Source organism: Bos javanicus, chromosome 24, assembly GCF_032452875.1.
Source record: "Bos javanicus breed banteng chromosome 24, ARS-OSU_banteng_1.0, whole genome shotgun sequence".
In the NCBI taxonomy this organism is placed as follows: Eukaryota; Metazoa; Chordata; class Mammalia; order Artiodactyla; family Bovidae; genus Bos; species Bos javanicus.
The window spans coordinates 49,898,431-49,969,858 of NC_083891.1; the positions used below are offsets into that span (position 1 = coordinate 49,898,431).

The following is a 71,428-nucleotide window of genomic DNA, read 5'->3' on the forward strand; positions in this document are numbered from 1 at the left end:
GGAAAACCACTGGACTGGATTGCCATTTTGCTAAGCATCAACTGTCTCTTTTTGAAATAACCACTGGACGGCCTATGCACCAGACGAAGGCGTGTACAAATCAATACTGCGTAAGGGTGATGATATGCTGCACTGTTGTCAGGGACTTCTTTCTTTTTTGATGATTATAGTGGCTTTTTATTGTATTGGATTCATACATCTTTCATTCCTACATTGTTATTTTAGTGTAATAATTCCACTATTCCATCAGTGAAAGCTAGAATTCTGTTCAGTCACCTCAATTATCTTCTATCAGGAATTTTTCTCTATTTTGTATTTCAGTATGATGTATGGTAAAATTATTGCAAATTCTCACAATGATGCTTCTTACTTCTCTAAAGTGCATGTCCTGTGTCGGTCACAAATAACATCTACCTAACAGATGTCATCTTCTCTGAAATGATTAAAGATTGCTTATGGATTTTATTTCTGGATGAGCTCCTGGATCATTAGATATATTGCCCAGTGATTTTTTTTAAAAACTGTTGGTACTTGACTTAACTTTTCAGTTTTACTTTCTGTAACATTATCTTTAAAAAAAAAAAAACAATAATTTAATTGGAAGCTAATTACTTTACAATATTGTGGTGGTTTTGCCATACATTGACATGAATCAGCCATGGGTGTACATGTGTCTCCCATCCTGAAGCCCCCTCCCACCTCCCTCCCCATCCCATCCCTCTGAGTTGTTCCAGTGCACCGGCTTTGAGTGTCCTGTTTCATGCATCAACCTTGGACTGGTCATCTGTTTCACATATGATATTATACATATTTTAATGCTATTCTCTCAAATCATCCCACCTTCACCTTCTCCCACAGAATCCAAAAGTCTATTCTTTATATCTGTGTCTCTTTTGCTGTCTTGCATACAGGGTTGTCATTACCATCTTTCTAAATTCCATATATATGTGTTAATATGCTATATTGGTGTTTTTCTTTCTGACTTACTTCAGTCTGTATAATAGGCTCCAGTTTCATCCACTTCATTAGAACTGATTCAAATGTGTTCTTTTTAATAGCTGAGTAATATTCTATTGTGTATATGTACCACAACTTTCTTATCCATTCATCTGCTAATGGACATCTAGGTTGCTTCCATGTGCTAGCTATTGTAAACAGTGCTGCAATGAACAATGCGGTACACGTGTCTCTTTCAATTCTGGTTTCCTTGGTGTGTATGCCCAGTAGTGGGATTTCTGGGTCATATGGCAGTTCTATTTCCAGTTTTTTAAGGAATGTCAGGGACTTCTTAAGGCACTTAAGGAAAATGAAAAGTGAAAGAAAGTGAAGTCGCCCAGTCGTGTCCAACTCTTTGCGACCCCATGGACTGTAGCCTACCAGGCTTCTCTGTCCATGGGATTTTCCAGGCAAGAATACGGGAGTGGGTTGTCATTTCCTTCTCCAGGGGATCTTCCCAACTCAGGGATCAAACCCAGGTCTCCCCCATTGCAGGCAGATGTTTTACCCTCTGAACCACCAGGGAAGCCCCAAATGAAAAGCTGGTAGCTAATTCCTTTCACAATGAGCTCCTAGAAGATGAAGACCTTTTGGATCATGGGTTGTACCCTGGAGATTTTGTCTATTGGAAAAGGTATCAAACACAAGATTCACTGCTGCTGCTTTGGAAAGGGCCCTATCAGGTGTTATTAAATAACATCTGTGTTGTAAAGCTGAAAGGAGTAAACCCTGGGTTCCTATCTCTCATTTTTTTAAAAGGGCTTCTGCTCCTACATGGACTGTGATTCTTATTTCTGACACCTTGTCTTTGTCTAAGACAAGCTGGATTGAGACGTCACTAACAGCAGCAGACAGCTAACCCAAGAGTCCAGACCAGCCCTGTTGGGCTCATCCTACTAGTTTAATTGAACTGTTTACCAGCTGTCTGTCTCTCTGTCAACACTGTTATTGTTTTACCTCTAGCTATCCTTTTGCCCCAGTGTTTAGGATGGAAATAAAATTCTTTAGTCAAGTTGTCACAGAGTATAGATATTGGGGGTCATTTAACCGATTGTCGGATTTGTCATCAAACTCCTCAGTCAATACAAGACTGACACAGGCCCCTCATAATTCCTGTCACTGAACTTTCAGATATTCCTAATGTTATCACTGACTTGGATCCATCTCCCTCTGGCTTAACCTTTCAGGTTCAAATTCCCCAGCCTATCAATGTGTCCATCCTCTATCTGATACTATCCTTGGCCCTTAGAGATTGAACATGACTTAGCCCAGGACCCTTTTACTCCATCCCTTACTTAACAAATGTCTTGAAGAGAAAAAGCAAGTAACTTGTGATAGCAATTCCCTATGTCCAGTACCATACAGATGGCTCTTGGAAAGCCTGCAAGAAAAGTGACCCATGGTTTAAAGCCATGTTAGCAGAATTTCCAATTGATGAGTCCATCAGTGAGAGCTCTCTTGGGAGGATGACTTTAGCTCCCTCAGGTTTTGTCTTCACATGTGGCATTGGAATTGACAGGCCTGTCCATGAATGGCACATAAATATCTTAAGAGCTGGCAGTTATAAGGTCTGTGCTTATTGGGATGTTATGTCTATATAAAAGTGACAGCTGGACTGCATTTAATCAAGAGACCCATGTTATCAGTATACCAAGATACCTGGTAGCAAAGTCTTTTGAGACTCTTGCTCCCTAGGGCAGGAGTATAAATAAAGAGAGATATAGTTGTAAATCTATCAGCCACCATTGGCCAAACAGCCAAAGAGTCTGCAAACAGTATAACATCCTTCAATTCCTTAACTCAGTTGTACTGGATAATACAATTCCCTTCCATTTTCTTTTCATTTTTGATGTGTTTATTTGGCCATGCTGCTTTCAAGACCTTAGTTCCCAGAGCAGGGATCAAACCCATGCCCCTGTATTGGAAGCTCAGAGTCCTAACCACTGGACCACCAGGGAATTCCCCACCTTTCATTTCCTCCTGGCTAAACAAGGAAGTGTGCTATTGCTCACTCTGCCTGCTGCACTTATATCAATACCTCGGCACAAGTATAGATGATCCTAGATAACGCTCCCAAAAGACAAAATGGTTATAAGACTTTAAAAAAAGAAAGAAAGAAAAAAAAGAGATCCTTTTAATGATCTGTTTAGTTGGCTCCCTTCAGGGCTAGGTATTTTTTTTCACTCAGTTTTACAGATGATTATTGTTTTCGTTTTATGTATTATTATCTTTTTAGTAGCTTTCAAGCTACTCATGGCATGTATCACTACATGCTTTAATTCAACTTCTAAAAGTACACGTACAATGTCTGTGCAACAAATCAATATGACTGATAACACGTGTAGCCTATAAAATGTTTCCCTGTGTCAGCCACTCCTATTAAAATGACTGCTGCTAACTCCAAGCCTCTTTGCCTAATAGTCAGCCATATCCACTTTAATGAGAGGCACAGAAGAAGACTTACATTGATGAAAAATTAATCAATAGTCAATCTAAAGGAGAAATAGATGATTTTCTTTGAGCCAACCTGAGAATTACAACCCTAGAAATAGTCTTTCAGAAAGATCTAAGGCACAGAAGTCGAAGGCACAGTCATATATATATTTGATCATGTATCATGTATCAAAATGACACACTGACATTTTACATAAAGTTCACCAAAGATACATAGTCCAGATCTACACATAGGAAGCAGCCGCAGGTTACAAAATTACGAAAGAAGAAAGTTATAATCTAAGGATTACATTGCTGGCATCAAAAGAAGGGGAAAACACATTGATCTTTATGGTTGAGCAGACATTGCTGCCTTTGGGGAGGTCTGGTTAATGTATAAAGCAGGCACACACTGCTCACTAGGGAGGGCCCGATACAGGCAGGCAGCATGTTATGCTTAAATTTTCTTATCTTCCCTTAAAACTTAAGATCTCCTCCACAGCAATTGTGTCTCTCTCTCTCCCTGCCACCACCGCCCCCCACCCCACCTCCCAACATAAACAGTCACTGGAGCACCCAGAAAAATCATGCCCCCTGATGGCCACAGCTCTTTCTCCCACCGGGGGAGAGGGCAGTACTGCTCTGCAGATAAAAGGCCAGGTCCGTGCAACCCACGAGGGTGCATCCATCCTGGAAAGGCAGTGCCTGGGGCTGACTGGCCCTGACATTGGGGGTGGGGGAGGGCGCTCCTGGTGTATGTGCACCGTAAGAGAGGGGTTTGCAGGGAAGAGGAAGGCCTTGTGTCCATCATTTAACACAAGTTTGGTCTGGAGAATATGCCTAAGAGTAAGATTCCTGTTCACATAGGAATGATAAATCAGCCATTCATGGAACGAGTACTGATCAAACACCTAGTGTCACAATAACAGGATGGCAGTGGAGGTCACTGGACTCTCATCAGCAAGCCAGATCCCCACGCCCAAGATGGGGCCTGCAGAGCACCGAATGGGCGCCAGCTGAATACGTGCAGCCACGTGCAGTCTACACCTGTACTGCAGCCGCTCTGGAACACAGGTGCGCCCCTCTACTCTAGGACCGTGGGAACGTATCTGCGACTGAAAAGTTCAGAGACCACCAACAGTTATCTTTTTTGTTTCATCAAAATTTTATTAAGAAAACCAGAGTTCGGGGAGGCACGGGTGAGCAGACTCCACAGTCCCACCCAGGCACAGAGAACGGAGAGACGTGAAATTCCGAGGCCCTCTGGTAAGGGCAGACAGGCAGTCAGACGGTGGACGGATGGGCACAGGGACTCAGGGACCGTCGGAGAAACATGAATGGCAGACCAGACAAACAGGGGTCCAGGGCCAGGCCCGCCCGCAGCGCAGGGAGATAGACGTGTGGGCCGCCTGGGCTCAGCGCTCGGCGTTTGACCGCAGGTCGGTGGTGAGCGGGTCATGCTGGATGGTTTGGTGCAGCATCAGGGCCAGTAAGCCCGCCCGGTTGGTCATGGCTGTGCGAACGTTGCGCTCCTGCTCAAACAGCTCGTCCAGCTTGTACCACTGCGTGGGCAGCAGAAGCCTTAAGAAGCGGCTCTGGAGCCCCGCTCCACCCTATCCCGGCTGCATCCACATTGGCATCCGCACATCCGCAGTCAGGGCCTAGCACGTGGTCAGGGCCTAGTGCGCAGTCAGGACCTACCACGCGCACGCGCTCCAGGTCCACCTCGGCGCGCCGCAGCTTCTCCCAGCAGTAGTGCCGGTTGCACTGGCGCTTGGGCAGGCGGCAGAAGTCACCGGTGAGCTCGAAAACATCCCTTACAAGGGGGCACCCGCATACCTCGTCAGCTGGCACCTGCAGGGAGGCCGGGGTGGGTGGGGGAAGTTCCAAGTTCGGAGGAGAGTGGGAAGGAACCGAGAGGGGAGGCGGGGGCAGAGGGAAGAGAGGAATGCAAGGAAGGGGTGCCTGGGAAAAGAGGGGCAAACATGGGCAGAGGAAGGGAGCGGGGATGGGAAAGCCTTACTTTGGGGTCCCGTGAGTGCTCGGGGCATAGCACCTGGAGCCGCTTACAGTACGTCTTGCTCTGAGGGTTGTAGACGTCACAGAAGAGCCGTGTGGCCCTGGGGGTGTGGAGCGGAGGACGTGGAAGAGGACGGCAACGCCCCCGCCCGCACCTGCGGCAGCCACTGACCCCACCGTAACCCCGCGCTCACCCCGCACGCGCCCACACTCACCCCTCGATGCGGGTGGGGTACATGGACCCAAAGGACGTCTGGCTCTCGTACTGGAGGGGCGAGCACAAACGAGGGAACTGTGGGCGTGCGCTGCGGGCCCTGGCCAGACGGCCCACCTGCCCCCCACGGACCCCGCGATGTCCCCACACCGTCCACCCCCTCGGGCCGACACCCTGACCTTGGCGTAGCAGCGCTCCATGTGGCGCAAGGCAACGCGTGGGTTGATGGGGTGCCCGCAGGAGACGCAGAAGATCTGCAGGTCCGTGTCGTCACTGTCGCCCTCGTTGCTCTGCGCGGGCGGAGGGGACCATGAGGCTGGACAGGGCCAGGCGCGCGGCCCCTCGCCGGGCTGCCGGGGCCGCGGCCCTCACCTCCTCGTCCTCGCGCACCGCCTGCTGCTTGGCTCGCAGGATGATGGCCTCGAGCTCGTGGAAGCGGCGCTCCATCTCCTGGAGGCGGGTGCGCGCGCTCTGCTGCTCCCGGCGGATGCGCTCGAGCAGCTTCTTGCCGTGCTCCTCGGCAATGCACGGGCTCTGCTGCCACTGCTGGATGCGCTGCGGGAGGATCTCGTAGATGCGGCTGCAGGGACGTAGGGATTGGGTGCGCAGGGGAGGAAGCCAGCAAGGAGGCGGGTAAGTGGGGTGCTCCGATGAAGGATGGAAGGGGACTCAAGGGTGAAAGGGTGCATAACCAGGTGAATGAACGGGCAGACGGAGGATGGGTGCGTGAGCAGGTGGACAGATAGGTGGGTGCTTGGTTGACTGAACGGTGGCCACGTGACTGACTGGGGTCATGCCCTACCGTGTCCTCCCCGACTCCCCCAAAATGACTCACTTGGCCGCCAGCTTCATGCCGCAGTCGTCGGAGCAATACTTGGAGCCGGGCTGGGCGGCGCGCACGCAACCAGGCCCCAGGCACTGCGGCAGCGACGCGGGGTCCTTGGCGTCAGCCCGCTCCGGGTGTTTCCATTTGTCCTTGTGCTTCTGCTTCTGTCGATGGCGCTTGTATCTTTCGTCCTTCTGTGGGACGACACGCGTGGGGTCAGGGCAGGGCTGAAGTCGTCCCTGGACCCCTGACACCCCCAGCGCCCCAGCCCGTCAGGCCCTGACCTTTCCCTCCCCCCACCCACTCCACCCTGTCACCTTCTTCTCAGACTTTTTCTCCCGCCGCTTCACGTGCTTCACTTTCACCGCCCTCTTCCGCAGCGCTGGGTCCAGGAACTGGGACTCCTCTGTGTCGCTCATCCAGGGCTGCCAGTGAGGCAAACACTGATTGTCCTGCGCTCCCGGTGACCTCCCCACGACCTACTCAGTCCCCACATCAACCTTCCATACCCTCTGCCTCCTCTCTCCTCATTACGGATACTCTCTGCTTCTGTAACCTCTACTTGATGCGAAGAACTGACTCGTTTGAAAAGACCCTGATGCTGGGAAAGATTGAAGGCAGGAGGAGAAGGGGACGACAGAGGATGAGATGGTTGGATGGCATGACCGACTCGATGGACATGAGTTTGAGTAAACTCAGGGAGCTGGCCATGGACAGGGAGGCCTGGCATTTTGCAGTCCATGGGGTCGCAAAGAGTCAGATGTGACTGAGCGACTGAACTGAACTCAACTGGGCTGACCCTTCCACCATGGGACACTCTGCCCGCTCACCAGGCTGTGGTCATCGAAGGCCCCTGCACAGAAGTCCTGGTACAGTTCAGAGTCCAGTGGGAGGTCCTCATCCGAGAGTGGCTCGGGTGTCGCTGTAGCCTCCGGTGGCTCCTTGACTGCCGCAGATGCCACTGCCCCCTCATCCTCTCGGAGGCGCCCTAGCTTCTGCGATGGCTGTGGCTGTGGCTGGGTGGGCAGGGGCCGGCGAGGCCTTGGCAGGGACTCTGAGGGCGTCACCGGCGAGAGCTGCGGGGCAGAATCTCAGGACTGGCCCTGACCGCCCGGCCCGCATGCCCCGCCCGCCCTGGGGGGCTGGACTCACCGAGGAAGGGAAGTACTTGTACGATTCCTGTGCCGGCAGGAGGAAGGCCCAGGTCAGCCCCAGGTGGAGGGAGGGGGGCCCTGCCCTCGCCCTGCCAAGTGCCTGACCCCACCCACCAGCCCTGCCTCACCTCCCCAGACACAACAGCCTGCCCACAGCTCATCACCAGGACACGTTCAGCCCTGCCCCAGCCAGGCCCGACCACCTAGAAATGCCTGGCCCTACCCTGTCCACCTGGAGCTGGGGGCTCCCCTGCTAGCCCGGCACATCTGGTCACACCCCGCTCATCTGGACAGGCCAGGCCGTTCGCCACCTGTCTGAATACGGTTAGACCCCACCCCACCTAGCCTCCGGCGGCTCTTCCTGGACACGCTGGCCCCCCGCCTGACCCCGCCCAACTCTGCCCATGCTCACCCGGGCCCGAAGCTGGCACTGACGGAGCCGGCACTTCTGCCGGATCTTGTTTGGGCCCCCAAACTTCTTCATGTCTCGGCAGAAGTCACAGTGACCACAGTCCTCCGTACGCCGGCAGGCCTCGCACTCGCCACACATGCGGGCTGATCGTTTGATCTGCTGCTGCTGCTGCTGCTGCTGCTGGTGATGCTGACGGAGGGGCCCAGAACAGAACTCAGGGACCAAGCAGGGCCTCCCAGGGGAGCCCCTCACCAATCCCAGCCATCGCCGCCACTCACCTGGCTGGGCGTGGCCACCAGGGGCTGTGGAGAGGATTTGTGGGGCGAAGCAGATCCCCGAGCAAGCATGGCCCCAACCCCTGTCCCTGCCCCTGCCCTGCGCTGCAGGTCCGGATCCGGGGCAGGCCTCTTGCGCCCTCCACCCTCATCCCGGGGCTCACTGCCGTCTCGCTCGGAGCTGTCTCGCTCCCGCGACTTCTTATGCCGATAGCGGATTTCCAGCTTGGGGTCCTTCTCTGTGGGGCAGAGGGCAAGGCCAGTGGGGGTTGGTATGGGGGGACCTGGAGGGGCCCCGGAACTCTTTCTTCCTCTTCTGGCCCACCCACCGGCTCTGTCTCCCTACACCAGGGCAGAGCTGCCCCTTCTATCACAGCTCACAGGGCACCGACCGGCAGTCACTCTGCCCACAGCCGCCCATCCACTGCTCCCCATGACCCACCCTCCCATGAAGGCTCCTCTTCCTCCCTCGAAGCCCCAGCTGCCTGCCCCTCACCTCGGCACTCACGACAGTACCACTCCCGGATGGCCTTGGCCATCTTCTCAGTGATCCGGATGCAGTCCCCGTGAAACCATTCATTGCAGTTGTCACACCCGCTGTGGAGGATGGGGCAAGTGATGGGAGACGTGAGGGGCGGGACTCACTGGCCTCACCCCACCTGGCCAGGTGTCAGTCCCGCCCGCCTCTCCCGGGCTCACATCATGAAGCAGTTGATGTCTGGTTTGCGGCAGATGCAGTAGATGGGCGCATTCTCCCCATTCTCGGACTTGCTGTCCTCCCCGGCGTCTGGAGGCTCTGGATCTGAAGCGTCGCCCTCCTGTGGGACCCACCCCATCATGGCACCTCATCCGACTAGTACACCCCCATCACGGCTCACCACACATCTCAAGTCTCCCAATGCAGACTTCCCACCATGGCTCCTCATTAAATCTCTCTATCGTAGTCCCCGTATACCACTCCCCATCGCTCACCCGTGACACCTCCTTTATAGGCTTAACCCCACTGACACCCCATCATTAGGCACCCACTCATATAATGGCTCGCTGCAAACATCCTGCCACTCCCCACATTTTGCCCCTGTCATGGCTCTTCACGGGCCCCCGATCACAGGCTCTCATAGGTACCACTTTATTCATTCGGCAGACTTCCCACCACGGTGCCCTCCTTCAGGTTCCGGAGTGATCAACCTCACCGGCGGCCCCGCCCCCCTGGATCCCTGATACGGACTCATCACGGCTCCCTCCAGACTGTCCCAATACAACTCTTCGAAAACCTCCCCATCACTCTGCACAAAGAATCCCCCATCGGGACCCTCAAGGCACTACCATCAGGGATCCCCGCTAAACTTCCATTACAGACCCCCAGGATGGCTCATCAGAGAACTCCCCGATGGTTCCCCCACGAGTAAAAATTCGGACCATCAGACCCCCGTCATTCTACCCAGGGACCCGGGTTAAGGCTCACAACAGACCCTCCCCCTCCCCCATTCTGCCCACAGTCCCTGGTTACGGATCAACACAGACCCCCACGAGCCTGCCAATGGACTCCACCATTTCCTACCTCACTGACCTCTAACCGCCGACTCCCTCCTGGGACCGTGCACTTACCATCTCTCGGCTCCCGACGCACCCGTTCGCGAACCCCGCCAGTGACCCGCGAACCTGCACAGACCACTCGGCAGCGTCCGCGGCCGTTGCAAACGCGCCCACAAGCACTTCCGCTTTTTCTGGTGCCTCCCAGGCACCGTACTTCTACTGCGCAGGCCCAGTGCGTCTGTTCCGCGACACACAAGCTGGTGTGGCCCGGCTAGAGTTCTGACCGTCTCCGAGGTGCCTCCATCTTGACCACTGAGACCGTACGGCGGCCGAGCTCGTGTGCTCTCAAGTGTTCTCGGGAAACATGGCGGCGCCTATAGTTCAGCTTTACCAAGGGCGCCGCCATCTTGTTGGCCGGCCTAGTCCGTACAGTCACTACCTGTACGGACGCTAGGCAATATGGTCGCGCCTACTGCACGACTTCCGTGCTGACGCCGCCATCTTGGAATAGTACGCTCGGTGGCAGCGTCCTAATCGGCCATCGAGAGGGAGCCGCCATGTTGCCGGTGGGTTCTGGCGCCAGTAGCTGGTACTGCCTAGATGTCTATAGGGAAGGGGGCCCTCTTTTAGGAACACTACCTGGATTGAGTAGCTCTTTCCACTATTCAGTCGTTTTTCCTTTCCGCGTCTACTAATGGACGTCCGTATACTGTGTGCCTTATGCTGGGAAGGAAAGCATTCCCTTCGTTATGCCTCCAACATTACCTCTGACAGGTAATTTTTGCCTATTAGGGGCAGGGGAAGCCCAGTCAGGCTTATATCTGATTTGGCCTAAACTTTATGTAAAACTGGAACAGCCTGATTTATGATCTGTCAAGTACACGTTGTACATTTGTTCTAACCACTGCGATTAAAGAATGCTCACTTTCTGATAGGGAGAAATGCCTCCCTTTTGTGGTTAAGCAAACCTGCTTTCTCTAGTAATTATTAACTTACAGGAGTTTCCCATATTTTTCTACTTAGAATCCCCTAGTGGGGATTAACTACTTAATCACCTATTTTGTCTCTTCATGCTGTCCCTTATTATTCCTGTGACACCAATGCCAGTATTCCTTGGAGGATAAGGTTCTTGTCCCACATGCCAAGGTCATGCTCACTCACTATGTGTCTGCTAATTTGTAACTACACATCACTGTTGAAACCTTGAAGGACATACCTTTGCCGTGTTTGATGTATTAATACGTTCTTTGTTCTGATGCTATATCAGTTCAGTTCAGTTCAGTGGCTCAGTGTGTCCGACTCTTTGCGACCCCATGAATTGCAGCACACCAGGCCTCCCTGTCCATCACCAACTCCCGGAGTTCACCCAAACTCATGTCCATCGAGTCAGTGATGCCATCCAGCCATCGAGTCAGTGATGCCATCCAGCCATCTCATCCTCTCTCATCCCCTTCTCCTCCTGCCCCCAATCCCTCCCAGCATCAGAGTCTTTTCCAATGAGTCAACTCTTCTCATGAGGTGGCCAAAGTACTGGAGTTTCAGCTTTAGCATCAGTCCCAAAGAACACCCAGGACTGATCTCCTTTAGAATGGACTGGTTGGATCTCCTTGCAGTCCAAGGAACTGTCAAGAGTCTTCTCCAACACCACAGTTCAAAAGCATCAATTCTTTAGCGCTCAGCTTTCTTCACAGTCCAACTCTCACATCCATACATGACCACTGGAAAAACCATAGCCTTGAATAGACGGACCTTTGTTGGCAAAGTAATGTCTCTGCTTTTGAATATGCTATCTAGGTTGGTCATAACTTTCCTTCCAAGGGGTAAGGGTCTTTTAATTTCATGGCTGCAGTCACCATCTGCAGTGATTTTGGAGCCCAGAAAAATAAAGTCTGACCCTGTTTCCACTGTTTCCCCATCTATTTCCCATGAAGTAAGGAGACCAGATGGCATGATCTTTGTTTTCTGAATGTTGAGCTTTAAGCCAACTTTTTCACTCTCCTCTTTCACTTTCATCAAGAGGCTTTTTAGTTCCTCTTCACTTTCTGTCATAAGGGTGGTGTCATCTGTATATCTGAGGTTACTGATATTTCTCCCAGCAATCTTGATTCCAACTTGCGCTTCTTCCATCCCAGCGTTTCTCATGATGTACTCTGCATATAAGTTAAATAAGCAGGGTGACAATATACAGACTTGACGCACTCCTTTTTGTATTTGGAACCACTCTGTTGTTCCATGTCCAGTTCTAACTGTTGCTTCCTGACCTGCATATAGGTTTCTCAAGAGGCATGTCAGATGGTCTGGTATTCCCATCTCTTTCAGAATTGTCCACAGTTTATTGTGATCCACACAGTCAAAGGCTTTGGCATAGTCAATAAAGCAGAAATAGATGTTTTTCTGGAACTCTTGGATTTTCCATGATCCAGTGCATGTTGGCAATTTGATCTCTGGTTCCTCTGCCTTTTCTAAATCCAGCTTGAACATCTGGAAGTTCATGGTTCACATATTGCTGAAGCCTGGCTTGGAGAATTTTGAGCATCACTTTACTAGCGTGTGAGATGAGTGCAATTGTGCGGTAGTTTGAGCATTCTTTGGCATTGCCTTTCTTTGGGATTGGAATGAAAACTGACCTTTTCCAGTCCTGTGGCCACTGCTGAGTTTTCCAAATTTGCTGGCATATTGAGTGCAGCACTTTCACAGCATCATCTTTCAGGATTTGAAATAGCTCAACTGGAATTCCATCACCTCCACTATAGCTTTGTTCATAGTGATGCTTTCTAAGGCCCACTTGACTTCACATTCCAGGATGTCTGGCTCTTGAGTGATCACACCATCGTGATTATCTTGGTCGTGAAAATCTTTTTTGTACAGTTCTTCTGTGATGCTGTATAAAAAAACTGTTGAAAACTATGCTTCTCTAGAGTGCTTTATTCCTTGGTGGAGGCTGTGTTCCTGGGCCAGTCCTCAGCTTGGTTCAAATGAAACTCTCTTCTATTCTTTAATATAGATTGTTTAGTGATTATCTGTGTTGATACCTCCCACCACTGTTAGCAGCTGTCACTCCTCCCAGCAGTGCCTTAGCCAGGCCTACCTGATGATTCTGCCTCTGGGCCTCTACAACAGCACTCATCCATTAGAATTAGGCAACAACTGAAGGCCATACATGACGGTGACCTGACCATTTCTGGTGAGAATGGCTGGACCAAAGTTGATTTTTAAATCAGCAACCACCAGCTTCATCAAGTCTTCCCTTGAGCAGACACAGTGGGTCTGTCATTTGGGTTATTTAGCCAATGAACACATCAAGAACTTTCTTGTCACAAGTAATAAATAATAAAGCAGAAGCATTTGTTTTTTGTTACTTGTGACAAGTAAGGAGACAAGGAGATAGTTCTCAAAGCACTGTGTCCCTGGGGGCGTTTTAAGTTAAGCATGACAGGAGGCATGATCATTATAATGAAGCAAAGTTGACTCTAGTTTGCCCAAAACTGCAAGTAAGTAGGCACTTGGTTACCTGCTCTCACTGTAGTATCTTGTTGACTGGAATACACTGTAACCTTTTAGGAACATCTAGTGGCTGCAACTTTCTGCAAAACAAAACTCACTTTGGTTTAAACCCATCCTATCCCTACTGCTCCCTAGCTGACACCCACCACCAGAGTGTCACTTCTTGGCATATCCACTTGGGTTCTCTTGTTTCATATGTAGTCACTTTTCTCTCCCATAAATTTAATTTTAAAGTTTTTAAAAAATTTATATTATGTATAACAAAAAATCCTCAGACTGGAGAGCCAGACGCTTCCTCAGGGTAATGCTTTAACCTAGGCAACTGTGAAAATCAAATAAGATACAAAGTATCAGTACAGCCCTTCCCCCCACCACACATATACACACTGAAAGGGGAGGTTGTGGTCATTATAAATGTCCTCATGTCCACATTCAAAGCCAGAATGACTTTATTCATTTCCAGTTTAAAAATAAGTTTAAGGGAATATAACTCAGATTTAAATTAAATATAATTGCATGCATGCGTGACAGAGGATGAGATGGTTGGATGGCATCACCAACTCAATGGACTTGAGTTTGGGTAAACTCTGGGAGTTGATGAACAGGGAGGCCTGGCGTGCTGCGGTTCACGGGGTCGCAAAGAGTCGGATACGACTGAGAGATTGAACTGAATGTTCAGTCACTTCAGTTGTGTCCGACTCTGTGATCCTATGGACTGTAGCCCACCACACTCCTCTGTCCATAGGACTCTCTAGGCAAGGATACTGGAGTGGATTGCCATACCCTCCAGGGGATCTTCCCAACCCAGGGATTAAACCTGTGTCTCCTGTGTTTCCTGCATTGCAGGCTGTTTCTTTACCCACTGAGTCACCTGCCGCTGCTGCTGCTGCTAAGTCACTTCAGTCGTGTCCGACTCTGTGCAATCCCATAGACAGCAGCCCACCAGGCTCCCCCATCCCTGGGATTCTCCAGGCAAGAACACTGGAGTGGGTTGCCATTTCCTTCTCCAATGCATGAAAGTGAAAAGTGAAAGTCAAGTCGCTCAGTCGTGTCCGACTCTTCTCGACCCCATGGACTGCAGCCTACCAGGCTCCTCCATCCATGGGATTTTTCCAGGCAAGAGTACTGGAGTGGGGTGCCATTGCCTTCTCTGTGAGTCACCTGAGAAGGCCTAAATTTAATTACTCAAGCTAAATTTAATTTAACATAATTGAATTTGGATTTATTCATGCAGGCAATTTGCTTTAAAATAATTTAATGTATGAAATTCAATGTCTTACATATGTAATTTCAACTTAATTTTAGTTCAATTTATTATATTACATTTTATTTAATATGGTTTAATTTTACATATTTAAATTTTAATTCAAATTCACCTTAAACTAAAATTTAATATCATTGAGTGAACTAAATTTATAGTCAATTCTATATTTTTGAAATATATTTTATTAAAATATTTAATTATAAATTAAATATTTATTTATTTAAATATGATTTAATTAATAAAAACAGTGAAAAAACAGAAATCACCCCCATGATGAATGAAAAAAGAGCCATCAGTACAGATCCAACAGATATTGAATAGAGAATATTATTCACACATCTATACCAACTTAATATATTTGACAACTTTTAGATAAAATGGACAAATTTCTTGTCTTTAGCAAGACAATTTACCAAACTAACAAATGAAGAAATAGAAAATATGAGTAGCCATATTGATATAAACTATTTGAATTTATGATTAAAGACCATTCCACCAAAAAAAAACTTCAAGTCCAGATTAGTTCACCAGCAAATTCTGTCAAATATTGAAGGTGTAAAAATAGTAATCCTAAATAAACTTTTTGAGAAAACAGAAGAGGAAGGAATACTCCCCAATTCCTTTTGGGAATCATTTCTCTGACACCAAACTAGAAAAAGACATTACAAAAAAAAATAATAGACAAATATACCCCATGAACATAAATGCTGCAAACTTTGAGAAATGGTCTCCAAGAGACCACCTTTATTTCTGAAATCATTGCAGGCTTTAAGGGTTCCCCAAGACCATGTTTACTTCTGACACCAACTGCAAATCTGGTGATCCTCAACTAATTTGCAAGAAGGACTTAGGAAACTCACTGAAAGTTATTACACCTATAGTTATCCAGGAAGAAGATACAGATTAAAATCAGTCATAGGATAGAGTCCAGGAGGGTTCCAAATGCAGAGCCTCCAGTTATCCTCTCCCTGAGGAATCACAGGCAGGTGTAATTGCTCCCAGGGACAATATGCATGGAATTGCCAACCAGAGAGGCTCACCTGAGCCTTGGCATCCAGAATCTTTACTGTGGTTCCATTACATAGACACTGTTGACTGCCCATGTGCCTGACCTCAGTTTTTAACCCCTTAGGAGGTTGAGATAATACCATGTGACCCAAAATCCTCATCGTAAATGACATTGTTAGACTTTGTGACATGGCCAGCCCCAACCTAAATTACTATATTGACTATCAGTTCAGTCAGTTCAGTCACTCAGTCTTGTCTGACTCTTTGCAACCCCATGGACTGCAGCATGCCAGGCCTCCCTGCCCATCACCAGCTCCTGGAGTTTACTCAAACTCATGTCCGTTGAGTCAATGATGCCATCCAACCATCTCATCCTCTGTTGTCCCCTTCTCCTCCTGCCTTCAATCTTTTCCAGATCAGGGTCTTTTCAAAAGAATCAGTTTTTCGAATCAGGTGGCCAAAGTATTCGAGTTTCAGCTTCACCTTCCAATGAATATTCAGGACTGATTTCCTTTAGGATGGACTGGTTGGATCTCCTTGCAGTCCAAGGGACTCTCAAGAATCTTCTCCAACACTGCAGTTCAAAAGCATCAACTCTTTGGTGTTCAGCTTTCTTTATACTCCAACTCTCACATCCATACATGACTACTGGAAAAACCATAGGTTTCACTAGACGGACCTATATTGACTATAAAGTGACTAAAATATCCCCAGGCAAACAAAGACACTCCTGTGAGTAACAACACTGATGGGGCTTAGATATTACCACCCAAAGCCAAGTAGGGAAGGAGGCAGACCTCTCTTTGTTTAGTCACTAAGTCATGTTGACTCTTTTGTAATATTTGTAAAATGCAATATTATTCCATTACATAAAAGAGTGAAGTACTCATATACCATGCTATACCATGCATGAACCTTGAAAACACTGCTAAATAAAAGAAACACACACAAAAAGTCACATATTATATGATTTCATTTATATGAGATGTCTAGAAAAAGCAAATCTGTAGAGACATAAAGTAGACCATCCTTGTTTTGTTCCAGCCCTTGAGGGAAAGTATTCAGTCTTTTACCAGTAAGTATGATGTGAGCTGTGGGATTTTTTGGACTTTTTATCAGAATGATGAAGTTCCCTACTATTCCTTGTGTGTTAAGTGTTTCGTTTTTTGAATCATGAAAGGCTGTTGAATTTTGTCAAGTGCTTTTTGGTGTCTGTAGATGAGGCTAATATTCTATAAATATTGATTTATAAAGATTGATTTTTTTTAAATGTTAAGCCACACTTGCATTCCTGGAATACACCCCACTTGATCATTGTGTATGATCATTTTATATGTTGCTGGATTTGATTTGCCAGTAATTTATTGAGGATATTGTTTTATACTCATAAGATATCTTGGACTGTAGCTTTATTTTCCTGTGATATTTTTGTCTGGTTTTGGTATCAGGGTAATGCTAGCCTCTACCTCTGATGAGTTGGAAGTGTTACTTCCTCTTCTACTTTTTTTTTGAGGAGTTTGTGAAGGCTTGATATTAATTATTCCTTAAATATTTGATAGAATTCACCAATGGAGTCATGTGGGTTGGTTGGGCTTTTCTTTGTGGGAAGTTTCAAAATTACTAATTATTTTGTTTGTCATAGGTCTACTCAGATTTTCTATTTCTGTTATAGTCATATTTTCTAGTTTGTGTCTTTCTAGGAACTTGTCCATTTCATCTAAGTTATCTAATTTATTGGCAGTGATTTACACTATTTAAAAAAATAATCGTTTACTTCAGTAAAGTTGGTATTTCATTTTTGATTTTAGTAATTTGAATCAATCCTGGTCATTCTAGCTAATTCATCATTTAAAAAATCTTTTCGAAGACCTAACTCTTTGTTTTTTGAATCTTTATTTTATTAATTTGCACTTTAATCTTTATTAGTGTTCCTTCTGATTGCAGTGGGTTTAATTTTCTTTCCTTTACCTGTTTATTTTAAGCTAAATGACTAGGTTGTTTATTTGAGTGTGAGTGAGTGAGTGAGTGAGTGAAGTCACTCAGTCGTGTCCGACTCTGTGCAACCCCATGGACTGTAGCCAACCAGGCTCCTCTGTCCATGGGATTTTCCAGGCAAGAATATTGGAGTGGAATGGACTCTAAAAAGAGAAACTAAGCAAGTCAACAATCAAAAGTCAGTTTTCCAGCAAAGCACACGATAAGATAGGCAGTATGTAGGAATTCTAGAAGCATACCTCCAACTGATAGAAAGCTCAGCCCCATGGTTGAGTACGGGAATAAAAGATTATATATGATCTTTTTATGTGTTTGATAGGGTTGTGTTGAACTGGTAGAACAATCTGGGGCAGGCCAACACAACACTTATCAAACCCTGTCAAAAATCCTACCTTATTTCTTTGAAAAGTTAAACAAGCTTATGGAAATTTAAGGAATTCAGAATATCCAAAACAATTTTGAATGAATAACAACATTGTTTGACTCACAATTCCTGCTTACCAGGGGGCTTCCCTCGTGGCTCAGTCGGTAAAGAATCTGCCTGCAATGAAGGGAATGGCCTTCAGGACAGGGGGCCCGGGTTCCATCTCTGAGTCTGAAAGATCCCCTGGAGAAGGAAATGGTAACCCACTCCAGTATTCTTTCCTCAGCAGCCTGGTGGGCTACAGTCCATGGGGTCTAAAGAGTCCGATATGACTTAAGTTTTTCTCTCTACAAACACAGGGTGTCATTTTTTCCTCTTAATATGAGTCCTGACTGCAGGTCCAGCTGGGCTAGGCTGGGCCTAAGAACTGGAGGCGGCTTGGACAAATGTCTGGAATCTACGGCCCAAGTCATTAACTCCCTTCTTTTTCCCCTTCCTCCTCCCGTGTCCAGCTCCCTGCCCTCCAACTCCTCAGTTGCCCGGGTCGCCAAGAGAGAGTGTTATGCCTTTCACCTCCCAGTGTCCCAGAAAGCCAGAAAGTTGTCTTTACATTTTCAGAGTCCCGGGTACCTTCAGCCGCCTTGGCAGGATGCCTCAAATCGCAGCGGCTAGGGAGGAGTGCTTCCAGGAGCGGCGCTCTGGTTGCCCTGGGCTACCCACTCCGTGCGGTTTGCACCTGGCCCGAAGTGGGCAGCGTGACCATGGCAACGTAGGACGCCGAAACTAGCTACTTCCTCTCGGTTGAGGCTTCGAGATTCTCTACTCCACCTCTCTGGATATTTTCCAGTTTCTGCTCGGAAGGCAAACTATGTAGTATGCCTTTCCTCTTGGAAAAGTTGAAGGTCAAAACACAACTCTAATTTATACAGCTAGTTGTATCTTATAATGGGAATAAAGGGTTGGTTACATGCCATCTGATCCTAAGAGTGCACAGTTCAGGCTTTCTTAGCACGTCGGGAAGACTTTTATGATTTTTGTTATTGTACTGGCTTAAAATTGGGGGGGGGGGGGGCGCGGGAGGGTGCAGGAGTGCCCCTCCAGATCAGGCGAAGGAGAGCGAGGTTATGGTAGTGGCCATGGCCCCTCCGCCGCCTCCCGCAGCAGCCGCGGCCCCGCCCGCGCCGGGTCCCTTCTGCTGCCTGCTGCTGCCGCGGCTTTGGCATCGGCGGCAGGGGCCCCAACCGGAGACCCCAGGCACTCCTAGAGCTCCTCATCCCGCCAAGGAGCCCCGGAAGTCGAGTCCCGCGTGAGATCCGTCCGCCCTGTGCAGTCGTCCAACCTCGGAACCCGTTCTTGGGAGGGTGGGTTTTCATAATGGAAATCCTGCGTCCCTCGGCGATCAGGGCGCGCCAGGAGCTGGAGGGGCCTCAGCTCAGCAACAAGAGGCCCGTGCTGTCCCAGAGCCCGGTACTCCCCTGGGGGGACTTCGTTATACGCTACCCACCGCCAGGGTGAGCTACCCACCGCCAGGGTGACTCTCAGCCATGCCCCGGGGACGGGGTGGGGCCCCTGCGCCTTCTGGCCGGGTCTGAAGGCGGCTGCCGGGCGGCCTTCACTCCCACGGGGAAACCCGTGTCGACATACGGAGAAGGTAACTAAGCTACTCCTGGGTATTGCTGCCTCCTCGTCCATTTTGTTTGGCCAAGCGGTTTGCAGAGACCTTAAACTGACACCAACCCCCTCATGCAAGCATGCACCCTCTGTGGCCGCTACGGAGTCACAAGCAAACATAAGTTCCTGAAATGGCTTCCCCAACAGCTCTTGTGATCCACAGTCTCTCCTGCATCCCAGCGCCTGGATGTGTTATGCACCCCCTTAGATAGACCTTCTGTGGCTTACTCTGGTCTGAATGGATCACTGGGACCCTATCCTAGGAAGCCCAAAGCACTGCCCCCAGGGACCCTTGTGATAAAGGCATCCGGCCTCTCTGCACCCTGTCTTGACTTGAAGACCACTGGAGAGACGAAGTGTACCTTCTCCAGGACCCGTGAGTAATAAGCTTATCTATTTTAATTACTCTTGTGGTCCTGTTGCCACCATCCTGCTCCTGTACTCCACTTGAGTGTGTATGTGTTAGTCATTCAGTCGTGTCTGACTCTTTGCGACCCCATGGACTGTAGCCCACCAGGCTCCTCTGTCCATGGGATTCTCCAGGAAAGAATACTGGAGTGGATTGCCATGCCTTTCTCCAGGGGATCTTCCCAACCCAGTCATCTCCCACAATGTGGGCATTCTTTACTGTTTGAGCTACCCAGAAAGCCCTATACTCCACTTAACAAATGTTAATTTAATAAAGTCACAAGATTGGTGCCATAAGACAGGAGCCCACGGTCAAACCACTCTCTTCCTCCTCAAGGACTCAGCCCTTTACCTCTACCTAGGAAGAGCCAGATCACAGAGCCCTGGTTCAGCCAGTTCATGTCCGGGGACAGGCGGCATGAAGAGCATGCTGCCTGGGAACTGGGTCACCCTCAGTAATCCAGAAAGTGTATCATGGGCCCCTGGGAAGTGACACCAGGAGGAGCAGGAGTCTGAGAAAACCCGCTGCTTTGGCAGGCTGGGGTTTGCAGCTCGTCAGGAACAGGGCTCACCTGGACGTGTTGCAGGAAGGGAGTTTGCCCTCCAGGGCTGAGGCTGGGCTCTTGTCTAACACTTGGAAATGAATTGTCCAAGGAGACACACGTGCTGACCAAGCGAGAAACTTTACTGGAAAGGGGCGCCCAGGTGGAAAGCAGGAGGGTGGGGAAACCCAGGAAGATCGCTCTGCCTTGTGGTTCGCAGTCTCAGGTTTTATGGTGATGAGATTAGTTTCGGGTTGTTTGGCCAATCATTCTGACTCAGGGTCCTTTCTGGTGGCATGCACATCACTCAGGCACAATGGAGTCTAGCCAGAAGGTTTCTGGGAGGTTGGTAGGACAGGCGGACTGGTGTCTCCTGTCTCCTTTTGACCTTTCCTGAATTCTTCCTGTTGGTGGTGGCTTGTTAGTTGCGTATTCCTTACCAGGATCTCCTGTCATAAAGTAACTCATGCAAATGGTTACTGTTATGCCTGGCCAGGGTGGGCAGTTTCAATCCGTGTTTCCTGTAACAGCCAGAGGACGTGTGACTGCTTTCTCAGGTATCCAACTGTTTGTCAGCCTGTATCCTCATTGCCTTTGTGGGTCTTCAGTACTAGGATAGAGAAATCTTTCCGGCATCGGGCGATCTGCTGGAGGCCGCTGTGTGACAATTGTTCTCTCCCAGGCATGGCCTTTCACACCACAACTGAAGTAGAAGTTATCACCACTACTTGCCAAATTGTTTTTTTTTTTTCCCTAGTATTGTGATATGACTTTGTTTTCTTCCTGTGTCCCCAAATTACCCTTTCCTCCTCCTGATGATTTAGGAAGATAAAACCAATGTTTGCAATTTTCAGAATGCTTATGGTAGGCTACCGTGTTATGGCTCTGTTTTGTGCTATTTTAGAAACTGTAATTGTCCCAACATTCTTTGGGTTTCAAGCATAGGAGGGAACTGTGTGATAACAAAACAAAGAACTGCCCCTCCAAATTCTTGTGCAATGTTTTTGAAATTGTTTGAAATAATTTTTTAGTGTTTTACCTTAGTATGGACAGTGTTTTTGTTTACATTTCAAAAAACAAATATGCCTATAAAATGTTGTATTTTTTGTTCTTAAATGTGTTATGTAATCTTTATGAATTTATAATATGTGTTTACATTTGCTCATTATGTGAAGGATTTTCCTTTATATAATATATAAAATTATATATTATACATGTAATATATAAAATTATATATTATACATATAATATATAAAATTATATGTTATACATATATTCATAGGGGCTTCCCTGAAAGCTCACTTGGTAAAGAATCTGCCTACAGTGCAGGAAACCCCGGTTTGATTCCTGGGTCAGGAAGGTCTGCTGGAGAAGGGATAGGCTGCCCACTCCAGTATTTTTGGGCTTCCCTTGTGGCTCAGCTGGTAAAGAACCTGCATGCAATGCGCGAGACCTGGGTTTGATCCCTGGGTTGGGAAGATCCCCTGGAGAAGGGAAAGGCTACCCACTCCAGTGTTCTGGCCTAGAGAATTCAGTCCATGGAGTCGCAAAGAGTCGGCAGCGACTTTCAGTTTCTTTCAAATGTATTATGTAATCTTTATGAATTTACGATATGTATATATTTGCTCATTATATAAAGGATGTTTTGAAAAATCACTTGTAATACTACAAAGAAGAATGGCAAATCAAAGGTTATTGTTTTGATTTCATGAATGTTTTCCTTGATTTGATAAATATGGGAGAAGAGGACTATTTTTCTACCATTAAGTTGCCTGCAGCATGTCAGTCTTAGAATCTGAAGGTCCTGAGTTCAGACCTCAGAGGGGGCAACGCCAAGCTGTGGGCTTCCCAGGTGGTGCTAGGGGTAAGGACTATGCCTGCCAGTGCAGGTAGAGACTCGATCCTGGGTCAGGAAGAGCCCCTGGAGAAGGAAATGGCAACCCATTCCGGTATTTTCGCCCCCACGGACAGAGATCCTGGCAGACTACAGTCCATGGAGTCATAAAACAGTTGGACATGACTTAGCAACTAAACAACAAACTACCGATTCACTTTGCTGTACAGCAGAAACTAACACAACATTGTAAGTTAACTATACTCCATTAAAAATTAATGGAGTATAAAAAAATGGAGTATTAAAAAAAGAAAACCCCAAAGAATTCACAAAAATAAGCTATGAGATCTAATAAACAATTTAACCAAAGTTGCAAGATGTGTGGTACAAGATCAACTTTTTAATGTGATAAAGTGCATCCATTAAAAAGCCTATAGCTGACATCATACTTAAATAGTGAATGACTGAATGCTTTCTCCTTACGACTGGGAGCAATGTAAGGTTGTCTACTGTTGGGAAAGGCAGTCAAGTGCAGCTTCTTGCCCCTTGTACAGTTGCATAAGAGTGACCTTGGGTCTGGAACGTTTCTTAGCAAAGAGACAAAGAGCCCTCACAGGCTGAGCTAGGCATATCGCTTTGTGAATATCTTTCCCTGATCCAGACTTAACGTGTACTTCTCTGTTCTGCTTATGGGTGTGTGTCCTACAGCACCTAGCTAACCCCATTGCTATGTCTGTTCTTGGAGGGGAGGTAAAGGGGTCCTTCAGCTGCAGCACAAGAGGGGGTGTGCAGACCATCTTCTTGTGTCAGCGGTTTCCTGTGTCCCTGCTGACCATGAGGGACAGACACTCAACTGTTGGAGCTGGCCTTCCTCTGTCTCTTCTCTATGTGAGGAAAGCAGTGTTCCGTTCAGCACCTATGTGAGGCGTGTCTTTCTCTGCTACCCTGACACCTGCAAACCACGCAGGACACACACCCTGGAACTGTTGCTGCTAGGCAACAGATACCACTTGTTCAGCATTTGCTCTCCCCTCTCTTGTTACACATCATACTCTACTCAGTAAAATGAGACAAGAGAAAGAAGCAAAAGGCATACAGATTGGAACAGAGGAAATGAAACTTCCCCTATTCTCAAACAACCTGATTTTCTACATAGAAATTAAAAAAGAAAAACTTAAAAGAAAAAAGCGCCCAGAACTTATAAATACTTAGTTATGCTGCAAGATAAAGGGTCAATAGACAAAGTGAATCATATGTCCATATGAACATCACACTACCTTGAAACCAGAAAAATTCAAATAATACCATTTAAATAACTTCAAAATAATGAAACGTAGGTATAAATCTAACAAAATACTGTGCTGTGTCTGTATGCAGAAATCTACAAAACACTAATGGAAAAATAAAAGAAATATAGTTAAATGGTGAGACATGTCAGGTATATGGATTAGATGATTAAATATGTTTAAGATGTCAGTCATTCCAAAGTTCAGAGAAGGCAATGGCACCCCACTCCAGTACTCTTGTCTGGAAAATCCCATGGACGGAGGAGCCTGGTAGGCTGCAGTCCATGAGGTTGCTAAGAGTCAGACACAACTGAGTAACTTCACTTTCACTTTTCACTTTCAATGATTGGAGAAGGAAATGGCAACCCACTCCAGTGTTCTTGCCTGGAGAATCCCAGGAATGGTGGAGCCTGGTGGGCTGCTGTCTATGGGGTCGCACAGAGTCGGACACAACTGAAGTGACTTAGCAGCAGCAGCAGCATTCCAAAGTTGAGTGACAGACTTTACACAATTCCATTCAGAATATCAGCAGAATTTTCAGTGTATATATACACAAGTTGATTTTAAATTTTTATAGAAACTTAGGAACTAGAATACCTAAAATAATTTTTAAAAGAAGAAGAAATTTGGTGGGTTCACACAACTTCACTTTAAAATATGAAACTTCAGTGATCAAGGCAGTATGGTATTAGTGAAGGGATAGGCATCATGCAACAGAATAGAAAGCCCAGAAATAGATTCACTCAAATATGACCAATTGACTTTTTACAAAGTTACAAACACAGTTTAATGGAGAAGAGATAGTATTTTCAACAAATAATTTTGGAACAATTGAACACCCACCTGTAAAGACTGAGAGAACTCCAACCCCAACCTCACACTGTATACAAAAAGTTACTGAAAATTTACCATATATTTGAATGTAAAACATGGAACTATAAAGCTTCTAGAGAAAACACAGGAGAAACATGGGAGAAAAATCTTCATGACCTGCAGTTCAGTGAACAGTTCCTAGACATGACATCAAGTGTGATCCATTAAATAAAAATTAGATAAGCTGGAATTCATAAAAATTAAAAACTTTTGCTCTGTGAATGCTGCTGCTGCTACTAAGTCGCTTCAGTCGTGTCTGACTCTGTGCGACCCCATAGACGGCAGCCCACCAGGCTCCGCCGTCCCGGGGATTCTCCAGGCAAGAACACTGGAGTGGGTTGCCATTTCCTTCTCCAATGCATGAAAGTGAAAAGTGAAAGTCAAGTCGCTCAGTCGTGTCCGACTCTTCGCGATCTCATGGACTGCAGCCTACCAGGCTCCTCCGTCCATGGGATTTTCCAGGCAAGAGTACTGGAGTGGGTGCTCTGTGAATGATACAGAGCAAATGGTTCAGAGAATGAAAAGGCAAGACAAAAGCTGGGAAATATATATATTTGAGAAACACATATCCAAAAAAGGACATCTATCTAAAATGTATAGGAACTTTCGAAACTCAATAATAAGAAAAACTAAACAATCCAATCTTAAAATATAAGCAACAGATTTTTTTTTTTTTTGGCCGTGCTGGGTGTTCGTTGCTGTGTGTGGGCTTTGTCTAGTCGCGGCAAGCGGGCTCTACTCTCTAGCTGTGGTGCACGGGCCTCCCATTGCGGGGGCTTCTCTTGGTGTGGAGAGCCTGTGCTCCACAGGCTCTAGGCCCTTGGGCTCAGGAGTTGTGGTGCTCAGGCCTAGTTGGCCCGCATCATATGAGATCTTCCCTGACCAGGGATCGAACTAGCGTCCCCTGCACCGCAAGGTGGATTCTTAGCCACCGGACCACCAGACCACCAGAGAAGCCCTACAGGCAACAGATTTGAACAGACATTTCACCAAAGTCTAATTTCTCTGTGACATTTTTTCAGATGTCAGTGCTTTACCTATATTTAAAAACGACAGGTTATCAATTTTGCAACGATCGTTACCTGGTGCTGCGGTTGTCATAAGATCTGATTTGCACGGTGGACACTGTGAATGGTGAACGTAGCTTTACATCTAAGAGTGCTAACAAATTTTTTAAAGTAGCCATTATACATTTAAAGGGGAGATTGTGTTTTGGGGATTAAGGTTGGGTTGGAGTTGGGATTATGGTTAGGTATGGGTGGAACTCATAGTGAGTGAGGGAAGAGAAAACTCTGAGCAGGGGGTATTTACAGAGAATACTAGAAATGGTTTACATTTACCCCTTTTATTCTAGGAGCAGCACCTGGACCCTATGTTTATTTCTGACAGGTGGAATAATGAGCATTTTCATTTTATTCTTTGTCCTTTTCTGTGTTCAAATTTTCAATTAAAAACATGTGCTTCTTTTATAATAGAAAAAACAAGTGCTAGCAAAGAAGATGATGCGTGCATGCTCAGTCGTGTACGACTCTTTGTGACCCCATGGACTGTAGCCCACCAGGCTCCTTTGTCCAAGGGGATTTCCCCTGTGAGAATACTGAAATGGATTGTCATTTCCTCCTCCAGGAGATCTTCCCAACTCAGGGATCAAACCTGCGCCCCCTGCATTGGCAGGTGGTCTTTACCATCGAGCCACTTGGGAAGCCCTTACTCAGTCGTGTCCCACTCTTTGCGACCCCATGGACTGTAGCCTACAAAGCTCCTCCATCCATGGAATTTTCCAGGCAAGAGTACTGGAGTGGGTTGCCATTTCCCTCTCCAGGGGCTCTTCCAAACCCAGGGATTGAACCCGGGTCTCCCGCATTGCAAGCGGACGCTTTTACCGTCTGAGCCACCAGGGAAGCTTAACAAAGGAGATATTGAAGTTTAATTTCATCAACTTTCAGAGCAGGTGGACTGCGCATCTGTGGCCACAGGAGTCTGAGTTTCCGTGAATGGTGCTGCCCTGCCATCTAGTGGCCATGTGGCATGGGAGCCTTCCAACCAGCATTTCCATAAAGAGAAAGCCTGTCTTTGAAGAAGGCAAAAAAATACCGTATTTTAGGTAAAACTTTGATTTGGTTGAGTTTTTTAAAAATGAATAAAAATGATTGATATGGAAAATAAAGAGGGACGTATTCATTGTGAGCAAAGACACAGAGGGGATGAACCACAGGGAGGGGCTGGCAGGGTCTGTGCGTGTTTTGGCAGGGGCCATGCCCCGGGGCCCAGGTGCGTCCCTACGAGCAAGAGGTGCTGGGAGATGAAGCTGAGGGGCAGGCAGGGCCTAGGTCAAGGGTGGACTCGGGCATCAACTTCAGCATTTCAGCAGGGCAGCCTGGAGACCCATCTCAATCACCACACTCAGTCCTGACCTCGTCCCTGCCTCCCTGACTTGGCTGCCCTCCGGTTGGCTGAATCACGATTCTGAATCTACTTTTGTAACCAATGACAAGTGTGAGTCAAATGATAGGAAGGAGAATGCTGTTACCAAACCCAAAGCTGCCGTGGATGGCCGGGATTCAGGGTAGAATAGAAGGGGCAGGACTACAGCAGGGCAAGACTCATGGAGCATAATGATGGTGAAGAGATCTGGGCCAGACAAACAATGGGGTGGATAGTGCAGAAATGCATAAGCGAGTGCCATAATGTAACCGTATGTCCTGGTTGCCTTCTGCCTGCCCCTCAATACCCACTCTCCATGGTTTTCCATCCAGCCCTGGAGCCAGATGGCCTGACCTATAGGAACTGCGTCAAGAGTTTCCTTTGCCTTCTGACTTCAGGAGTGGGGAGGGGAGGTGAAAAGCTGGGCCCGGGCATTGAGGTGAAGGACATGGTAGAGGGACCCATGCTGGATACGAGGGAAAAGGCCAAGGGGAAATCCTGGGCTAGTGAGGTCCTGGGAGCAGCTTCACTGGTATGTGGGGAAGGGGAGCAGAGCCACTCGATTGCAGAATGTGCACAATGGCTAAGCGGCGGATGGCGGAGGGCTGAGCTTTGCACCAGGCGCTCATGGCGCAGGCACACGTGGGCTCTCGGGATTGTGTTGCTCACTGTGAACACGGCGGGGAGCCTTCAACTGCGGCTCAAATTCCTGAAGGCCTCAGGGTCTCAAACATCAATAGTAATTGGGAGGGTAAAGGTGCTGGGCTTGGGTTTGTTGACTCTCCTACAACAGTATCATGATGCATCATTCTGACCATTTTCTAGATTATCCAGAAAGTTTATCTGGAGGTTTGGGGGGGATACAGTAAATCCTAAATGTGTTCTGATTTCTGATAAATCTTTGAGGCAATGATGGAAAATCTTGCAATTTATTAAAAGCACCTTTGAAATGCATGAAAGTATCACTTGCTCAGTCGTGTCCAGCTCTTTGTGACCCCATGGACTGTAGCCTGCCAGACTCCTCTGTCCATGGAATTCTCCAGGCAAGAATACTGGAGTGGGTTGCCACTTCCTCCTCCAGGGGATCTGCCCCATCCAGGGATCAAACCTGGGTCTCCCACATTGCAGGCAGATTCTTTACCACTGAGCCACCAGGGAAGCCATGAACTATTATTAATTTAGCTTTAAATAAGGCTTACATGGGCTTCCAGGTGATACTAGTGGTAAAGAACCCACTTGCCAATGCAGGAGACACAAGAGATGTGGGTTTGATCCCTGGGTCGGGAAGATCCCCAGGATTATGGCAGCCCACTCCAGTATTCTTGCCTGAGAAATCCCATGGACAGAGGAGCCTGGCAGGCTCCATGGGGTCGAAAAGAATCGAACATGACTAAAGCGACTTAGCATGCACGCACAAAGCTTCCACAAGATTTGTAAACATACCTGCTACACTAAATGTACTTCAGTATGTTTGGTTGCGTCCACACAGACAGAAGTTACCCAAAACGTGGAAATTACTGCATCACATAGACTTGTACATCATAATGACAGTTAATAAAATGAAATTCTAACTGTGTTTTCCTTTTCATTGCTAAGTTTTTCTTAAGGAAAAGAACTTTCAGAAGGTAAGCAAGAAAAACACCTTAGTGCCAGGAAATGAGAATGTATTCAGCAAAATGAACACCTTGATATAAATGATACCCAAACAGTCTTTCCTGGCTTTCATTTGACCTATTATGAGATCTGACTGGCAGCTATTTCCACAATTAATTGATCCTGGAAAATTTGGTAAGCCTTACTCTTCTCCAGTTCAAGAACTGGACAACTGCCCACTTTGTCAGTATCAATATAATAGTATCTATTAAGTGTTTTAAAAGCTTTGGGAAAAGCATCTGTCAAATAAAATAGTTATGTAACTTATTATAGTAGTTGATTTCAAATATTTATATGTAAATATTGATGCCTGTTCTAAGAAATATTTTATGAAATTCACAAAGCATGTCAGTATGAGAGTGCCATAATCTAAATGTGTGTCCTGGCTGCCTTCTGCTTGTCCCTCAGTGTCCACTCTCCATGGTTTTCCATCCAGCCCTGGAGCCAGGTGACCTGACCTATATGAACTGCTTCAAGAGTTTCCTTTGCCTTCTGACTTAGTCAACGGCAGTGGGAAGATCCACAGGTAGAAGGAGAGGGGAAGCAGGTACTTACTCTCTCAGCTTCCTTCCTGCTGCACAGGGATGCTCTGAACCTAACCAGAGGCCACAGCTCCTGCCAGGTCACCCCTTCACACGGCTGCCACCCCAGGCTCACATGACCGTTAGTCTTTGTGCTTAGAGGTACTAACTGGTCCTTGAGGTTGTAAACCCCAGGGAAACTCACCATCATTTGTTACCTTCTATAATCTCTGACTGCACAATGTGGACAGCCCTTTTTATTAATTCTCCTCCAATTATCCAATTCGGCTTTTCCTTCTGATTCTTGCCAGGATATTGACTGATACAATGTAAAAAGTTAAGTGCGGTTATTTGATGCACCTTGACATTTTCCTTTCTTGTAGCCAATTTGCTTTTCACCTTAATGCTTAAAGAGCTCTTTATATTTAAAGTTGAATAATTTGAGTATTTCTAGTTGTGGAGTATATCTTAATAAATTTGACTCAAATGAAATCTGGAGGCTTAACTTTTTCCCCCTTTAGGTAAGCACCTTTATTACATCTTTTGTAGACTTCTGATCCATTTTTCGTGCATTTTACATATGGGACACCAATTACCCTCATGTTGAATCATTTCTGTCCTCTATTTTGTGGACTTTGTATTTACTTTCGTTCTTTTCTTTTTCAACTGCATGTACTGTAATCATCTTAAGCTTTTCTTTTAACTTGACTTTCAATGATGTCTTTTCTATTTCTTGCTATTTGTATTATACTTCAATATACTAGTTCTGTAATGCTGTTGTTTGGAGCCTCAATTTATAAGTCTAATGCTCTCCTTACATCTTTTTCTTTTGTTTATATTCATTCTCTTTTCCATGAGGTCTTACCTTTAATTAATTAATATGTATACAATTCACATAGATATAAAATTTCTTGCTATTCCTTTAAATATATATTCCAGTAGATCATTTTCCTTATCAGTCTTTGCATGATTTCTTCCTTTCTTACCTTCCTTTCTCCTTTTTTCTTTCATTTTCTCTCACTGTTAGATACTCTAAACCAGTGTTCCGCTTTTCACAGTTTCAAGTAATAATCCACTGTTTTGGAGAATATTCTCAACCTTTGGATCATTTTCCAATGGGAAACGAGACCCAGTTAGAGAGAGAGCAATGGGCAAGAAGACAGAAAAAATAAAGATTATCCTTTAGTTGTTAATCTTCAGATTTCCTTCAAATCTCAGATGTGTGGAGTCTCCAATATGATTTCAGGGGTGGTGGTGGTGGTAGGAGCTGGGCCATTCTCTGCTTCTCCTCTCTGCTCCAGAATCTTGTTTTCCTCCTTGACATCAGTTTTTTAAGTTTATTACCTTTCATTATCTCCTTTTCCTTGTTGACAATTATTAGTGATTTTTTGGAAAGGACTCTAAAAAAAAAAAAACAAACTTATTTGAGGTACATTTGTTAAGTAATAGGGAAAGGAAAATCCATGAGGCAATCTTAGTTCTCTTTTCTAACCTAAAAGTCTATTATCCTCTACCTAGTCATATTTATATTTAAAAAGCAAGTTACAGGAAGAGAGAAACATTTTTGGAGGAAAATATCTAGTTCTTTGAGCCGGATGTGATCTCAGAAGTCATTCATTTCTCAAGTTCCCAGAGCCAGTTAATGACTGAGCTGGGACTAAGAAAAGGTCTCCTGATGTTTCTGTTTTCTATCTTCCTTGTCTTACTATTGGGTGCAATTTTACATATGGGAGGTGGGAGAGAGAGAGAGAGTAAAGGAAGGAGAGAGAGAGAGGTTTTCCTGCCAGGGACTTTCCTTTCCTGCCTCTAAAGATGCCGCATACTTTCTGTTGTTGTTCAGTCGCTAAGTCACGTCCGGCCTTTGGGACTCCACGGACTGCAGCACGCCACGCTTCCCTGTTTTTTGCTATCACTATCACTTACCCCTGGGCCTTTGTTAAGAGCAGCCTGGAGGCACAGAAACTGGGGCTTGACTGTAAAATTTAAAAATTATACATAGGATAAAGACTCAATAAAGAAAGAACACTAGCGTGAAAGTGTATGCTTTTTTCTTTCTCCTCTCTCCTCTGGTTTAAAAAAATCTCCCCCAGGTATAACTCATTTTAGGGTTTGAAACACTGTAAAAGTGAGAAGTTTGATTTTCTGGGATGACCTCAGCTGCTATGACAAATGATGAGAATTGAGGAATAATCCCTGTGAGATCTGTATGACAAGTACATGCTTTGGATTTTAATCTTGTCAGTTGAAAATGGCTTTTAAAAACAAACCAAAAGGGAATTCCCTGCCTGGTGGTCCAGTGTTAGGACTTGATGCTTTCACTGCCGTGGGCCTGGGGTTCAGTCCTTGATTGAGGAACGAAGATGCTGCAAACCACGTTGGGCAGCCATAGATAGATAAATAAATACCAAAGGGAAGTCAAAGGAATGTAGTTTAGTAGGAAATGTAAAAACATAATCTGCCTCGGGTGTAATAACTCCTTAAAAGTTCAGACTATCCTGCGTGATCAGTGAGGCATCTCAGAACACAGTCCACCTATTACAGTGGGCCTTCCCTCTTCTGAAAGGAAGACCCATCAGCAGAAAGCTATGAAAGCTATGTCCCAGACTTCCTGGACCGATTGGTCGCTAGTCACTGGAATAAATATTTCCCAAGCTGCCTAGAAATGCAGAGTTCTATTGCTTAAAAAAATCTGTGATCTTTATTCTACAGTGAAGACTTTCATTAATTCTGATTTAGGGACTTCTGGAGGTTAAGCTTGACACTTAACTGCAAGAGAAAGACACAGAGAAGTACAAAACATATAAGTAAAGTCTTTTCTGTCAGAGTCAATTGGGTATGAAAAGCTTGGAATTCATAACTAATTTAAAATTGTTCATGGGGTGATATGTCATGAGGGAATTAAATGATGATGGAAGTCTATAGGTTCAGAATCACAAAACATGGGAGCAAATGACCCCTGGCTCCTGGGGAGCAGCAGAGCATCATGGGAAAGAGGACCAGTTTTGAGGTCAGGGTCCCATTTTGCCATCTATTGACTTGGGCAAGTTACTTAATTATAAGCCTCTGTTTCCTCATCTGTAAAGTGCAGATCATAATCTAAATATTCATACATTTAGTACAAAGGTTAAATAGGATAATATATGTAAAATGCCTGAATTAGAATAAGTACCCCATAATGTTAACTGATGTTATTGTTGTTATTATTTTCCCCTGAAGACTAGAGTTCACATGACTTTTGCTCATATTTCTTGCAAGGAACAGTCCAGCAATTTCTTACATCTTGCTCTTTTCATCTTTTTTTCCTCTTGGATATATGTGGTCATAACTCTGAAGAAGACAGGTTTTTGTTTTGTTTTATATCTCCCTGTCCCCATTGTCTCATAAATGTTGCTAGATTTTCCTTTGAGAAATTACCTCTGTCCAACTCTGAGACTCTGTAGGGTAAGGCTGTCCTGGCTTCCAACTCCAGGCTGTCTAGTGAATCAGACCATTTCAAATAGACTGATTGACTCATGAGTTAGTAGATGACCCAAGTCAGGCTGATGAGATTCAGTCCTGAGGTTTTTGCTAGATCTCTTAGGAAAGCAAGAACTGCTAACCCATTAGGGTATAAATCTGAAGATACCAGTGGTCATCATAGGGAACAGGCTGCCTGAGAATGGAACCAACACAGAGGAACACATAACTGAGAGATGGAGTGGTTTCCTAAAGGTATGAGTACCTGGGTTCAACTGTAACTAAACACACACACACTTTACAATTTTATAAGCCAAATAAAATCTTTTTCTTGCCTAAGTCAGTTTGGATTGAGTTTCTGTCATTGCAGCTGAAGGAGTCCTGCCAAGTCCCAGAGAGAAATCAGAAGTAGGCAGTATGATCCAATTGCTCATTTCTGTATTTTTTTCCCCACATTTCCCCCTTCTCTTGTATTCAGTGCCTTTAAGCTATCTTCTTCTTCATTTTTTTCATGGGAAATAATCTGATAATTTTTGTCCTTGATACTGCAGGGTGAATTTCTGTTATTATGTTATTTTTGTAGAACTGATATTTTAAGCTGCATATTTAGCCCTACAATGAAAGGCTTTGATCCTGCTATAGGATTTTGGCTCTAAATATGAAGGTATGTCCTGATCAAAAGATTTAAGAAATGTATCAACTAAATAACAATTTGTAAATCTTGTTTGAATTCTATTTTTAAAAACCAACAGTTTTTAAAAATAAACACTTTTTTGAAAGTTTCTGTCTTTAGGAGATAAACATGGAAATGTTTTTCGGTGAAAAGATACATTTGAGATATGTTTCAAAATATTCTGGGAGGCAAGGGGTGGGAGGAGATAAAGTATAGCTGAAACAATATTTGCTATAAATTAATAGTGGTCAAAACCCAATGATGGGTTGAGCATGGGGTTCATTGTACTCTCCTAATTGTATATGTTCAAAACTTTCAATAATAAAAGACTTTTAGAGAATAATAAGTAGAAATGGCCAAGGCAGCTGTTCACTGCCCCCAGAATCTCTGTTCTCCTTCTCGCTTACAAAAAGAACCCTTTATTGTTGAGGATGCAATGTAACTATCCAGATTTTTTTTTTAATTTTAATGATTTTTTTTCCTAGTCTCCCTTGTAGATGTGAGTGGCCAATGGAAAGCAGATAGGACTCATTAGGTGTGGTTTCTAGGAATACTCTTTAAAGGTGCTGCTTCAGCTAGTTCTTTCTCAAAGAACTGAGAAAGGTACTGACAGTTATTTTGCAACACAGGAAAACTTCACGCCAGAATGCATGATGCCATGGGCATGGGTGGAAAAGACAGAACTTGGGTCCGTGATGACTGTGTAGCTGCCACACCAGCCCTGGGCAACTTTTCTTCTTTTTTACAGAGAATTAAACTTTTTTTTTTTTTTTGCATTTGCCCTTACAGAGTTTGTTAACTCCACGAAAGAAGAGAGGATCTCTCAGTCTTACAGCTCACAAACTTGGCTGCTTTTTGGAAGTGCTTTTAAAAATGTTAAGGCTTGGATCCCACTTACAGTGTCTGAATTCACTGACTGAGGGTACAGCTTGGGCGCTGGAATTTGTAAAAGCTGCCCTGGTGATTCTAATGTGCGGCCAATTTGGTGATCCAGTGTTGAAGCTCGCGATTTGATCCCCCGAGCGCTGGGCCCTGGCTGGGGGGACGGTAAGGATTCGGTGACCGACTGAGGTCACCTGCTTGTTACAACGCGGAGTCGGAGTGCTAAGTGTGTTGGTGGTCTTAGGCGCTGGAGCCAATCCGGCCCCGCCTTTTCCCCAGATCGGCCCCGCCCCCAGCCCGGGCCCCGCCCCGGCCCCGCCCAGCTGTGGCCCCGGATAAACGCGGAAAAGCGTGAGCCCTCTGAGCAGCCTTCGGGAGTGCGGCTGTGCGCCTGCGCTACGCCGAGTTCGGGAGTGCGGCTGTGCGCTTGCGCGGCACCGAGTACCAGCGGGCAGTTTGAATTTCGCTCCCGGAGCCGGATCTCGAGACCTTACGCTTCCGACCGAGATTGGGTGGGGGAGGGGGCGGTGTCTCGGCGCCTCGCGACCCCACCGAGTGGGCCCTTTGCTCCCGGACCCGCACGAGGTTAGAGTCTGGTGTTGAAGATCCCCCCCTTCGGAAGCGGGCATTGTTTAGGCGGGGCGGGGGGCCGGGGCGGCGCGGGCCGGGGTGAGGAGCGGGCCTTAGCCGCTTTAGCTGAAGTGGAGGCTCTATTTAGACCTTTTCACTATCCTCGGACTTCCCTGCTGGCTTAGAGGGTAAAGCGTCTGCCCGCAATGCGGGAGACCCGGGTTAGATCCTTGGGTTGGGAAGATCCCCTGGAGAAGAACATGGCAACCCCATTCCAGTATTCCTGCCTGGAGAATCCCATGGACGGAGGAGCCTAGTGGGCTATATATATAGTCCATGGGGTCACAGAGAGTCTGACACGACTGAGCGACTTCATTGCTCACTTTTTTCACTTTCTTTCACCTCCCTTGAAGTGAACAAACAGTACCTGATTTCTTTCCTTCCCCTCCTTCCGCCTCCTGTGGGCTTTGCTGTGCTCAGTCGTGGCCGACTCTTTGCGATCCCATAGAAGAGCCAGGCTTCTCTGTCCATGGGATTTTCCCGGCAGGAATACTGGAGGGGGGTGCCATTTCCTCCCCCTGGGTCCGCCTCCTTACCGACCCCAATAGCAAAGCCCCAATCCCCACATTATAGGAGAAATGCTTCCCTGGACCCGTTTCTTTGAACTTCCTGTTTTTCCTTAAAATTCTCGGGTATTTAAGTTTTCAGAGAAAATACTGATGTTGTCTTTATGTATAAATAGCATGTTTGTCCCCCTGAATCTCTGAGGAAATGACAGTCTTGTCTTCTGTACCTTGCTTTGGGATGCACTGACTGTAGAAAGCTCTAAGACGGGTCATTACTGGACATTGGTGGTGGTTGTTCAGTCACTAAGTCGTGTCTGACTCTTTGCAACCCCATGAACTGCAGCACTGCCAGGGTTCCCTATCCTTCACCATCTCCCAGAGCTTGCTCAAACTCATGTCCATTGAGTCAGTGATGCCATCCAACCATCTCATCCTCTGTCATCCCCTTCTCCTGCCTTCAATCTTACCCATCAACAGGGTCTTTTCCAGTGAGTCGGCTCTTTGCATCAGGTAGCCAAAGTATTGGAACTTCAGCATCAGTCCGTCCAATGAATATTAAGTATTGATTTCCTTTAGGATTGACTGGTTTGATCTCCTTGGTTAGAAACTGAATTTTGCAGAATTGAAAGATATTGCTCATGAGTTTTTGTACTTTGTTTTCCAGGAGATGTGACTTACTGGATATTTACCATTCTTAGATTTTGAAAGTGAACAGAAATTTGTTTTTTTTTTGTAAATGTGTTTATATATTTTTTTTCTTCAGAGGCTTAAAGATGGCCTCAGATCTGGAACAATTATGCTCTCATATTAATGAAAAGATCGGCAATATTAAAAGAACTCTGTCATTGAGAAATTGTGGTAAGTAAAACAGATTCCACTGACTTTGTACATTCAAAATACATTTTGATTATTGTCCCACTTTGATATCTTATGCGTGATTAAATGAATGTATCTTAGAAAGGTAATTTTCAGTTTTGAATAGTGATTGTTAAAGCAATCTGCTATCCGTATTTTGAATATTGCAGAGGATACTAAAATGTAAATTACATTGAACAATGAACTAGCTAATAATTACATTTACTTATTTATTTATATGTTTTTCTGAGACACACAAGGCTGAGTAGTAAGATTTTAAGGTTATGTTGAGTTCCTGATTCTAGAGCTAAGCAGAGATACTAAAAGATAAGGAAAAAACCAGAAATGGAAAACACCCACAGAGATAGAAGTATCCCATAATTCATGTTGCAGACTGCTTCAATAAGGAAGGTTATCAATATATATCAATATATATCACTAGGAAACAGCTAATTGAAAGTGAAATCAATTTTTTAAACATCCAGAAACTTGGAGGTTGTGACCATCTTCCAAAATATTTTGAAGTGCAGAGAAACAGGGGATCCTGGAAAAATATCATTTACAAAAATGATGTGCTCTCCAGCCTTATCTAGGAGAACTAAAGATTTGATAGGCAGAATTCCATCTGCAGGGGAGATCCTGTTGAACTTTTATTGTAGTTTGTATTTTGAATGGATAATTTTTTAAAAATTCAAAAATGAAATTATACTGTTGGAATGTCCTTTCAGATTATACATGTCGTTCTGAGACTTGCATATTCTCCCTCCTTTGTCGAGAACCACTAATAAAGAGACTCATCCAGTTTACAGTTGGTGGCTATGTATTCTGTAGAAAGTTAAAGCTGAAGCAACTGTGGTTTCTTCTGTAGCCTCCAGTCTCATATGAGGAAACCGAGGCTCTAGAAGTCAGGCGACTTGCCCAGGTTCTCCTGCTTATCAATGGTCAGTTGGGACTACAGCTTTTGTGTCCTGATTCCCAGTATAGTACTTGTCTATTTCTATGCCATTTTTATTGAATAATCTAAAAAGGACATTTAAATCTTTAATAAGTAGTCTTTAGATTTTCTTTCTCAGAGCATGATTATTCTTGGATAGATATAACTTAGAGATTATCAAACTATCAAACCTTGAATTCAAATGGCCCCATTGAAGCATGAGGCCTGGCAGAAGCAGTCTGACCTGTTAGGTTACTACACACTGGGTAACTGTCGTTTGCACGTGGGGAGAATACTTTGTCTGTTCTGTGCTACAGCCTATTCAGGAAAGCCCAGTAATACATTTGCCACTTTGGCTGCTGTAATTTACTAGATCACTACTATCAAAAGTAGTAAATTTACTTAGTGCACTTACTTTACTACAAATCAGCAAACAGGGCCCTAAAATTTAGCTGACTGGGTTATTTGAGATACCAGTATATCCAAGCAACTGTTTCACCCCCTGAAATTAGTCTCAGCAGAGACATTAGTACTCTCATTTATTTGTTCATTTCTTTCAGCTGTTATGAACCTTCGGTCAAATGCTTTATTAGATTGTTGATTTGCAACAGCTTGCCTTTACTGAGTGCTTTACTAGTTTGCAAGCAGAGCGCCCACTCCTGTTCTATGTACTTTCCTGCTTCTCAGGAATCCTCTGAGGGCAAGTGCTGGTGTCTCTGCATGCCTAGAAACTCTAGCCATTTCACTCTGCATCTGTAATCTCCATGTGGTCAAATTTTGTTTTCACTTAGGCGTATTTCATGATTTGGTTGTTAGAAGAGAAGATGGAAAATATTTGGTTATGAGGATGGTTTTTCCTTTTGTGCTTTTGAGATGTCCTTAAAAATTCTTCTTCTTTTTTTTTTTTTTTTCACTTCTTTTATTTCTAGGGAGGAAGTTTCTCTGGTTTTCCCATCCTTGTATCTATGAAGCTGGGGAGAGGGGCCTGGCGGTGGGGTTGGGAACTTGAGAGCAGGCTACTCTCCCCTACCTCCCCCAGACACTTGCAGGCCAGTCCAGAATGTAAGCTTATCTTCCTGGCCAGTGATTAGAATTTTTCAGGTTTACACATTCACAGGATATATCCCATGAAGAGAGTCCTGGCCTCCTTCGGGATTCTTACTTCCAGCATCTTGTGCTTTGAAGGCCCAAAGCCGGGACTCTTATCCCCATTAAAACCAAATATATTAGGTTGCTGAGGTTGACAACCTCCTCTCTCCAGCATTTCTCTGCACCTTGAGTCGCGCTTCGGCATGCCCCCCACCCCCCTCATTAGGGCTACTGCAGCTTCAGCTCATACATCCTATCTGGTCTGTGAATCTTTCTTCAAGTTGAAACTCTTGGAGATTTACCTTTTTTCTCCTAAGAGCCCAACTATGCATGCAAAAGGGTGTTTATTTTATCTAGCATTTCTAAGTGCTTTATTATAGTGGAAGAATTTTCCAAAAACAAAAGATTCAGGGGATACTTTGTATTTACCTCCTCCTTCCTTTTTTATCATATTACTTAGTAAGGAGTTCTTAAGATTATTCATGGAGACAGGTCCTGGGGTCTGAAACATTGTTCTTTCTTCACCCTCAGTGTCCCTTTATGGTAAGGCTCTGTTCCAAGAGTTCCCTTGGCTACATGTAGGTTTTATGGTTTTCTGTAGGTTTTATTTTCCGTTTTATCTGTTTATTAATAGGGCAAGAACCTACCTTGAAGACCATTTTAAATAAAATAGGAGATGAGATCATTGTAGTAAATGAACTTCTAAATAAATTGGAATTGGAAATTCAGTATCAAGAACAAACCAACAGTTCCCTCAAGGTAATGGTTTTTCTAGTGATGAAACAAAATAAAAAAGGCAGTTAATAGAAACACCTAATCACCAGGGAATTCTTAAGGATTCTTTATGTTTATAATGTTGTTAGCTTTGATTATTAACAGTAAAGAGTACTATTTGCATTTTATTTTCCCAGGGTAAAGGACTCCAGAGTTCCAGAAGTATTTCTTTCTCCATGCTGGTAGCCAATTTGTTTACTAAAAAGGGAATATTTCCTAAATAATTCTTGGGAGGTTTAATTTAAATAAATGATCTCCTGGGAGTGTGGTGTGGGAGGAGTGCCTGCCCTGGGTTGAGGAGACATGGTCTCCCACCATGGCTCCCCCAGCATGTTCTGCCACCTAAGAAAGTCGTTTTTCCTCTTGGAGTCTCAGTGCCCTTAACTGAAAAGTACTGGGTCATACTGAAGTATTTCTTGTGTCCCTTCTCTTCTGCATTTCTTTCTCTGTTTTTACAGGTTGTAGTGTAAGGATTCTCAGGTAAAAAAACCACTTGAGCCTCATTCACACACACATTTTGTTCTAAATAAGCCTTTACCTAATAAAAATGCTTCTGATAGGATGGGAAAAGAGTCTGTACCATAATTACCTTATGCTCTTAGAGCCATTTGATACGTTCAGTGGGATTGATCAAGGTGGCCTCTATAGTCCTTTTCAAACATTATAATCCTCAGTGTCTGTAAAGATTTTTCAGGGGATTTTCTGTAGGACTGGACATGATTATGCCTATCCTGCTGTTGGTTGAAATGAGATCAGTATCTCTGAACGTGATCGAGGTCTTTAAAAGAAAGATGTCATACAAATTCAAAACAAACCAATAATGGTTACATTTCTACCTTGCCCAATAAGGCCCAGGGTTAGGTGTGGGTTTAGAGAAGGTCCAACTCAGGATTAAAGCCTATTTGGAATTTTTGTTCACATGATGACTGAAAATCAGATGACAGGGATCCAAAGGTACAGAGTATTTTTTCTTATTAAATTTCCATGAGTTCATAACCTCAAATTCTTGGGAAAGTTAAATAAAGACAACACCAAATGAAGGCAGTTATGATCAAGTAGAAATTTTCATCAAGCTAGAATATACAGAGCTTTCTAAGCAATATCTCGTCCTTGCATTCCAGGAATGTATTATCATTCGGTGCCGGGGAACGCTTGCTAAGTCAACAAAAGCACTTTTACCAGAACGACAAACGTAAATCTTTCCTATACTTTGTAGTTGCTTCCCAAGGTTGAAGTATTTTAGAAAGACATAAATGTCAATCCCGCCTGTTGTAATGTTATTCTAGCAATTGTTCTCTGAACAAATCCAGTAGAGAAAAATAATGTGTCACCATCCCAAGTCAGCTCTAGAAACCAAAGGGCTCCTTTTAAATATTGCGGAGTTCAGTGCTTTTTAACCCCTTCCACGCAGCATCACTGTAATTGTACTCAGTCTTTCCTGCTCTTTTTAACATGTTAAAACACACACAGGCAGGACAGATGGTTATTTGTGAGCTTTTTTCTTTTTTTAAAGGAACTCTTTGAATCTCTCGAAGAAGATTATAAAGATGTGGAGCATCTCAAAGAAAACATCCCTCCCCATTTGCCTCAAGTAACAGTTACCCAGAACTTGTAAGTGTGTTTATAATTATTTTTACTCTCTGGACTTGTAAAACTATTAGAACAAGCATTTTAGATCTTTTGCTTTTCGATATACTTGCAGTTTTGTCAGTGATTATCCAGTGTTTTCTTTTGTTTGCACTTACACGAGGAATAATCTTTCCCCCATCTTTACCAGTTTTCTTATCCCACTGTCTCTAGGGAAAATGTGCTGCCTCTTTCCCAAGGATCAGTCCCTCAGAACAGAGTTTGTTAACATGGGCTCTGGTGACATTTGAGGTCAGATAGTTCTTTTTTTAAAAATAGCACATCTAGCAGCATGCCTGCTCTCTTCCAACTGAGTATCAGTAGCTCTCCTATTCCCTCCTCCAGGGCACCCTCCACCCAGGTGGTGACAGTGAAAAATGCCTTCAGACATTGAGGGGGTGGAAATCTCCCCTGACCCTTGAGAAACACTGCCTTAGGGTAAAAATAAACTTAATGAGCCTCCCATCTTAAAAATAGCTCAAGGAACAAAGGCTTAGCTCTATTTTTACCCTGAAACTCCTGTCCTGCCTCTCTGTCTGTTGGCTGCTAGTAGATGTTCTTGTGCCCTTTCTCCTGAAGCCCCTAAAACCTAGCTTTTGGCGGTTAATTATTACCATACTTGTGAAAATGATTGTGTAAAGGTCACAAAGAGGTAAAAACAATTACCTCTTCAGCCCTGATTCTTTTCTGGTTTTATTTTGCTGCTCATCTTTTAGAAATGATGCTGTCTGCCCTACTGGGCTTTCTTAGTTGTCTTCCTACATCTTTGACTAGGCTGCCTCCCTTTTCTCTGCCCTCCTTTAAGTTACAAGTGGCTCCTAAGACACTGTTACTTAACACTGTTATTAATGCTCTCAGATGTCCACCTCCAGCCTTGACATGGCCTCTGGTTCAGCTGTTTGAACTGCTTGCTGGGAGTCTCAAAAATGAGCTGTTCTCTCCTCCAGGTTTGCGTATGTGAGACTAAATTGGCTATCTCCTTGTTACCTACCCATCACCTAGACAGGAACAGGGCGTCTTCAACCTCTCTCTCTGTCCTGCAGCCCCTTGGTCTCTGCAGGGTTTTGTCTGCCTCTGCCCTCCCTCTCTCTCATTGTCTGGCTCCATGAGATCTTCCATCATCTTTTGTCTTTATGATTTGGGAGTTATTTGTGTTTTGTCTTTCCAGTATTTCTCCACTGCCATCTCTCCAGTCCTCTGCCACCAAAATTGTATTTCTTTTTTTATTTTCTTGAAGTATAGTTGATTTACAAAATTGTATTTCTAAAAGGGGCTCCCCTTGTATACCATGACTAACTTAACTATTTTAACTTTTGAAATGGATCATATATACACAAAAGTAATTGAAGTATTATTAGTGCAATTTAAAGGAGAATAATAAACATCAGTGAATCTACCAGTCAGATTAAGAAATAGGACACTGCCAGTACCTACAACACTTCTTCTGTTGCAGATTCTCCTTCTATCAAAGAGGTAATCACCCTGGCATTTGTGATAATCACAGTTTTGCGTATGTGTTTCCACCAACAATATACTGCTTAAATTTGAAAACTAAAAGGAAAGCGTGAATCTTGCTGTGTAGGAAAAGAGCCGTGTTGTTGCTGATAGTTGAAGGTCTCCAGGAAATAAGCTCAACAGAGTCCCTGGCGTGCCAGGGTACCTTGGAATTTCCCTCCAAGAAGAGAAAATTAGGGAGTTCCTTGGCGGTCCAGTGGTTAGGACTTAGTGCTTTCACTGCCACGGACCAGATTCAATCCCTGGTCAGGGAACTAAGACCCCACAAGCTGAGCAGTGTGGCCAAAAAAAAAAAAAGGAAGAGAAAATTAGTGGGCAGGGTCATGAATGCATGGAGGAAGAAAGGACATCTTGGGATATCTGCCAGGTCTATTGGGCTGGACATTGGACACCCAGCAAGAATGTGGCCCAAGGAGTAGGGGGGATTTTCTTCTAAACTCACTATGGCCTAGGTTCAGCTTTCAGGGCCAGGGCACAGCAGAAGCTTTGTATAGGTAGAAAAAGTTATTTTTAGCTGATGCACACAGCAGGACCTGAGAACAGGTAAGAATCAACCAAACTCAGCGTGGAATCTCAGGTTAGGATTCATGTGAGGATGATGCTCGGAGAAAGCGTTGGCACCCCACTCCAGTACTCTTGCCTGGGAAATTCCGTGGACAAAGGAGCCTGGTGGGCTGCAATCCATGGGGTCGTGAAGAGTTGGACAGGACTGAGCGACTTCACTTTCACTTTTTACTTTCATGCATTGGAGAAGGAAACGGCAACCTACTCCAGTGTTCTTGCCTGGAGAATCCCAGGGACGGGGGAGCCTGGTGGGCTGCCGTCTATGGGGTTGCACAGAGTCAGAGATGACTGATGTGACTGAGCAGCAGCAGCAAGGATGATGCTACAAGCATTGGGCATCTTCATCTTCACAGCCTGTCACACGGTCATCTCTTCATGCTGCCTCTGTCAGGCCTGGTCGCTGTCTGTGTCTGGTACTCAGCTGTCGTCTTGGGATCTCACCTCCCTGTCCTTGGGATTCCCTTTGTTTACTCCTGGGTTGGATCATTTCTTTCCTGTGTCCCCTTTTCTGTTTGGAGAAGTCAAGCCAACCTGACTTGCTGCTGGCACGGGGGTTTCTTCCTTCCCTGGCAGTTAAACAGCCTAGAAGCTATAGCCTATTCCTGGACTCTACTAATGCAGAAGGAGCTGTATTAGGCTGCTCACCCACACCAAAAAATGGAGCAGGACTGACCCTAGGGTACCCACGTTCATTGCTGGCAACTGAAATGAGTCTGCAGCAGGTGGGATATTAGGAACCAATGGGGTAAATTAGAAGTATAAGATGATTGATGTTTCCACATCCAGAAATAGGGAAATCAGAAAGAGAAGTTGTTTAGAGGTTAAATTCAGCTTCACACATACTGACTTTGAGGAGCCCGTGAGATAACAGATGAAGATGTTTGGCATGTGTATTATTTGCACCATGTTTTGTGTGCATAAATAACGTAATTATGTTCCTGAAGATTTGGGAACTTAATTTTTCAGTGTTCTCTCCACTATTCAAAAAAAACCTTTCTTTTTGGCTGTGCCATAGGGCATGTGGGATCCTAGTTCCCTGAGCAGGATTGAACCCGTGCCCCCTTCATTTGAAGCTTTTGGAGTCTTAACCACTGGACCACTGGGGAAATCCCTTCACTATTCAGATCTTCAAAGCATTAGCAGTAGGGATAGAAAACGAAAATGTTGCCTATAAAATTATAACAAGATGGAAAAATTATAAGAGCAGTGCTTAATACCAGTCATTTTCAGTTGCAAAGCCTCCCACTATGCCGCAGAATTCTGACAATCGTGTGTCTCTGTTCTGTAGTGTTAACGGATCAGATCTTGACCCTGAAGAACCGGTCAAAGTTGAGGAACCTGCACCCACAAAGAAGCCTCCCAAAGAACAAAGAAGTATTAAAGAAATGCCATTTATAACTTCTGATGAGTTTAATGGCATTCCTGCGTGAGTATTTGAGATAAATTTTAACATTCAGCTCTTTAGTAATCAGCATACATGATTGTTTGTCATAAACCTTGAATATATTATTTGTAATATGCTGTGTTCCAGTATTGATCTTTATTAAAATAGTTTTACATTATGCTGCAGGAATCTTTTGTGGAAGATCCTTAAATTTTTGTTTTTTATTTAGTTGTAAAACCTAGTCATAGATCTAGAGATGGATCAGTTTGTTCCTGAGTCCTCTTAAGGTCATTTTATGATACAGATTTTTTATCCAATTACATTTTAGAAGTAGCCTCAGTTTTGCTACAGTTTTAAGGAAAGGGAGTATGTTGTATAGATTTTGAAATTAGTACGGAGAGAGCTCTGTTTGATTTCCATTTGTCCGTTAACTTGTGCCACACACTTGTTTGAGTCTGCTCTGTTCTGGGCTCCGGGTCACTGAGGAGGAGAATATAGGGGTGAATGGGACAAGATACATCCCCCAACAAGGACTCCATTGCTCTTCATAGAGACATTAATAGGGAACCAGTTATGGAAATCCGTGTTCTAAACTCATAATTCCAGGGCTTCACATCTTGGCTTTATATTATTGCGTTTCTTCTTATTTTCTTACACAAGTAATGCATGTTGTTAGTGTTTGTTGTGAGACTGATAACTCATCTGTAATTCCACCACTCAGACAAGATCGAGTATTTCCTTCTGTATTTGAATTTCACCTACATAACAAGTTGTTTCTGATTGTTATTACAACAGTGTAGTTATTCTATGAATATAATTTACTTATCTTTATTGAGCATTTCTCCATCATTAACTGTCATCGAAAACTTGGGTGTTAATAGTTGTATAATATTTTATGGTGTGGCTACTCTATAAGCTATTTAAGAATGACTTTATCAAATATTTGGGTTGACTGTGTTGTTATGAAGAATGGTACAGTAAAATTCCTTTTACACAGGTCTGTTTTGTAATTCCCTTATTATTATTATTTCCTTGAGATAGAGTCCTGGGAGGAGACTCCCCAGGGCAAAGAGCATGGTTATTTTACTTGCCTGAGAGTTGTCCATCCAGATTTTTTTTTTTAGGTTTACAGAAAAATTGAGCAGATTGAACAGTGTTCTCATAACTGAAAACAGTTTCCCCTATTGCTGACATCTTGCATTAGTGTGGTAAATTAGTTACTATTGCTAAACTAGTCTAGATACTGTTAACTAGATATTAACTACAGTCTGTCGTTTGCAGTAGGGTTCACTCTTTGTGTTGTGTAGTCTGTGGATTTTGTCAGATGTGTGATGTCACGTCTCCACCGTTATGATATCATACAGAATAGTTTCACTGCCCTAAAAATTCCCTGTGCTCCTCCATTTCATCTCTCCCCCTGAGACCCTGGCAACCACTCATCTTTTTATTGTCTCTATAGTTTTCCCTTTTCCAGAATGTCATACAGTTGAAATTATACGCTGTTGCCTTTTTGGACTGGCTTCTTTCACTTAGTAATACACATTTAAGATTTCTCTAGTGTCTTTTTGTGACTTGATAGCTCATTTCTTTTTATCGCTGACTCTGATGCTGGGAGGGATTGGGGGAGGAGGAGAAGGGGATGACAGAGGATGAGATGGCTGGATGGCATCACTGACTCGATGGACGTGAGTTTGAGTGAACTCTGGGAGTTGGTGATGGACAGGGAGGCCGGGCGTGCTGTGATTCATGGGGTCGCAAAGAGTCGGACACGACTGAGCGACTGAACTGAATATCCATTGTGTAGATGTAGTAGTTTGTTTATCCATTCATCTGTGGAACAACATTTTGGTTACATCCGGTTTGGGGCAGTTACGACTAAAGCTGCTGTGAACGTTCACGTGCAGGTTCTGTGTGGACATGTTTTCAGCTCACTTGGGTGAATACCTAGGAGTGAGGTGGCTGGATCATATGGTGAAACTGTTTAGCTTTGTAAGAAGCTGTGAAGCTGTCTTCCCTAAGTAGCTGTACCATTTTGCATTCCCAGCAGAACAGGAGTTCTGTAGCTCCATATCCTTGCCTGCGTTTAGTTTTGTCTGTTGTTTTCTGTTTTAGCTGTTCTGGTCAGTATAATGTACCTCATTGTTTTAATTTTCAGTTTCCCGATGACGTATGATGTTGAGCATCTTTTCATATACATAGTTGCCCCTTGAAAAATATATGGCAGTTTCACAAATCTGAGACTCAGAATGAGGCTGACATTTTAGTTTTTGTTGTTTGTTTTGGCCACTCAGTCATTTCCTTTGTTGACAGCTTTATGTGATTAAAATTGTTTGATGCTATTTGGTTTTCTATATTGTTGTTGTTGCCAAGAACAAATGGCTGTGAGGAACAGTGCAGTAGAAAGGTCTTTAGAAAATGCTTTCTTGGGGACTTCGCTGGTGGTTCAGTGGCATGCTACAGTCCATGGGGTCGTAAGAGTCAGACAGAACTCAGTGACTGAACAACAAGAAGACTCTGGTGACTGCGAGGACAGGCAGGAGGGAGACTGAATTGGAAGGATGGGCTTTAGAGTCAAAGAGACAATGCTTAATCCACCTGCCAATGCAGGAGACACAGGAGATGCAAGTTCAACCCCTGGGATGGGAAGATCCCTTGAAGCAGGATCCCAGTATTCTTGCAGGCTTCCCTGGTGGCTCAGATGGTAAAAAATCCACCTGCAGTGCAGGAGACCTGGGTTCAGTCCCTGGGTTGGGAAGATGCCCTGGAGAATGGAATGGCTATCCACTCCAATATTCTTGCCTGGAGAATTCCATGGACAGAGTATCCTGGTGGGCTATAGTCCGTGGGGTCACAAAGTGACTGAGTGACTTTCACATTCACTTTCAGATAGTATTTAAGGCCATTTGAGCGCGAAACGAGTGAGGCTGTCCATCCTTCTCCTCTGCCAGGCAGCTTAACTTCCGGGCCCTCTGATTCCTTTGCAGCCCGTCTGCCATCAATTCTTCTTTGTTGGCTCTTCATCTCTGTTGTCTTCTTTGTCATTTTCCCTTCCTCCTCCCTTTTTTTTTTCCCTTTATTTCTCTGAGCAGATCTGTTTCTGCAGAAAACTGAAGTGGTATGAGTTATATAATTATTAATACTAAAATTTTTCTTCCCCTTGCTTACAAACATTTTAAAATATTTATTAGTTGGAAAATTTTATTAATTTATTAATAATAATTAATATTAATAATATTAATATTTATGTTAATATTATTAGTTGGAGTTAATCCATTGGAATCAGAGTTTGAGATTAAATTGTTAACTTAAATTGTTACAGTAATTCTGTAAGGAGTAGGGATAGAGATTTCTGCATCCAGATATAAGTAGGGGAGATAAGCACTAATACATTGTAGCCTCTACTTAATTTTTCAGTGGTTGAGACACATCTAGTTTATTTGGAAGTTGCTATAAAGTATTTTTCCAAAGAGTGTTAGTAGCTTGTATAAATTAGCTTGACTGTATAAAGTCACCATATGTAAATATTTTTCTTCAAAGAAAACAATTTTGTATGATGATTCTTTTAAAAAATTAATCATTTTCTTTTTGTTTACAGGTACATGAAATCCCGCTTAACCTATTGTCACATTAATGATGTTATTAAAGAAATCAACAAGGCAGTTGTTAGTAAATATAAGATCCTACATCAACCAAAAAAGTCTATGAATTCTGTGGCCAGAAATCTCTATCACAGATTTATTGACGAAGAAACGAAGGAAACCAAAGGTAAAATGAGAGTATATATATGTGTGTGTGTACATGTCAGCTGTTTGGAGTGTAACTAAATCATGAGAAACAAAACTAATTCCAGAAGATTCTAACTCTAGAGAGGTAGTTCTCAACCAGGGGCAGTTTTCCCACCAGAGAATATTCTGCCATCTCTGGAGACAGTTTTGACTGTTAACACCTGGGGTTGGGGGTGCTCCTGGCACCTGGTGAGTAGAGACTAAGGGTCCCACTGAAGTAGCCTATAGTGCCCAGGGCAGCTCCAACAAAAAAGGATTATCCAGTCTAGAATACCTAGTCTAGATAATTATCTAGAATTATCTAGTCTAAAACAGTAGTAGTGCTGAGCCTCAGAAATACTGCAGTGGAGTCTCTTACGGAATGATACCCAGTGTTTTCAGAATTAGAATAGTAATAACAGCTGGTGACGCTTGGGTAACACTTACTATGTGGCAGAGAGTGTACTAAGGGCTTTAGTCCTCACAGCATCCTTATGAGTTGTGTACTATTAATACTCCTATTTTACAGATGAGGAGGACTTCAGTTCCTTGCCCCAGGTCAGTCAGTTGAGTGATAAAGCTGCCGTGGGTTTCTGGGTTACATTCTCTTAACCACTACCATATTGCTTCTTGAAAAGTGAATTGTTCAAAAGATACCGGCAGATAGCCAGTGATAAAATAAGCAAGGCTGCACTGCTGAAATGCTACAGTAAACATTATGCAACCTCAGTTGAAAGAATAATTATTTTAGCAAGAATACCAGTTCTCACTTTGATTCAATGATGATAGTCAAAATCATTAATGTTACTCATAGTCATAATGTAATATATTAAAGACTCATCTTGAAAGTTGTCCTAATAAAAATTAGCACTAATATCTTTACTTTCAGGTCATTATTTTGTAGTGGAAGCTGACATAAAGGAGTTCACAGCTTTGAAAGTCGACAAGAGGTTTCATGGGATACTGAATATTTTACGACACTGCCGGAGGCTATCAGAGGTCCGAGGGAAAGGGCTTACCCGATATGTTATAACATAATGTCCTTGTGAGCTTTTGAACCAGCTAACAGGGTTTAGAGACTGTTCCTATAGTTTGCTTACATGTAATATTTTAATACATAATTTTTTTAGCTTTTTCATTCTTTTTTTGTTTCTTCTAAAAATAAAGCATGTATATTTAAAAATCCGCTACCTTGCAGTAAGTCCGTAATCACCTACCGTGTGAGCCTCTGTTCTAGGCATACAGTGGAACTAAGAAATGTTCCTATTTAGTTTTCATGTTCAGTGACAGTGTCGCCAGGTCCCAGTAAGAGGGATGCAGATAAAAGCCAAAGTTCAAGAAGAGAAGATCAAGGAAGACCAGGCTCTTTGGAATTAAAGTTCATTAGTGTCTGTATTCCATCCTATAGATTGATGATATTTCAGGCTATAGTCAGAAGTTGGATATGAGGGCAGCCCATTGATCCTGGGTCGGGAAGATCCCCCAGAGAAGGGAAAGGCTGCCCACTCCAGTATCCTGGCCTGGAGAACTCCACGGACTGTGTAGCCGACGGGGTCACAAAGAGTCGGACACAGTTGAGCGACTGTCGATTTGTTCACTTTCGTCCATGTGGTTTTCTGCTTTCCCATATGTGGTTAAGGAACAGCCTGCCTGAAATGCGTTCAGTGTAAATCAGTCTGTAAACATCGACCTGTAATGAAATTGTAATAGAAGTATATTGAGATGAAAAAGATGATAAGATGTGCGAGCAGATTGATAGTGGTCACGGAAAATGGGTGGTTGGATTGTAAGAATTTAATGGAGTTTTACTTCCACACTTGGGGAGACTGTTAGTCTAATCTGTGTCTTAGTGTTCTATAGAGAAACCGAATCAACAGGCTATCTATCTGTCTATGTGAAGTGAATTGAAAGTCACTTAGTCATGTCCAACTCTTTGTGACCCCGTGGACTATACAGTCCATGGAATTCTCCAGGCCAGAATACTGGAGTGGGCAGCCTTTCCCTTCTCCAGGGGATCTTCCCAACCCAAGGATCGAACCCAGGTGTCCTACATTGCAGCTGGATTCTTCACCAGCTGAGCCACAAGGGAAGCCCAAGAATACCAGAGTGGGTAGCCTATCCCTTCTCCAGCAGATCTTTCCTACCCAGGAATTGAACCAGGGTCTCCTGCATTGCAGGTGGATTCTTTACCAACTGAGCTATCAGGGAAGCCCTTAATACTGGAGTGGGTAGCCTATCCCTTCTCCAGCGGATCTTCCCAACCCCAGAATCGAACTAGGGTCTCCTGCATTGCAGGCAGATTCTTTACCAACTGAACTATCTATATCTGTGTCTATATCTATCTATCTGTCTATCCATCTATCTCTAGTTGAGATTTATCATGAGGAATTGGCTCATGTGATCATGGAGGCTGGGGGCCCCCCAGATCTGCTGTCTGTTAGCTGGAGGCCCAGGAAAGCCAGTGATTATTCAGTCTGAGTGTGACAGCCTGAGAACCAGGGAAGCCAGGCCAGAGCAGGTGAGATGAGAAGTTGCAGTGAGGCGGGAAAATAACACATTCTTCCCTCCTTCCTCCACCTTTCTTTCTACTCAGGTGCTTCTGGATGGATGGGAAGATGCCCACCCACACAGGGAGGGAAGTCTGTTTCATTGAGTCCTCTGATCCCATTGAGTCCTCTGATCCAGTGCTCATCTAATTTAGAAACACGCTCATAGACACACCTAGAAATGATGTTTAATATGGGTGCCTGGTGGCCAGTTAATCCTCACAGTCTATGTCTGTGCCATCTGCTTGGCAGGCTGATCCTTGCAGCCGAGAAAAAAGTGGCCTGGTTAACACTCACTGTGATGACCCCAGAATACGTTAGCACTGCTTGTGTATTGTTATTCTTTCTTTCTCCCTAATTTAAATGCAGTATGTTTAATTTTGACTAGACGGACCTTTGTTGGCAAAGTAATCTCTCTGCTTTTTAATATGCTGTCTAGGTTGGTCATAAAACTTACCTAGTCAAAGCTATGGTTTTTCCAGTAGTCCATGTATGGATGTGAGAGTTGGACTATAAAAAAAGCTGAGTGCCAAAGAATTGATGCTTTTGAACCATGGTGTTGGAGAAGACTCTTGAGAGTCCCTTGGACTGCAAGGAGATCCAGCCAGTCCATTCTAAAGGAAATCAGTCCTGAATATTCATTGGAAGGACTGATAGTGAAGCTGAAGCTCCAATACTTTCTCCACCTGATGCGAAGAACTGACTCATTGGAAAAGATCCTGATGCTGGGAAAGATTGAAGGCAGGAGGAGAAGGGGATGACAAAGGATGAGATGGTTGGATGGCATCACCGACTTGATGGACATGAGATCAACTTTGGGAGTCGGTGATGGACAGGGAAGCCTGGCGTTCTGCAGTCCATGGAGTTACAAAGGGTCGGACACAACTGAGTGATTAGAACTTCCTTTTCAAGCAAAATGACAGGCTTGTTCTACTTACTTACTTTTGAAAATAACATTTTCTTATAATCCAATTTTGAAAGGACTTTGTGGTCCTGGCCTCTTTGCCCTCAGACCCGTTCCTTGCCCTTTCTTTGCCCCCGTCTTCTGCAGTAGCATCAGTAGCTCACAGCCCAGAAGTACCCATGCTGTCCAGTGCCCCCGTAGCATGGCCCTCTCTAGAACTCTATGCCCTGAACCTCGTCACAGCTTTCTGCTGCAGGTCTCACAGCCTGGAGGGGAACGAATTCCAGCTGACTCCAGCTGAATTCCGCAGGGCCTGACGCCTGGTTTACCACCCTCTAGTCCTACCAGCCTAGGTAGAAGAAGGGTTCACAGTAGTGACCGAGGACCTCATTCTGTCTTCTTTGTTGAGATACTCATTTTTTAAAAACATTTTATTTTGTTTTGGGATATAGCCAGTTAACAGGCTTCCTTGGTGGCTCCGATGGTAAAGAATCCATCTGCAATGCAGGAGACCCAGGTTTGATCCCTGGGTCGGGAAGATCCTCTGGAGAAGGGAATGGCTATCCACTCCTGTATTCTTGCCTGGAGAATCCCTCGGACAGAGGATCCTGGCAGGCTACAGTCCATGGGGTTGCAAAGAGTCGGATCAGTTACCAAACAGTGATTGTTTGACATGAACAGCAAAGGGACTCAGCTGTACATATACAGGTATCCATTCTCCCCCAAACTCCCCTCCCATCCAGGCTGCCACATAACATTGAGCAGAGTTCCATGTGCTATACAGTAGGTCCTTATTGGTTATCCATTTTAAATATAGCAGTATGTACATGTCCATCCAAAACTCCCTATCTCTTCCCCCCTGGCAACAATAAGTTTATTCTCTAAGTTTGTGAGTCTCTTTCTGTTTTGTAAGTAAGTTCATTTCTACCATTTCTTTTTAGATTCCACATATAAAGGATGTCATATGATATTTCTCCTTCTCTGTCTAACTTCACTCAGTATGACAATCTCTAGGTCCATTCATGTTGCTGAAAATGACATTATTTCATTCCTTTTTAATGGCTGAGTAATATTCCATTGTGCATTTGTAGCACATCATCTTTACTATTCATCCATCCATGGACATGTAGGTTGCTTCCATGTCTTCACTATTGTAAACATTGCAATAATGAACAGTGGGGTGCATGAATCCTTTCAGATCATGTTTTTCTCTGGATATATGTCCAGGAGTGGGGTTGCAGGGTCATGTGGTAGCTCTATTTTTAGTTTTTTAAGGAGTCTCCATACTGTTCTCCAGGCTTCCCAGAGGGCACTAGTGGTAAAGAACCCGCCTGCCAGTGCAGGGAACATTGCAGACGCAGTTCAGTCCTGGGTCAGGAAGATCCCCTGGAGAAGGGAATAGCAACCCACTCCAATATTCTTGCCTGGAGAATCCCATGGACAGAAGAGCCTGGCCGGCTACAGTCCAAGGGGTCGCAAAGAGTTGGACATGACTGAAGCAACTTAGCACGCACGTACATGCTATTCTCTATAGTAGTGGTACCAGTTTACATTCCCACCAACACTGTAAGAGGGTTCCCTTCTCTCCACACCCTCTGCAGTATTTATTGTTTGTGGATTTTTGATAATGGCCATTCTGGCTGGTGTAAGGTGATAATCTCGTTTTGATTTGTATTTCTCTAATAATTAGCAATGTTGAACATCTTTTCATGTGTCTCTTGGCCATGTGTGTCTTCTTTGGAAAAATGTCTATTTAGGTCTTCTGCCCATTTGTTGATTGGGTTGTTTGTTTTGATGCTATTAAGGGTCATGAGCTGTTTGTAAGTTTTGTGATTTACAAATTTTTATGTAATTAAATCTTTAATCTGTTCCTTTATAGGTTCTGCGTGCTGGAAAAGTGGGTTATTTGTAAATTGAAACATTTTTCCCAGGTAACACGGGCTAGCTAAAAGTGGTCACGCTATATCACCACCTTGGTCTTGTTTTACCTCTCCTAAGGACCCCTGTCCCCTTTCACCTCTCCTGAGAACACTCTATCCCCTTTTACATTTCTTAACTGTGTGGGTGTCCCCTCAAATGGCCTCTTCCAGTTTGAATGTCTGGATGTGGATCTTGTGTCTATCCTACTTTCTGGTTGCAAAGGGCAAATGTAACTTTAAATGAAGAGATCTGACTGTCACTCCTCGTGGCGGGCTGTATTTTCCAGCATGGATGGGTGATGGGAGAATTCCACACTCCACCCACCCCATGCGCCCTGTCAGTGTGATGTCAACACTTTTCCAGCAGGAGGCAGGCGCTTCGTTCCCTCTCTTTGAATCTGGAGATAATATTTGTAACTGCTTCAGCCAATCAAATTGAGAGGAATGCCACTGCCTGATTTCCAAGCTAGCTATTAAAGAGAATATGAATTCCTTCTGGTCTCTTCCTTGGGATGCTTGCCTTTGGAACCCTGTCACCATATTGCAAGAAAGCCCAGACTACATGGAGAGGTCACATTAACTGCCACTGACTACCAGTCATGTGAGCAAATTATTCCAGCCCCCAGCCTTAAAGTGTTCTTGCTGAAGTCCCAGACATCCAGGAATAGAGACAAGCTGCCCCTACTGTGCTCCGAATTCAGGACCTGCAGAAATCATGAAAAATAAATGATTATAGTAGTTTAAATACACTACATTTTTGCATAATTTATCATACAATGAGAGAGAAGGAAAACACTACTCAAACTTTGCATCACCAAATAATGGGACATCCTAACATTATCTGCCTCCTAATGTGACACGATTTGAAATAGACAGCACTGCCTGTGAAATACTGTCAAAAAGATTCAACTCGAATCTGAAGAAAACTTTGGTTCTATCATTTTTGTAGGAAGCACAGGGGATAGAGAAACAAGTTAAAAGTCGTCATGAAGAAATAATCAGACAAATCGAGATATAAGTAACCTGGTCTCTTAAAAACAAGTCAATAATAGAAAAAAAAAATAAAGGGATCCAGTTCTAGATTAAAAGAGCCTACGATTACAGTCAACATAAACCATGAACCTTGATTCCTTTTGAATAAAAAGATATAGGGACAGTATGGAAACTTAGGTTGTATATGGGATGCTGTGAAAGAACTAGTGTCTGTTTTCTTAGGTATGATAGTAGTCTTGTGGTCATGTAGGAGAATATCCCTATTTTATGCAGGTATGTCTGAGATATTTTGGGATAAAACAATGTTTATAAATGGCCAATCAATATAACTGGATACATCCATACATAGAGTATACATGGCAAAGTGTTAATAATTGTTCAGTCTGACAAACTAGCATTCCATTATAACAGTCTTTCTAATTTTATGTGTCAACATTTTTTTCCTAATAAACTTTAGAATACTTGTGAAACAAACACTGATATTTACATTTCATGAAAACACAGATAAGAACTTGTGGACTGGTGACTTGAAGCTGGGATGGAAAGGTTGTTAGCAGTCCTTGCGAAATTCAGGTTCCTGTATCCATGCTTCCTAGCACTGCTCACTGAGCCTAGACTGGGTGTTTGAGTTTAATGCATTAGATGAAATTTCTTGAGTTATGCTGGATGCAAATATCATTATGTTTACACATGAAGCAATGTGTTGGGCATCTATTAATAACTTTTGCATGGAGAAATGATGCACAGCGTATAAAGCTTGATATCTGGAAAATATGTCACTTTTAATGAACCGTGTTTTCACATAATCTTAGGTAGGGCATCTACTCCACGAGTGATGAACATGGACAGATGTTCATTTCAAATGCATGTTTAACTTAATGATGAGCCCACTTGCCTGCCTTTTTACAACTGTAGTGCAATTTCAAACTAATATTTTAAATCTAAGATCAATGCACCAACTCCCAAAGCTCAAGTAATTAAAATTCCCTTTGTCCTAATGGGTCAACATGACAAAGTGGACAATTCTAATGACAAAAGTTTTCTTGGTAGAGTGATTGTCAGCTATGCCTCAACTGCATACTAAAAATCACAACTCTAATCCTAACTGTGACTCAGAAATCAAATTATTTCTTGGGGATACTCTCTTCAACTTAATAATCCAGTAACAGGGTGCATCAGAAAGAAAACTTAAGGCACTCTGGGGCTTCCCTGGTGGTCCAGTGGATAAGAATCCGCCTGCCAATGCAGGAGACACAAGTTCGATCCCTGGTCCAGAAGGCTCCTGCATGCCACGGGGTAACTAAGCCCATGCACTACAACTACTGAAGCCTCCATGCCCTAGAGCCCGGTGGCTGCAATAAGAGAAGCCCCAGCACAGCAGTGAAGACCCAGCACAGCCAAAAATAAAAATAAATACTTTTTTTTTTTTTTAAGGAAAGAAAACTTAAGCTTCAGAAACATGGTTCTAGTCCTCGTTCTGCAGTTTACTCTCTCTCGGTTCTACCTTCAAAAATTTGACCCCTTCTCACAAGCTCCCACCCTGGTTCCAGAAGTCTCTCTTGGATTAACTCAAAGCTTCCTGACTGGATCCTGTGTTAATTCTTGGCCTGCTACTGTCTGTTCTCCACATGAACTCCGGGAGTTGGTGAGGGACAGGGAGGCCTGGCGTGCTGCCGTCCATGGGGTCGCAAAGAGTTGGACATGACTGAGCAACGGAACTGAACTGAACAGCCTATTCGCCACATGAAGCAAAGTGATTTCGTTCACTCTGCTGCTCAGAACCCTCCAATAGCTCCCCATTTCTTACAGAGCGAAGGCTGAATCCTCATTAAGGTCTGCGAGGCCCTTCGTGTCCCTCCTCAGCTCAGGGGTACCGTCTCCTACTCCAGCCACCATGGCCGCCATGCTCTTCTTGGACGGGCCCAGCGTGAGTCTCCCCGGAGTGCTACACTGGCTGGTGCCTCTCCCAAGAAAGGTCCTCATCCTTCACCCACGTGACCCTACCCCCTCACCTCCTTTATATCTGCTCAAGTGTCATTTGATCCTTCAGGCCTTCTCAGACCACCTTTCATTATATTTACAGCTCCCTCTGTAACACTTTCCTTTGCTGCTTTGTTTTCCTTCTTAGCACATACGTCTGTCTGACGGTTTATATACTTTACCTGTTTATTTGTCTCTCTCTTCCCACTAGAATATAAACTACTAAGGCCAGGAGGTTTTTTAGTCCCTCATTCCTGGCTCAGAGGGTAAAGAGTCTGCCTGCAATGTGGAAGACCTGAGTTCGATCCCTGGGTTGGGAAGATCCCCTGGAGAAGAAAATGGCAACCCACTCCAGTATTTTGCCTGGAAAATCACATGGACGGAGGAGCCTGGCGGGCTACAGTCCATAGGGTCGCAAAGAGTCGGACACGACTGAGCGACTTCACTTATTTTTCTGCAGTGTCCCCACTTTAACAAGGCTTTCCGGCAGAGGGCGCTAAACAAACATTTACTGAACATACATTAAAGGACAGTTTGTGGCTGTGGGCAAGTGACTTCATCTCTCCAGGTCTTGGTTTTCTGTATATATTGAGATGGTTGAATAAAACTTTTTCTCTGGACCTTCTAGCTTTAATATTCTATGATTTTAATGTTCCCAGTTACTTCTGGGAAATAGGTTGAGATTAAAGGATATTCTCTCTGCAGGATTATAAAAATTGTTTTTCAACCCACTCCAATATTCTTGCCTGGAGAATCCCCGGGAACAGAGGAGCCTGGCAGGCTACAGTCCATGGGGTAGCAAAGAGTCTGACAGGACTGAGCATCTAAGCACACGCACATTTTACTATAATTAATTACATGGAACTCTAATTGTTGGGGCCAGTGTGAGGAAAGCAGGAGAGACTCCATCTTGAAGCCTGTTACCCATCTTAAAGACTTGATGTGAACTGGGCCTGAACCCTTCCCCAGAGTGAGGAAACCATTGCTGGTGAAAACCAGGTCTCCTGGAGACTTCCCTCCCAATGGATGACAAACGGAGATTGTAGTTGAGGTCAGGCTGCCCCTGTTAGATTAACCATGGAGATATCCCCCCTTGACATATAATCATTGTTCCCCACCTTTAACCTTAATTGTTTGTTCTCCTAGCACTTACTTGTTGTAAAACTCAAACATATACAACAAAGAGGTTGCTACCATGTAACCAGTCACACAGTGGGGCGTATAAAACTGGGCCTCTCAGAAACATCAGGGTCCTTGTTGGGAACTGATTCCCCTTGCACCCGCTGGCGTAATAAACTGTACTCCACTGTCTTGAGTGTCTTCAGAGGTGTGTTTTGCGACTCTGGATTCCACAACATCAACTTTTAACCAAAGAATCTGTAAAGTATTAAGCTTCAAGAAATACTGAAATTCTAATTACTAGTTAAAAAAAAGAAGCTTTCATTGACTAAAGTGTTAGTCACTCAGTCGTGTCTGACTCTTTGCAACCCCATGGACTGTATAGCCTGCCAGGCTTCTCTGTCCATGGAATTCTCTAGGCAAGAATACTGGAGTGGATAGTCATTCCCTTCTCCAGGGGATCTTCCCAACCCAGGGACTGAACCTGGGTCTCCTCCACTGCAGGCAGATTCTTTACCATGTGAGCCACCAGGGAAGCCCTCCACTGACTAAGGAATGGACACTTACGGAAACAAAACAAAACAACAAATCACTTTTTTTATGGGGTCGCAAAGAGTCAAACACAACTGATAGACTAACACTGTTCACTGTTGACTAAGGACACTTACGAAAAAGTGTTTTTTCTTTTTTCAGCCAACATCTTTAGTTTTCTAATCTTCCTTATTAGAAATAGTTTTAGGATCTCATAATTTATAAATGTTACACTTAATCATAAAGGAAACTACTGTGGTGCATTGACTAGACCTATGTGTTATAAAATGCAGTTTTGTTTCATGATATTAAATGATTTTTTGTGAAACATTCCATCTCCTAATAACCATTGTCATTGCTCCATAAATACATCTACTAATACAAGTGCATGAAGGAACGGTTACTCAAGATATTGAGGACTCTTCCTGGATATATTTCCAACAGTGTTACTCAAACTGGTGCCAAGAGTATATGCATGATTAGAAAGTAGAAATAATTCAACACAATGTCAGTTGAACTTTGTTCAAGTTAGGTTGACAGAAGGAACATGCAAGAGAAGTGTTTATCAGAAATTATGGTACTTAGTAAGTTGCACCTCAAATTCTTCATTGTGAGCACTCTTTTGCCATGTTCCTCTTTAAAGAATATTTTTAAAAAACATTTTATTCTTTATTGTCTGTTCTGGGTCTTTGTTGCTGCTCTCGGGCTTTTCCTAGTTGTGGCAGTGGGGGCTACTCTTTAGTCGCAGTGTAAGGGCTTCTCACTCAGTGACTTCTCTTGTCATTTCTCTTGTTGTCATGGGCTCTAGGACGTGTGGACTTCAGAAGCTGCAGCATGCAGGCTCAGTAGCTGTGGCTTGCAGGCTCTAGAACAGTCTCAATAGTTGTGGTACACAGACTTAGTCACTGCATGGCATGGTCTGGAAAGATCCATGTCCCTTGCATTGGCAGGCAGATTATTATTATTGAAAAGTAGTAAATGTAGCTAGGAGGCTACATCATTTCTTTAAACTTGAGATTAAATTTACCTCCAGTGAAACGCACAGTTCTGCAGGATACAAATCAATGAATATTGACCAGTGCATCTATCCATGTAACTTATACCCCTATCATTTTTTTTTCTTGAACTTATTTTGAGATAATTATATGCACTTGTACAAAATAATACAGAGAGCCCTTAACCCTGTACTCTTCACCTCCATAGCACCATCCTCCACAATTTTTGTACAATTATCAGAACCTGGATATTGACACTGATACAGTGGAGACAGAACATTTCCATCCCTCACCAAGCCCCTTTCTGGCCACACCCACTCCCCTCCCACCATCATCTCCCCCTTAGCCCCTAACAACCACTCATCTGTTCTCCATTTCCATAATTTTGTCATTTCAAGTGAAGTCGCTCAGTCGTGTCCGACTCTCTGTGACCCCCTGGACCATAATATATAGCCCACCAGGCTCCTCCATCCATGGAATTCTCCAGGCAGGAATACTGGAGTGGGGTTGCCATGTCCTTCTCCAGGGGATCTTCCCGACCCAGGGATCGAACCTGGGTCTCCTGCATTGCAGGCAGATGCTTTACCCTCTGAGCCATCAGGGAAGCCCAAGAGTCTTGAAATTCTTTCAAATTCTTGAAATTCTTGTCATTTCAAGAATGTCATATAAATGGAATGATACAGTATAAAACCGTTTGAGACTGGCTGTTTTCACTCAGTGTAACTCTCTGGACATTCATCCAGGTGGCTGCACATAGCAAGAGTTTGTCCCTTTTTATTACTGAGTAGTGTTCCCTGGTGTGTGGATGTACCATCGTTAGCTTCATCATTCTACCTGTTGAAGTACAACTGAGTTATTTCTAGTTTGTAGCTCTCATGAATTCAGCTGCTATGAACATTCAAGCACAGGTTTTTGTGGGGAAACAACTTCATTTATGTGGGAGTACAACTCCCAGGAGTTCAATTGCTAGATCCTGTGGTAGCTGTATGCTTAGTTTTTTATTTTTTTTTAACTGACAAATTGTTTCCCAAGTGGCTGTACTGTTGAAATTTCCCTCTGAGCCCTGTTTTCACTACATCCCACAAATATTGCTAAGTTGTATTTTCATTTTTCTTCCTTCAGAATATTTCAAAATTCATCAAAATTTCTCTTGAGACTCCTTGTTTACCTAGGTGTTATTTGGAAATATTTGTTTAATCTCCAAATAAATATTTTGCCATTCTCCAGCTATCTCTCTGTTATTGATTTTTAGTTTAATTCCATGTTTGTCTGAGGACATACTTCGTATTATTTCTAGTTTACAAATATGTTATTTATGACCAGGGATGTGGTCTCTCCCGGTGACTATTCCATGTGAGCTTGAGAAGAATGTGTAGTCTGCTGCTGTTGGATGAAGTATTTTATAAATGTCAATTAAATCCAGTTGATTGATGGTGCTGTTCACTTCTACTCTGTCCTTACTGATTTTCTGCCTGCTGCATCTGTTGATTACTGACAGAGGGGTGCTGAAGTCTCCAACTGTAAGAGTGGCTTTGTCTGTTTCTGCTTGCAGTTCTGTCTTTTTACCTCATGTATTTTGCTCCTGTATCGTCAGGTCTATACACATTGCCGTTGTTCAGTCCCTATGTCCTGTCTGACTCTTGCGACCCCATGGTCTGTAGCAGGCCAGGCTTCCCTGTCCTCCACTATTTCCCAGAGTTTGCTCAAACTCATGTCCATTGAATCAGTGATTCCATCTCGTCCTCTGTTGCCTCCTCCTCCTGCTCTCTTTCCCAGCATCGTGTTCTTCTGGAGCTTCAGCTTTAGCATCAGTTCTTCCAATGAATTTTCAGGACTGATTTCCTTTAGGATTGACTGGTTGGATCTTGCTGTCCAAGGGACGCTCAAGAGTCTTTTCCAGCACCACAGTTCGAAAGCATCAATTCTTCGGTGCTCAGCTTTCTTTATGGTCCAACTGTCACATCAGTACATGACTACTGGAAAAATGATAGCTTTGGCTAGACAGACCTTTTTTGGCAAAGTGATGTCTCTGCTTTTTAATACACTATCTAGGCTTGTCATAACTTTTCTTCCGAGGAGCAAGCATCTTTTAATTTCATGGCTGTAGTCACCATCAGCAGTGATTTTAGAGCCCCCCAAAATAAAATCTGCCACTGTTTGCATTTTTTCCCCATCTACTTAGGATTGTTATATCTTCTTGGAGAATTGATCCAATCAATCATTAATGCCCATCTTTATCTCTAGTAATTTTCCTTATTCTGAAGTTGGCTTTGTCTGAAATTAATAGAGCTACTCCATCTTTGTTTTATTATTAACAAGACATACCTCTCTCTATTCCCTTACTTTTATCTGTCTTCGTAATAAAGTTAGTTTCCTATAGATAGACAACATATAGTTGAATCTTGATTTTTTTTTAATCCACTTTGTCAGCCCCTGTCTTTTAATTGGTATATTTAGACAATTCATATTTAAAGTGATTATTGATATATTTGGATTAACATCTGCCATACTTTTTACTGTTTTCTGCTTGCTACATTTGCCTTTAATTCTTTTAAAAAACCTTCTTTCCTGCTTTGTCTGGTTTTGAGTGTTTATATGAATCAATTTTCTCTTTTCTCTTAGCTTGTAAATTATACTTATTAAAATTTTTTTTCAGTGGTTGGCCTAACATTTCTTAACATACATTTACAACTAAATGAAGTCCACTTTCAAATAACACTATAGTGATTCACAGGTAATGCAGGTTCTTTATAAAAGAATGTTCCTAGTTACTCCCTCCCATCCCTTATCAGTTCAGTTCAGTCGCTCAGTCGTGTCCGACTCTTTGCGACCCTGTGAATCGCAGCACGCCAGGCCTCCCTGTCCATCACCAACTCCCGGAGTTCACTCAGACTCACATCCATCGAGTCAGTGATGCCATCCAGCCATCTCATCCTCTGTCGTCCGCTTCTCCTCCTGCCCCTAATCCCTCCCAGCATCAGAGTCTTTTCCAATGAGTCAACTCTTTGCACGAAGTGGCCAAAGTACTGGAGTTTCAGCTTTAGCATCATTCCTTCCAAAGAAATCCCAGGGCTGATCTCCTTCAGAATGGACTGGTTGGATCTCCTTGCAGTCCAAGGGACTCTCAAGAGTCTTCTCCAGCACCACAGTTCAAAAGCATCAATTCTTCGGTGCTCAGCCTTCTTCACAGTCCAACTCTCACATCCATACATGACCACAGGAAAAACCACAGCCTTGACTAGACGGACCTTTGTTAGCAAAGTAATGTCTCTGCTTTTGAATATGCTATCTTGGTTGGTCATAACTTTCCTTCCAAGGAGTAAGCGTCTTTTAATTTCATGTCTGCAGTCACCATCTTGCAGTGATTTTGGGGCCCCCAAAAATAAAGTCTGACACTGTTTCCCCATCTATTTCCCATGAAGTGATGGGATAACTCAGTGTTATTCATTTCACTTATCCATAAGCTGTAATAGTTCCTATTTTTATTTTGAACCAACAATTATCACATCAGTAAAAAATAAGAAACATAAAAGATTTTACCTTTATTTCTTCTCTAAAGGTTCTTCCTAACCTTATGTAGGTCTGAGTTTCTGACCTGCATAATTCTCTTTGTCTCTAAAGAACTTTTAACATTTTTCTCAAGGCAGGTCTACTGGCAACAAATTCCCTCAACTTCTGTTTGTTTGAAAGAGTCTTTTCTTTTTCAATATTTATTGTTGTCTTATTTATTTTTAATGTTTATTCATTTATTTGGCTGTGTTGAGTCTTTGTTGTGGGATATGGGATCGCGGATCCGGGATCGCGCCCACGTCCCCTGCACTGGAAGGCAGATTCTTAACCATGGGGCCATCAGGGAAGTCTGAAAGAATCTATTTTTCTCTCATTCTTGAAGGATAATTTTGACTGTTTTTTTTTTAAAAACCCATCACCTTCAATATTTCACTCCATTCTCTTCTTGTTTGCTTGGTTTCTTATGAGAAGTCCAGGATAATTCTTATCCTTGTCCCTCTTTAGGTGAGGTATATTTTCCTCTGACTCCTTTCCAGATTTTCTTTTTCTTTGGTTTTCTGCCATTTGAATGTAATATGCCTGTGTGTGTAGATTCGGGTATTTATCCCTGCGTGACGGTTTCTGAGATTTTTCTGTTGTTAATTTTGGAAAATCCTCACGAATTATTACTTCAAGTATTTCTTCTCCTTTCTTTCTTCCCCTTCTGGTATTCCCACAATGTATATGTTCCCCATCTGTTCCCTCATTAGTTCTGGGACATAGGTTGTTTGCTTGTAAGGCTCTGCAGCCCTTTCAATGGAAAGCCAGTAATGTTTAACAGATTCCTCTCATCTAGGAGGATTCGAAGAGAAGGCAATGACACCCCACTCCAGTACTCTTGCCTGGGAAATCCCATGGACGGAAGAGCCTGATGGGCTACAGTCCATGGGGTCGCTGAGAGTCAGACATGACTGAGCGCCTTCACTTTCACTTTTCACTTTCATGCCTTGGAGAAGGAAATGGCAACCCATTCCAGTGCCTGGAGAATCCCAGGGATGGGGGAGCCTGGTGGGCTGCCGTCTATGGGGTCGCACAGAGTCGGACACGACTGAAGTGACTTAGCAGGAGGATTCGATATCCAACTCTGTTTCCTCTTGATGAGCAGCAGCTGGTATCTTTCCTCGACTTTTCAGCACCTGTTGCCCACGTGCTCCTCGCAGGCTCCTCCTCCAGGTTCCTCCTCCCCTCAGCGCAGCGCAAAGCAAACGTCTGAGCCGACCGTTTGAGTAGATCTGGGGGCTTCTCTCCCTGTGACTCCTTCGTTTCCAGGATTCCATCCTATTTCCAGTCACTCTGGTATTCCCAAGGTCTTTCCTCTGATACTTTGAACCAAGGTAAGGTTGGAGCTTTCTATTTGAATTTTAGTTTACGGTCCACGTAGCTGGGGAATGCCTTTCTAAATGCGGGAATCACCTAGCACAGTTTCCTTTTTCCAAGGGCCATATTCTGTCCAGTTCTGCCTGTGTGTAGTCACTTTCCAGAGCCTTCAAATAATAGTTTTTCTTTAAATAACTTAAATAGTGTTGACTGTTGTTATCTATGGGAGAGTTAGTTCATTTTATTCCTCCATCGCCGGAACTAGAACTAGGAAGCGATTTCTTCATCGTTTTGATGAGACCAGCAAGGTAACCTTTAGGATATAGACATTACCCCTTAATTCCCTAGATCACCAGTAATTAAAAAAAAAAAAAAAGTCATGTGCTTGCTGTGTGGTCTTAAGGGTCCATTAATATTTTTCTACTAAGAGTAAAGCCACCATTTTCTGTTTTCGACAGGTGTATTTTGTATTAAGGAATTTCTTCCAGCAGGGCATATTTATATATCTAGACTTAATCCTGGCCTGTTTCTACAGCTTGGAAGAATATTGAGAGAAGTGTTCTGTTTATACTTTTATTATCAACTCTAATCATTGAGAAGAAGCTCTCTCTCCTTCTCTAGTCCTTTGCGTTATCAGAAGCAGCTCTTGGTATTAATAAGCTGGAAATAATGATTCACTCCTGATTATCGTTTCAAACAATCGTTTGTTTCCCTAAACTGAAACACCCAAGCTTTGCTGTAGCATGTGGGCAGAGCATGGAGGTAGGCGGCTCTCTTCTATTCCGAGGCTCTCCTCGGAGGTGGGGTTGGATTCAGAGATGTTTATTCACAAACACCATTGTCATTTGTGAGTGTGAGCTGACTGCTGTCTTGGGGGAGGAGTGAGAAGGGCATTTGTTCTTTCTGCCTCCTTGACCCGCTCTGAGTCAGAAGAGACTGCCTACCAGGTGAACCCCCATATTTTGCAGGTTCTCCAGCCCAGAGAACCTTTTGAGATGAGTAAAGGGCAGTACTCTGATCATGCAGGTTGGAAATTCATGTGTCAGATATGATTTTCTGCTTGTCTGTACCACCGGGGCAGAGACACAGTGATAAAAACAGTCACTGTGTTGTTAAAATACTTGCTTGCAACATTAAGAGGCTGAATCCCAAGAGCTTTGATGAGCTATAATGTTTAATTTTATTAAAAGTTAAATCTCATGTTATGTGGACCTCTTCTAGGTGGCTGTAATCTTAGATGGTGAAATGTCTCCTCTGCCATAAAGGATTATGTGGATTATTTATGAAAATGGAAAGTGACTCCCAGTTTTCTTTCTTTTTTTTTTTCTTTTAAACCTCTTAGCTTTTTAAATTATTTTTTAAAATTTTGACCATCCTGGGTCTTCATTGTTGTGCAAGGGCTTTCTCTGGTTGCCTCACCTTGACTTAGTTGCCCTTCAATATGTGGGATCTTAGTTCCCTGACCAGGGATCAAGCCCACGTTCCCTGCATTGGAAGGCAGATTCTTAACCACTGGATCTCCAGGGGAGTCTCTGCCCAGTTTTCTTAGCTACTAATTCCTCTTTGTATCTGATTGGGTCTCCTAGTTTGGCCATCTCTCAGTCATCTTTCCTATCTACCCTTTGGTTCACCCTGCGTCTATTTCTAATCCCAGCCTGATTTTCAGCCTATTCTGGCTGCGTGTGATCTGAACTCTTAGCCTCCTGAGATATGCCTGCCTCCTCATGCCCCTTGGGAGAAACTTAAACACAGTGCTCCTCCATCTTTTTTTCCAGTCCAGTAGACAAGATAGATGTGTTTCTCCACTTGACAAATGGTTACTGAACATCTGCTTTGACTCAGGTGTGTTAGAGCTTGGGGATTAGGGATATTAAAAAAAAAAAAAGACGAGTTTTTGCTTCCGTGAAGCTTCTATTCTAGAAGGGATTACAGCTAAGTAAGTGGAAAATATTTGTGCCATGAATGCTTTGATGTGCATGTACAGGATATTGTAGTGACACACAGAAATGCCTGACATAGATGTGCAGGGATCAAGGAGGAGTTCTGGGAGGAGTGGTATCCAGGCCGAGGCCCGAGGGTGATTAGGAGGAGCGGGGATCCAAGCAGAAGGATCATGCCCATCTTATTGCAGGGCATATGCCCAGGAAGAATCCAGGGTTAGACCCAGCCTCCAACTACATCATCTACCCACCCTTTTCTCTCCTGTTTTAGAGGGTGTATAGACCACAAGGGAGCAGTAAAGTACCTGTGGGGGATAAATCAGAATCTGCTCTTTTTAAAATGGGAGAAGGCAGTGGCACCCCACTCCAGTACTCTTGCCTGGAAAATCCCATGTACAGAGGAGCCTGGTAGACTGCAGTCCATGGGGTCGCTAAGAGTCGGGCACGACTGAGCGACTTCCCTTTCACTTTTCACTTTCACGCATTGGAGAAGGAAATGGCAACCCACTCCAGTGTTCTTGCCTGGAGAATCCCACGGACGGCGGAGCCTGGTGGGCTGCCATCTATGGGGTCGCACAGAGTTGGACATGACTGAAGCGATTTAGCAGCAGCAGCAGCTCTTTTTAAAAAGATAAATCATAAATTATTCACAAACTCTGCTAACTAAGAGTCTAGGTATGATCCATAGTTAAGGAATGCACTTCAGAAATAGTTTAGTGTTCCAGTGTGGCGCTTTAACAAAGCAATTCATAAAATAAGAAAAGTCATTAGAAGTACACCCCCTCCCCAGAGACAACCACTGTTAAGAGTGGGGATACATTCTTCCAGATCTGTTTCTTTCCAGCTGTATGTTAGGTGTATAAAAGTCTTGTGCAGTATTATTGGTCCTTTTGATTGAATAGATCTTAAACATTTTCCAGTGTCATTAAATACTATCTTACAGCATCACTGAAGTAACTGTATACTCTTTCATATGATGTATTTATACAATTAGTTCCTTTTTGTTTGGCATTTGGGGTGCTTCCAGATTTTTATGAGTAACATTGTAGGATCTCAAAAAAGTCTGTAAGCTATGTAGCTGAATCTTTCTAGTTTCGGAACTTCTAGAAAGTGATTCTTCCATTTCTTAAGTTAAAGTTGAGATTCACTCAAATACAATGGGGTAAGTGATACAATAATAGAGTTTTGGTTTTTTTTTAATAGTTTGAGAAAATTTGGTTGTGAAAGTGGCAGGAGTAAAAGGAAGCATTATAATTTTTATAATTTTTATAATTTCCTTCTTCATAAACCTAGATAAGGTTTTCAATCTATGTTTGCATGGTTTGATGATATTATTTACTGAGTTTTGTAGAACTTTGAGAAATAGAATGAAAAGCCATAGATTTAGGCACACAATGAAAACCATAATATTTTCTTAAAATGTTTACCATCAAAAGCATAAAGGTGTAATTGAAGAAAATTTGCTTTTATAACCTACTGCATTTGGTAGAAATCTAATACTTGATGTAAATTCAGGGAGAGTGAGGCTTGAACTAAGAACAGGTTAGTTATTTAAAGCATTTTAAGCTACTTAAACTTATTATTGCTTTCCTTATTATAATACTATCAATGATAATGTGAGTTTATAGTCATTGGAGAGTTCTCAGTTGAGTCATAGGGATTTATGAATCCTTTAAAATGTTCATTTAAAAAAGCTAAAATATTATTATCTGAATATCCATCTGATTTTGAATTTCTCTTAAATCTCTATTTCCCCCAAGAACTGATAAGTTTTATACCACCTTGAGATCATTAGTAGTTAGATCAAAGAAAATTTCTTGCAACATAGATATTTGATCATCTAGAAGCATCCACCAAGAAGCCATATGCTGCTGCTGCTGCTGCTAAGTTGCTTCAGTTGTGTCCGATGCTGTGCGACCCCAGAGACAGCAGCCCACCAGGCTCCTCTGTCCCTGGGATTTTCCAGGCAAGAGTACTGGAGTGGGTTGCCATTGCCTTTTCCGAGAAGCCATATAAGCATACTTAATTTTGAAGGAAGTGCTAAACCTTTCCCAATTTCATCTGGTTCCACAGCTTTTCTTTCTGGAGTTAGTAGGACGATTTGGCAGTCATAGCTGGCTTATTACAAGTCAGTTTCAGGTCAGCCCCTGTTTTCTCTTCTAGCCTGAATTTCCAGACCTCTCTCTGTCTTCCCCCTCCTTCCCTCCTCCTCTCTCTTCTGTGTGCCGTTCAGATTCAGCACGGAGGCTGCCTCCTGGTTCCCTGAAGGCTGGGCTGGCTCTCAGGGATTTGTGTCGCCACAGGACACCTCCCCTCACTGTTGCTTCTGTCCCTGGGAGCCTCTGGCCAGGAAGCAGGTGACAGAGCATCCATCCTGGGTGACAGGAGGAGGCAGGACCATGTGGGCTGGGGCTCCGGGTCCTTGGTGTGTGCTCCCATCAGACTTCATTTACTAAACACAAGAAAATCAAAGATAAAAATCATTAAGAATTCCAAGATGGCAATGGCGGGGGGGTGGTTTGGGGGGCATTAAATCCCAAGAAGGAAGCCTTCCTGAGGGGAGGGAAGGGGTATATGAGACTATGCTGGTCACAAACCTGAGAAGCTGGCCCTGTATGTGGAGATTGATTTCGAGGAAAATACTGCACTGAAAGGCTAAGTTACAAGTCAGATATCAGGCACCTGGGATTTGAACTTGGGTGGTTTATTCTTGTAGTTCTGCTCTCAACTCTTCGCTGGCCCATCCCCTGTGGTAAGATGAGGCCAGGGTTCACACTCTGGGAGGTTGGAAGCACAGGGTAGGAGGAGCCGTTTCTTTGTGCTTTTCCTGCATGCATGCTGCTGAAGTGAATGAATCTCAGTCAGGTCTTTGGTTTCAGTTGAGGATGGATGATGTCTCACCTATTATTTCTTCTTCTTCTTCTTTTTTAGAATATTTATTTATTTTTGGCTGTGTCAGGTCTTAGTTGCAGCATGCAGGCTCTTTTGTTGTGGCACGAGTGCTTAGTTGCCCCACAGCATCTGGGATCATAGTTCCTGGGCCAGGGATTGAACCCGTGTCCTCTGCGTTGGGAAGTGGATTCTTAACCACTGGATCGCCAGAGAAGTCCTCACCTATTCTTTACGTTGGACGACATTAACAATAAAAGCAGTGTGTCATCGATCAGCGTTGTCCTGATTTTTAAAAGGCTTCTCTCGTTACATGTGTAATTATTTTTTTATATATTAACTTTGCTGTTTTTGAAAACATTGCATCTGTATGGCCCTCCAGTGGCCGTGAAAGTGTCAAAAGGGACTAGGATAGCAAGTGGAAGAGCAGCTGTGTAATAAGTGTGTTCATAAAACCATGAATCATGCTGCTACCATTTACTGCTGCTGTGCAGACGCAGGGCCACAGCGACCAGATGGGCCGTGGCACAGGCCCGTGGGTGGGATGACAGGAAATGGGACAGTGCTTGTCCAAAGCGGGAGGCTTCCAGTGAGTTCCAACCTCTGGTTGCCCTGAGGGGAGGCAGACCGTGTTGTTAAGGAAAAGCCCCAGCTCCGTCTATTTGTGTAAAAATTCCCAATTTTTCATTGCAGGCAGTTAACTAAAAAAAAATTTCAGTATGGGCCATAACATTTCCATGAACTGGATTTGAGCTGCAGTCACCGCTCACTTGTGTCCTTTGGTTTATTGATGTTCACTGCCAGCTGGGCCCTGTGCTAAGGCTTTCATACAGCTTCCCACTTGAGGCTACAGCATGGCCCTAGAATGGTTAGTCCCCAGGCATAGATGAGGAAGAGGCACAGAGGAGTGACACAAATTGTCCAACCCAGCTCCTTCAACGTCTGTGGTTTTCACTCCTGTTCTTACTGCCTGCCTCAGGTATGTAAGATTCATTCCATTGAGAAGAAATAGACATTAAATCACTAACACGTGCCAGAGACTCTTAGGTGGCAGAGATACAGCAGTGAACATTGCCCTTGTTGGGGTGCTTTTGCATGAATCTAATGAAAGAGAGAGAAAGGGACCCAGGATTTGTTTTGAGCAACAGGATTGCTCAGTTTGTAGCCCTTTAGGGCCACTTGCACGTCAGCCTCAGTTTATTCCACCAGTCCTGTGTGTTCTGCCCCCTGTCCAGCTGGCGTCCGGATTCTCTGTCCTTCTGTCCAGCCTGGCCCACTACTTCACTTCCCACTGTTGAGTGCAGAATTTATTCCCTCATCTCTGCCCCGCACACGTGGCCTGACAGCAAAGCAATGTGGCCTTCGACTTGGCCCTGGGGACATGCCCCTCAAACCGAGACCCCACCCCTTCCCAGACACGACGACAAGAGTGTCATGCAAAATGTCTTGCTTCTTAAACGTAGCTACACTTGTGCCATAAAAGAAAAGGTGGTTTAATACCAACCAGCTATTATTCTGTCCAGAAAGTCATACATATTCTTACATGCTAAGTTTGGAGTTTTATTTCACTATTAGATGTGCTTTTTTTTTTTTTTTTGGTAACTCAGGTTTATTGAGGCAAAAATTAAATTTGGTAAAACTACTTTGACTTTTGACAAACACACACAGTCATGTAACTTTCACCACAACCAAGATAGAAACCATTTCTCTCACACACCAGTTTCCCCCTGCCCCTTTGTGGCCAGTCTCCTGCCCTCAATTTCAGTCCCTAGACACCACTCATCTGTTTTTTGTCCCTGTGGTTTTGTCTTGTCCAGAATGTCATATGAATGGAATCATACAGTTTGCAGCCTTTTAATTGCTGAATAGTATTCTAAATTGTTCTATAAGACAAGTGTTTCCTCAATGGCAACATTAACTTTGAAATTCTAATGAAAACCAATGGGAAATAATGGTTCCTGTTAGAAACTTGTCTTACAAACCACTTTCAAGAGCAGGCCAATGTCATTACGTGAGGCATATCTGAATTCAATAGCATCCCTTGGTTTATACATATAATTCATTGACATGTGAGATCATGCCTAGTCAAAGTAATAACTTTCTTGGGGATTGTGGTGGCAATGGGGTGGATAGAGACCAAGGAATCACCTTGGGAATTGTTGCTGAACTTCCATCATTGTCTCCCCACATAGAGAAATACAGATATAAATGTTTCAATGTGCTGCATACTGCTAGTGTTTAATCAGTGCTGCTGCTGAAGTAGTGAGACCAAGGACCATTGGGTCTACATGGAAAATTAGTATTCCTGGGACACCCTCATGCATAGGTTGACTGGAATTAGCTTACCTGAGTGACTCAGAGGCAAGTTTGGTGAAGAAGGGAGAGAAATCATTTCAGGCAGAGTGAATATCACATGCAAAGGTCCTGTGGCATTGTGCTATTAGTACATCAAGGTTAGCCAAAACTCAGGGCTGATGCTCAGCTGTTTTCACTGGTCTGACCATCCAGATGATCAGTATGCATTGTGGCTGATGAGAGCACGGGCCTTACCCCTTGGTTCAGTTCAGTTCAGTCGCTCAGTCGTGTCTGACTCTTTGTGACCCCATGAATCGCAGCACGCCAGGCCTCCCTGTCCATCACCAACGCCCGGAGTTCACTCAGACTCACGTCCATCGAGTCAGTGATGCCATCCAGCCATCTCATCCTCTGTCGTTCCCTTCTCCTCCTGCCCCCAATCCCTCCCAGCATCAGAGTCTTTTCCAACGAGTCAACTCTTTGCATGAGGTGGCCAAAGTACTGGAGTTTCAGCTTTAGCATCATTCCTTCCAAAGAAATCCCAGGGCTGATCTCCTTCAGAATGGACTGGTTGGATCTCCTTGTAG

The 71,428-nt window shown here is 44.0% G+C and overlaps 2 protein-coding genes across 5 annotated transcripts; one reads left to right on the forward strand and one right to left on the reverse strand.

The window, feature by feature from the left end:
- Positions 1 to 4,570: 4,570 nt before the first annotated feature.
- On the reverse strand, positions 4,571 to 10,190 carry CXXC1 (CXXC finger protein 1). Its single transcript, XM_061400204.1, has 15 exons — positions 9,938 to 10,190; positions 9,029 to 9,147; positions 8,826 to 8,926; positions 8,333 to 8,568; positions 8,055 to 8,243; positions 7,641 to 7,667; positions 7,319 to 7,564; positions 6,806 to 6,913; positions 6,498 to 6,682; positions 6,035 to 6,242; positions 5,842 to 5,952; positions 5,664 to 5,713; positions 5,453 to 5,549; positions 5,131 to 5,283; positions 4,571 to 4,991 (listed from the first exon to the last, which is right to left on the reverse strand). The coding sequence occupies exons 1-15, from the start codon at positions 9,938 to 9,940 to the stop codon at positions 4,845 to 4,847; spliced, it is 1,980 nt and encodes a 659-aa protein (XP_061256188.1). The 5' UTR covers positions 9,941 to 10,190; the 3' UTR covers positions 4,571 to 4,844.
- A 9,155-nt stretch (positions 10,191 to 19,345) lies between these two features.
- On the forward strand, positions 19,346 to 49,049 carry SKA1 (spindle and kinetochore associated complex subunit 1). 4 transcript variants are annotated; one of them, XM_061400207.1, is made up of 8 exons: positions 19,346 to 20,047; positions 34,131 to 34,388; positions 36,123 to 36,217; positions 38,872 to 38,996; positions 40,525 to 40,622; positions 44,005 to 44,142; positions 47,696 to 47,865; positions 48,754 to 49,049. In XM_061400207.1, exons 3-8 carry the CDS (start codon positions 36,133 to 36,135, stop codon positions 48,900 to 48,902), a joined length of 765 nt encoding a protein of 254 aa, XP_061256191.1. In that variant the 5' UTR covers positions 19,346 to 20,047; positions 34,131 to 34,388; positions 36,123 to 36,132; the 3' UTR covers positions 48,903 to 49,049. The 4 variants fall into 4 exon arrangements, with proteins under 4 accessions (XP_061256191.1, XP_061256190.1, XP_061256189.1 ...); XM_061400206.1 differs by lacking the exon at positions 34,131 to 34,388; XM_061400205.1 differs by lacking the exons at positions 19,346 to 20,047; positions 34,131 to 34,388 and adding an exon at positions 34,587 to 34,808.
- The last annotated feature ends 22,379 nt before the right edge of the window (positions 49,050 to 71,428 follow it).

Coding starts and splice junctions, on each gene's coding strand:
- CXXC1 (XM_061400204.1), bottom strand. Junction 6,683..6,805: donor AGAAAAAGTCTGAGAAGAAG/GTGACAGGGTGG, acceptor GTCGTCCCACAG/AAGGACGAAAGATACAAGCG. Junction 5,953..6,034: donor CGGTGCGCGAGGACGAGGAG/GTGAGGGCCGCG, acceptor CCGCCCGCGCAG/AGCAACGAGGGCGACAGTGA.
- SKA1 (XM_061400207.1), top strand. CDS start 36,133: ATGGCCTCAGATCTGGAACAATTATGCTCTCATATTAATGAAAAGATC. Junction 36,218..38,871: donor TCTGTCATTGAGAAATTGTG/GTAAGTAAAACA, acceptor GTTTATTAATAG/GGCAAGAACCTACCTTGAAG. Junction 40,623..44,004: donor GTAACAGTTACCCAGAACTT/GTAAGTGTGTTT, acceptor TCTGTTCTGTAG/TGTTAACGGATCAGATCTTG.